Raw genomic sequence first — 72,089 nt, forward strand, 5'->3', positions numbered from 1 at the left:
AAAGTGTTACCATGCATCTCCATGTGAAAAACATGGAGCAGGAGGGAATGCGTTTATGAAATTGTAACGTTTTCCACTCCGAACCGAACTCGTTGGCAAGGTAACACAAAAGGTTGTTCCATTCCCTTGAGTTGTCTCATTCCGGAAAGTATTTCCTTCCTCTGAAATTGCTTTTTATTTTTAGTTTATTTTTCTTTGCACCGAAAATGGACTATTGCCTGCAAAAAGGCGAAGCAGTTGTTCCAGAGTTCAAATTCCCCCCGCCTTCAGTAAGTTGGAATTTTATGAATAATATAAACACATACGTGGGAAACAGTAACTTCGCTTGCAGTTTCCCGACTTTGAGTGGATTGGTTTTTGAGTGGGTCGATTTCTGCGTGGTACATTTAAAAATTCATAATTACTAATTGACATTTGGTTTGTGGGATAACTTTCCAAATTTCCGACATCGCTTCATACAGAGAGGAGAGGCTTAAACGGTTTATGGAAATCTCCGCTCTACTAACCTAACGGCTTCCACGATACTTGTTTGTACATTATCATTCAATTCCCTAATCTCTCCAACGATGTGAATCCACCGGATTAGGTTTCATGCCCTACGGTATTCTTCCCGGAATCATCGCTTCCAGATTGTATCGTTGCTCGCAATTATACCCAATTGAGCTAAATTTATTATTTATCTGCTACGAACGGAACGCTTAGCCTGCCTTCACATTTATGCTGGTCTTTTTTCCTCGGTATGGCCTCGGATATTTAGCCTACAGCCGGACACCGGATGGTGGACGCTGCATGTAGACTACAGCACATTATGCATACTCTCGCCCCGACAGGTTGCACGTTAACAAATTTTCGGTTCTCCCGGCTGCTGGTTCTCTATTACACACAACTTCCTGTTGGACTGGCAAGCGCCCGCCACAGGCCAGGGGTCTCTCCCCACCTCGAACGCGAGAGGGAAACATATTTCAGCTGTTCCGAGAGATGCACGGGGCGGGAGGGAACGCAAGCCGGAGATAACAAATTGGCGGCCCAGTTGCGGAGCTATTATGAACGACCGTTTCTCCCAGCAACATTATCGTTCATTGATGTGCGGCGGGAGAGATCGGCCGGAAGTCAGGCGTTTAGGGAAGAATTAAAACTTCATCTAAATTTAATTCGGACTGAATTATTTGGGATGAGTTTCTCATTTGGTTTGTTTCGCGTTGTCGAAGAACCGAAGAGCGGATGCTGAACTGTAAGGAAGAGCAATTACATAGGGTTTTTTCATTCGCTGGATGAAATGAATGTTTCCATACACGGCCGGATACCTAAAGTGTATGAATAAATTATTTGACTCAAGAAGGACTGGTTTGTTCTTTTTATCCAACTCAGGGGATGTCGGTAAAATACAATTTTCCGAGCTTTGTACGAATAATGATATTTTAAAAATTCACACGAAACGCTGCCAACTGAATTATCGTTAGTTTGAAGGTAATGATCATGACTGAGTAGGGATGGAATTCATTCCAACTGAAAATAAGCGGATAATTCTCGCATAAAGTATCCTCAGTTTTGTTTGACGTTTGACCAGACCAGTTAGCAAGTGGAATTCAATAAGCCCAGTTTGCGGACAAGTACTGTACGTACATGCAACAATCATCATATGAGGGTGAGCCAGCCTCACTTCGTTTACACTCGCTCTGATGCATGAGTAAGAAAAATCAGACTGTTGGTGCTATTAAAAACACAACAGCTCATATCAACTGTCCCACTGAGTGCGGCCCAATTGTGAACAGTGGAACAATAAGACTACTCTTACGTCGGAAAGGCTTCATTGCGTAATTTACCACATATTATCGATAAGATGAAGTGCTAAATGATCCTAAATAAAAAAACAGATGAGTAAAAAAGGTATAGGGTGTGGTATGGAAATAAAATGAATACGTATGACTTGACAATTTCTTTTAGATTGCGAAGATGTTTGAATCGATCAATTGGAAATATTTCTACGCAATTTTTTTTTTGTTTGGGAAAAAAAATTGGGGAAAATTATATATTTTTTAGAACAAACTATTGGATAGTGGATGAACTTCAAGCATCATCTAAACGCGCTAAATGCTACGTTCTGATTAGTCGAATTTGTGCTCCTCAAATTGTTTTCACCAAAACGAGCATCTAAAGTAGCAGCGAAGAACAAAAAACGCCAACAGCGTTTCTCGAGGGTTAGAATTTTTAGTTTTTAGTTTTTATTTTAGTAATTAACCTTTTTCAAGCTTACAGGTGAATGAACTGAAAAGGTTCGAAACTTCTATACTTTAAAACTACTACTATTTTGTTACCGTGTTGAAGTTTATTGTTTGCTACTGAATGCATTCTCAGAATATATGCGAAGCAAGTATAGTGCAGCACTTGCACTGACGCGCAGACGCAAAACCGAAGTGAAATATTACCTAATTGCATGGACAATTTTTGGATGGCGATAAAAATACTACAAAAGATAATTAATGGTAAAAATTTCCCATAAAACATAATTTTATTAATCATGCTACAAAAATATTTTGACGCCATTGCTGTCGAAAACATACTTGTCGGCATGTTTTCAGTGCTTTTTTCGTTTTATTTATTAGTTCCTCTTCCATTTGCGCCACGAAATTGTTGGAGTGAACCTTCCGCTTCAGGTTTGTCCAGAAATTCTTGATGAGACGCAGCTGGGAACGTTCAGAGGGCGGAGGTTCGGAGGTTGGCGGACTTCGGAACAACATCTCTCTTCAAGCGGGTCATCTTCTTCAGCGATTTATCCACGTAATGGGTAAAGGCCAGTTGCCTTACTGTTTTCGCCATAACTTCCGTGGTTTAACTGATAGTGCTGTCATGTTTTGTTTGAAAACTCATAGGTTACTATGATTGAAGATGCACAAGTGGTCTTATCACCAGGTATGGGCGAAATCGCATCGAAATTCGTTCAACAACACTTATTCACAGATAAAACTCACCCTTCTATTCTCCGTTTATGCCTCACTTTATTTGAGACAGAAAACATTCACCCATCATCTTCGCAAAGTTCATTCACGAATACAACGGAAAATTCGTTTTTCACTCAAATAGCAATCATTGAGCCACGATCGCGGCAGTAAAATCGAGTTGTTTCCTGTGCACTATTGCAATGACATTTTTTTGTTTCTAGTATGAAACGATCTAAGCCAACGCAAAAGACCATATTAACCCCTTCACGTATAACGTCGAACCACACTCGTAGCGAATAGACTGTGCCAGAACGTAAAAAAACGAACTTCACTCGTCGTTTATCGATGTGAAATGGATACATGCTACATGTGATGATGCGGGACTGCTACGATCGTAAGTAAGATACACACACTCAGCAGAGTATCGAAACGACTCACTGTGCTCGTGTTTGGGCCCTGTTGTTGGAAATTGGTGAGCGGGAAGGTAGATTCATGTGCATTACCAATAACAAATGCATTTGAATGCCAATATCATCATAAAATAATAAAATCATACATACACGCAGATTGAGTCTGTTTTGACTCACTCGTTATTTTGTTTCATGCGATCCTTCCAAAGGAGTATTCATGCATCGAAGGTTGTTTTCCACTCATTGTTTTGTTATGTTCATTCTCAGTTCCGAATGAAGATGGTCGGAGAGTGAAAAAAAATTATTCATCTCACGACTGCTTGCTGCATTCTCTTCGCCATGATTATTCCAAGCTGATACAAGAGTGATTTAGAATCAGGTGTAGAGAAATGAGCGAATAAACTTTTCCATACTTGCTCACACACCAGGTGTTAAGGTGAACGCATAAAAAATTGTTAAAATTTGTCCATTTTTTCAATGCAAGCATTAGATTCCGCTCGTATAAAAAAATCATTTGACTAGCTTCAGCCAGTAGAGATAAATGAACATCTGAGTTTGAAGTCTATTAAAGAGGCTTCAAACAACACAAAAGTTCAAAACAAGTCGTTCAACAATAGTTTAACAAAAAAAGAAATCTCTTCAGCCAGCGAGCAGCCAACAGTCACACACAGAGATGCCCGATGCGACGGCTAAAATTAGGAAAGTCTTAGAAATAGATTTGTTTGGTATTTAATAAATTACGTTTCCCAAGTCCGCAAATGAACTTATATATGTGCTTACCTACCCGTGCTGCCAATAACGAGCCACTAATGCAGCAGCGAAACGCGTAAATCGATCGCTCGAAATGACTAATGAGCGTTTATCTCGCGAACACTGAGGAGAGAGGAAATATTGCCACTTAAGCTCGACCTGTTTTCATCATATTGGGTACAAAAGAAGACAATCGTGATTTCAATTCAACAGTCTCGCTTCAGACCAAGAGCGGTTAACGGTCTTCCTCCAACTTGGACATCGCTTTTAAGGACGTATGGGACGATGCGTTGTCGTGATGGTACAGAACTTTTTTCTTCGCCATATGGGGCCGTTTTTTCTTTATTTTGTCGTTCAATTTGTCCAATAACGTTGCATAATACTCTCCGGTATCTGTTTTTCCCTTCTGAAGGTAATCGATAAAGACTATGCCATGCGTATCCCAATAAAACGGAGACTAAAATCTTCCCGGCCGACCGTTGGTCTTTTGGCCGTTTTGGCTGGCTTTCGTGGCTTGTCAACCTCTCTGCAACTGCCTATTGGACTCAGGAGTGTGGTAATGGCTCCACGTTTCATCGATCGAAATGATTGTTCAAAGCGATTTCAGGATTCGGAACCTCTTTTGGCCTTCGCGAGGTGCATCTGCGGTGCTTGTACGGACCATTTTAAATTTACTAAAAACCAATAAACTGTTGTTCTCGAAGGAGAAGGAGTGGAATAACATTTTGTCAACCACTGTATTGATTCTTCAGAAGTTTTTCCCATCAAAAAACAATGTTTGATCAAAATACGACATTCCTCTTTTTCCATTTTCTATACGAATGCTCAGGTAGTGACACTCAAACAACTGTAATTTGTGAACAAATAAACGAAATATCATGAGACTTTACACATAAGCTAGTGACAGTTGAACATCTCGAAATGAATCATGTTCATTTTTTAGTGACGCCATCTGTCGAAAAATCCCGGAACTTTTCAGCCCATGTAGTCGATGGTGTGTTGTGGATTAAAGATACCACGGTGCTCTTTAACTTCTTTAGTAATAAGTTGTTTTGGCCCGAACGATAGAACGATGGTTTATATGGTTTTGAATAATTCGCTGATGATACGATGGAATAAATATATAATTCCTCTGTGGCCGCAGCATGTGTCTCGTAGATGAAAAATGTTGGTGATGCATACTCATTGGAGTTCGCGCATTGGCAATAAGGATAAGGATCAACTACTCCTGTAAAATTACGCAATCCATCTGCTTTTCTTGAGGTCATAAAAAGCTCTACTAAAGAGTTATTCCTAAAATTTGAATGCATTTGAAAAAAATATCCGAAATGATAAACATGCGAATTGAATAAAATAACTCGGTAGTCCTACGTCAACAATGCGGTCATGTTTATTGTAAACTGCATTTTTCTATTTGGTGTTTTCTTTTAGATGGATATCCTATTTTTATTCTTATTAATTTTAGAACTAATTAGAACTAATTCAGAGAATAATGCTACCAGGTGATGCGAAATCCGCTAAGAAACATTTGAGATATAGTACTTTTGTTCATCTGGGTATCATCTGGGTATCAAATCCATAGAGCAATTCCACGTTAAATTAGCTGAAAATAATTTTGACGCGATAATTTCCGATTTTTTGTACTTTGTACATACCTAAAATCACATTTTTCATTATTTATTATTTTAATTACAACAGATTTTTTATAAGGGCATATCCTGATGGGATCGACCAATTCCACGACTATTTCCTTAATTCCATTTTGTTTTCATAATTCAGGCACCTTTCCCTCCGGTTTTTTGAAAACTTCTTGACTAAAAAAACCTTAAACGATGAAACTACTGAGTGGATTCATACGAAACGGACACTGCAAAAAGATGAAAATATTTGTTTACATCGCACTTGCACACACAATCATATGAATGTCATACATTCTTCTTCTTCTTTTTTTTTAGCTTTAAGAGGCTTTAAACTTCTCAGTTCGTTCGCCTCTATATCATACATAACACCAATGCTAGTCAACCTTTTTTTTCAGTAAGCCATAAACACGAGTTAGACATGTTATCGCGTGTCGCCAAAAAATAAATAAAGAAGGGTAGTGTCCAAGACACAGTCACTATTAACAGAGGGTACTAAATTATAACCGGCGAGAAACAAATATTATAGAAATTCAAGAATGAAATTCTTTAGTACAAACATTTGTTAGCAATGACAAGTGCCGATGAACGAATGCTTTCACTGAGTGAGGGACACAATAAAATGTCAATTTGTTCAAATTTTTAAATTAAATCTCAGAATTAACATATACATTTCGTTGCTCACTGTCTATAGCGACACTGAAATACTGAACTTAATGAATATCCAACTAGCTTTTAGCTACCTCTTAGCCTTTTTTTGAAGGAACTGAGAAATTCTGAAAGTCGAAGGTAGTTTCTATCATTTAAAACATCCTCATCATCACTCCAATACATCCAAACACGCTCCGAAATTCGCAGAATCCTTCTTCCAGCAAAAAAAAAGTATTAAAATCAATTCGCATTCGATTACTTTGGATATTATTTAAGAATGCTTCAAAATTTTTAAAATACCACTTACGATGAAAATTTTGGTGACCCTGAAAAGGACCGATGGGTTTGCGTGATTTTGTAGGGGCAGTTGAAGACGGGTGATTCATGATTCATTCTTTTTCAACGAAATTTGTGTCGTTTTTGTTTGATTTACCATACACAACCAATCTCTACATAACGGTATGAAAACGGTATGAAACGCCACGCTCTATTTAATATTTTTGTTCTGCTCTGATTCTGTCCGTCAGTGCAATCTCTGCTCTATGTTTACTTCGCGCATAGTTTGAGAATTCCGAGGCGAAAAACTTTACACGTCCGTTCAACACGGTATACATGACTTTCAAGCATAATTATTGATTTTAAGGGATTCTATAGTTTGCCTTCAATGCAGTTATTGAGCTATGGGAAAACAGTTTTTGGATCAATAAGTAACAATCATTCACATCATCTGTTATCTTTAGAAAGTGATTGCCTCACCAGTTCGTTCAACTGACAAAGAAATGTTATTGCTCAAATTCTTGCACTTCATACGTAATGCTCTCGTATTTTAAACTTACACACCAGAACAAATGCAGAAAAGGATGTGATGCAAAAATACAGAAGCACTCTCGACCACACGGAATGAAAATCGACGCGGTGCTTCCACCGAACAGAATTGCACCACTATGTACGATACCTATTTTCCATTCTTTCTTTGTATCGAGCAAAACGGCTGTGTCTGACATCAGCATTGAGAAAGACTAGCTAGAGCGGGACTCTGACTTGAATAATGATGATCATGACTTGAATTCTAGAGGCTTTGATCGTTAGCTGGATGACTGACGAATCGTGAATTCTATGAAATATCGATTAGCTTTCTATACTCAATAAACTGAATAAGGGAGGAGCCTAAATTGCAATATTTTCTCTATCCACATTTTTCGTAATCCCACGTCAAAAAGAATGCTGGTAATGATTTCTGAGGTTTTCGTTATTGTTTCACCTACAAAATAGTTTAAAATACAGTAACACCAGATAGGCCAACCAGAAAAACCTGCAGGGCTAGATGCGAATCGCGGGTCGAAGATTGAGTACAGCTGCATTATATGGATATTTTTATCTAAAAAAGGGCAGCAGATATTCATCGTTTACTTGTCGAAGCTTACAAATAATTAGCTCTATCGGTAAGCATTTGAGAAAAGTGGTTGAAACGATTCAGAAGCAATGATTTTAATTTGATGTGCTGTTTGAATTTGATTTTAATTTAATGTGCTGTATACATGGAAAACCGCTGAAAAAATTTCAACACACACTAATGGAAACACAGTTTAACTGAAATGCATGTCAAACAAAAAAAGAATTGGCAACAGCGTTAAATGTGCTATGGGAATGATTCGAAAGCAAGTAAGTTGGGTATCATACTGGTATTACTGGTGATAAAAAGTGAATATACTTCGGTGAATCTGGTCCATCAACGCCAAAGTGAAATATCCATGAAAGCAAGTACTGTGTGGGATATGATGGGATATGAAGGATGTAGTATAACGAGAGCTATTACGATCATCTGAAACTATCAAAAAATCATACTTGCACACCTATTAGAAAAATAGCAAGACATGATCATGATTTTGGAAAAGTTTATTCAACGTTAGCCTTTTGTGACTTTTTTCGTCAAGAAAAATTCAATCTAAATTGTAATGAGCTGAAAATGAGGAGCGCAGTAAATGAACTAAATGTCAGATAACTCTCCTCAGGCTTTGCGACAGTAAACGGAACGGTCGAGTTATCTCAGCGACAAAAATATATGTCAAAAGCGGGCTTCTTCGAATGGTTAATGGAGAAATAGTTTTTTCAACAGAATGTATCGTTTTGTAAATCATTTTCCACCCACTGTATATGATAATGTAACGCTATTAAAACTTTAGTATGCTAGTGCGCTCTTGATTATCCTACAATTCCTTTCAATGAAATTACGTGCATAGACTGAAGGCATCTCAATTATTCTTCAGGGCAAAAGCTATCCGCACGTATTGACTTTCGTAATTGATAACATAGAATTTCAACGAATAAAACAGGCATCATTCGATACCAGGAAAATCGTGTACAAATACACGATTGACACTGTCTGACAGAAAGGAGCACGAAGTAATGAGGCTTGGATAAATACTTCCATACTACAGTTGGTGATGTCAGTCTGCATTCCTCTCCCGAAATAATGTTATCAAACCACAGAAAATGTGAATAGAGCCGAGCAGTACACATGTATGGGCTGTGGGATTGCCATAGTTGTTACTAGTCGATACTCCCACTCGGAGAATTCCTAATAAAAACACCCCGAGGGCACTGCAAACCCCGGCAGCAATAGCGAACTAAATTGAAGTAAAAGACCCATTACTTTTCCGTTCAATGAATATATTATAACAACGCTATCTTGGAAGAAACCTTTGCTCGCTATCCGCTATCGAACGTGGCAGCTCGAGGTGGGGGATCTCCCAGCTAAACGCGCGAGTAAATGTGCCATGGCTTGAAGGTGTTCTGGTTCCCCGTCAACGTAGTGCGTGGTGGAAAGCGTCTGTCGTATCGACAACAACGGTGGTAAGACAGTGGCAGGCTCCAGGTCTTCTTTCGCGCGAAAGAACCACAAAAGTATGCATCGATTTTCGATTTCGTCTGTTGCGGTTGTAAGCGCCGAAGAATCCCTAATCCACGCTGAGCCTGGAATGATTGCTTCATTAAATTTAAGAAGCGCTCTGCTCCGGCATTCGAAGGCTTACTTTTTATGGAAATGAGGGTGGGCTATCGGGGTGCTACCATCTACCAAAATCGATTAGGCGCCAGGTGTAAATTCAAAGCGACTCCTGTTATTGAATTAGGATTAACATGATTATTGAATCAGTACGATAACTCGATCGGAATGAGTTCGTTTATTGAACAAACACGTAACCATCATCGTTCACGCAAAATTATTCCAAGTTCCTCGAAATTTAAACAAATATCACCAGCGAGCTGGGGCGAAACGCGATAACAAAGCAGATGAATTTACGACACATCCTCCACCAGATAATCATCACTCACTGCAGCATTTTCCGCAGTTTCCCCGTTTTATTGCGGGCGTCATTTGAAAAGCGTTTTTGTCGCAGTTTCGAAGTAGTAAAAACGTCTCACTCTCACCCCACTTAGTCGCTCTCTCAAGCGGAAGCTGAAGCAAAGAGCGGTATATTTGAAGACTCAGACTCAGGTGTGGCGAGAAGCTTTGACCCCTGTCATTCCGGCGCACGAACTTTGAATAATCGATAAAGAAATAAACATTGAAGGTTTTTAAAAGGCGCACGCTCATCGTTATTGTTATTAGGATTGTTGCGCTTCAAACCCCAGATACGAGCGGAAGACGGAATGGTGATGGGCCCCTAAATCATGGCGCGGTAACCGCGAGAAGCACATCGCGTGGAATGTTGGGACGAGGGTTTGAAAGTTTCACGACAGGAGCGAACAAATGTTGGAAAAGTTTGTTTTATTATATTGCACTTAGCGCTCCGAGGAGCAGAGGATATCCGGTTTCGAAATGTGGATCCTAAAATCTTGACAGGATTTAAATTTGTGGTTCAAAATAGTGAATTGTAATAATAAGTTCGATCAACTTCCATATTTCCAACTCCATTAGCTGCAAAAGATCCCATAATGTTCAACGGACTAGAAGAAATTTTTAACACGTTCGTCGCCCAACGCGATATTTTTGATTTTCTTGCGGGACCCAACTTGCGGATAAATTATTAAATGAAGCTGAAACTTAATTTGTAGACAAAATTTACATTATCTAGCAATATTTGTTATAATTTGAAGACGAATTGACAACAATAACACATGCCAAAGTCATATTATATGGGTTATATGGGGGTTATAAAGATGCAGTACAAACCATTCGTACTATAAATTAATGAAATGTATAGTATAAACATTATAATAATATGGTTATGATTTTTTTTTCTACATGTCCTATAGTCACATTTAGGTGCCTATTCTGTCAAATTCCTTTTAAAAATCCTATCCAATTTGAACGAGGAAAGAGTCACCCACATCTGGGTGACCGGGCGACGAGAGTGTTAAGCTTTTCATCGGGTTTCTACCAAGTTCTACCTTTTTCAATTTTAAGAATAGATGTACTCGAATTTGCGTTCATCGAAACATAAGGTTCAGTTTTAGAAGGCAGACATGTTACATGTTTATAAGTGCTCCCGTGACCGAGTGGTTAGCGTCACACCCAACATATCGTAGATTCGGGTTCGATTCCCGTTCTGGTCGGGGGAATTTTTCGACAAAGAAATTTCTTTGACGAATCTTATATCCAAATGCGGATAAATTTTATGACATTGCATTTTTCGGAAAGTTATTTAACGCATCCACAAAATTCAAATTTCATACTAACTTTACGAACACTTTATATGCTCAAGCGAATTTAGTGAGACTCGTACGTTGAGCTAGCTTCAATAGAATAGATTGCAATACGAAGCGAATTTTCTATTATCTTCTTTCTTGACTTTAATTCCACTTGTTTTATGATGGTATCTGCTGTCAAATGGATGTAGACCCAAATAAAGAAAAGAACTACAAACCTTCTATAAACTTACATTGCAAAATTTAAAACTTTCACCGCAGCTCCGCCTAGGTGTAGATTTGATGCGTTTTCGTAACAAATTTTGAACAAAATCTCGAATATCTTAACTATCTAACGTCTCGCGTAGCTCAATATCGCTCTGCTTTAATGATTTTCTATTAGAACTTAAAATGAAAAAAATAAATTTGAAGAACTTTCTAAAGAAAAACTGCCCGAAAAACAATTTTTGGAACATTGGATACAATTAATGGATTCGTCCTACATTTGTTATAGCTCCAATTTTCTTTTTCATTGGTTATTTTGGTAATTTGGTAAAGTTAACTAGTCCAAAGTCAAAGTGAAATAAACTTGAGTCCAAAATCCAAATGAATTTGTTCTCAACTGTTTCCACTTGATTTATCATATCCAATATTCAATCAATAGGTGACGATTCAAGTTCCGTTCCTGATGTTCAGGTACCCTGGTAAAGAAAGACCAATTCTTATATATTGTATATAATGCAAAATCGGTTTCAAAAATTCTGTAAAAGAGTGAGATGGAAAAACATCTGGTTCTATAGTTGCAAAACACTGGAATTTTTGTTTTTTTCATGTTTCGCGCCTGAACACAACAATAAAGTTCAAGTGGCCAGTATTTTGAATGACTTATATCCTACACTATAAATTTTCCGCAAAGGCGGATTGCGTGAGTTTTTAAAAATTAAGAAACACATTTATTCAGAGTTTGTAATATGAACTAACTTTATTCTCGTCTGAACTCTGCTTAAATGTCTACCCATCTTTCTATCTATGAAAGCAAACCAGGATAATATTAGTAAATATTGAGCTGATCGTGGCTTTGGTTCTCATGATGTTGGATGATATTGCGCTGTTATCTTCTCCCTATGGTGATTGTCCGATGCGCTGATGGCGTTTGTTTATAAACAGACTCTCGTTTCGATGATGACTAAGGGTTGGATGGATATCAAGCTGGATGAAGATTCTATTCGATGATGGGTGTTTTGTAAATATCAGATAATGTTGGATGGCGTGGTTCTATTGATTCGTCAGCATTACTCGGTGCATTAGTTGAATGATGGAAATGTTAGTGTTTGCTTGATCAGCGGTTTTGGATATTCGTTGATACGGAATTGATATTCACGTTTTCAGGATCGGAAAAGTTAATGTGCTCGTTGAGTCATCCTTTGAGAAAGGGTATTGTGATAACTTCTCCCCCCTTTCGGAGCGATTCGTCCTGAATCTTTGTGTGATTTAAATGAATTATTTCTGAGGGTGGTTTTGATTTGTCTAAGTTTACTTCAACTTTTGTTTCTCGTTTTCTTCTTGTGAACATGAGAATCCAGATTCCTAGACTGCATGATATTATCGATAGCATGAGAAATCCGCTGATAGTGACATTTTTGTTGGTGTTTTACTAATTTTCATCTCATTAATGTGTCTTTGATTTTTGATATTTAGTTTATGTAATTCTGAAATATCAGGTTGCTTTTCTAGTATTGTTTCATTTATTATTATTCCAATGGTTGGAATAAGTTTCATTTCATCGTAGCCAATTGTTTTCTTTGTGTCGTATATTTCGTTATTGATTGTGATTATGCAATCATCAAATGTAATTAGAATTGTGCCTGTTGTATAGTTATGCGATCTATAGCATTTATCACTAGCAAAGTGTTTGTGTTGATTTGTTTTATTTTTGAAGATGCTATAGATTTAGTGTACGGACATGTAGCGTTTCGCCCCCAAAATGTATTGTGGATCATTTTCCTGTGACATTGATTAGCATTTTTGATGTCATCCCGGTTGGCCGAAGTTCCATGGATTTCGAGTACTCTGTCCGCTTCTCCCGTTATTTTTGCGCGTATGGATTGCGTCCATACATTGTAAAATGGTGTACCTTCTAAAGCTGTTACGAACGGCATCAAATTTTCAACAGATTTTATAAAGGAGTGCAATTTTACTGCATCTCCATAAAAGTTTTGCAATTCTCCAATAGCTTGTGGCGTTTGCATGCTACGCATAATCTTTTCTGCCCTTTGAAACATCTCTTCCATTTGTGCTATTCTTTCTTCTGCCATTTTGTTTAATAAATTACCCGAAAATTAATTTGATTTTCAATTCCTTTTCGTGGAATTAATTTTATAATAAACTAGCTGACCAGGCAAACTTCGTCCCGCCCAAAATTTGTTTTTTGTTATCAATACCTTCAAACATTCACGTTTTCTTACTAAGCGCAAGTTCATGAGTCCAATCGCAGAACTGTTCATTGATTGATCCTCTAATCGAACCCGTTGGATTTACCTTTTACTAAAAAAATCCTAGTACTTCTACCGAAACTCATCATTATAATATCAGATTATTTTCAGACACAATTCTCGTTCAATATTTTTCAACCACTTGCAAAAAGAATGTTCCTCCGTTACATGGAATAAATGTTTGATACAGAAAATATGATAGAATAAAGACAGACACCTCTCCTCTTTTCCCCTTAGAGAGGGGGGGGAGTGTCTTTTCACCATAGAAACGTTTCGTGCCCCCTAAAATCCCCCCCCCCCTAAGAAAGGGAGCATTTATTGCACCCTTAAACCTCCACATGCCAAATTTGGTTTCGTTTGCTTGATTAATTCTCGAGTAATGCAGAAATTTGTGTTTCATTTGTATGGCATCCTTCTTAGAGAGGGGGAGGAGTATCTAATCACCACGAAAACATTTATTGCACCCTAAAACTTTCACATGCCAAATTTCGTTTCATTTGCTTGATTAACTCTCAAGTAAGGCAGAAATTTGTGTTTCATTTGTATGGCAGCCCCCTCTTAGAGAGTGGAGTGTCTAACCACCATAGAAACATTTATTGCACTCTAAAATCTCCAGATGCCTAATTTGGTTGCATTTGCTTAATTAATTTTCGAGTAATGTTGAAATTTGTGTTTCATTTATATGGTGATTTTCCGATGCGCTGGTGGTTTTTGTTTATAAACTGACTCTCGATCCGATGATGACTAAGGGTTGGATGGATATCAGGCTGGATGAAGATTCTTTTCGATGATGGGTGTTTTTGTAAACGTCAGATAATGTTGGATGGCGTGGTTCTACGGATTCGTAAGCATTCCTCGGAGATGGATGTTCAGAAAGATAAACGATTATGGTGGATGGCGTGATTCTATTGATTCGTCAGCATTACTCGGTGCATTGGTTAAATGATGGAAATGTTGGTGTTTGATTGATCAACGGTTTTGGATATTCGTTGATACGGAATCGATATTCACGTTTTCAGGATCGGAAAAGTAAATGTGCTCGTAGAGTCATCCTTTGGGAAAGGGTATTGTGATATCTTATATAGTTCATTTCAACTGATTTCTTACATATCTCAAGAAACTCAGAAAAAATAAGTGGTTCTATAGCTGTGAAACGCAGTGTATAACGGAGACTAGCCTCGTGACGAGGTCTCTGTCTTGGGTGTCGCTGGCGAGGTACCGCATTCCATTCTTCAGTCGCTCCTCTTGAGCTCTTATATAGGTTCCAAAATCCGTATTTTTAGCGTTACATAATTTGTGAAGGTGCACTACCGATAATTTATTCTGGTTTACATAAATGCATTGCATTTTTATATATTTTCAAAAAGCGATTTCATATTTTCTTATCCTACAAGCTCACATTTCGATGAGATTATATCCACCGTGTGTTCAAGATATGAAATTTGGAAAAGATGTCACTAAAGAAAAAAAACAAATAAATGTCATTTTATGTAACCATCATCACATCTACAAAGATATGAACAAAATAAGGGTCGCGGTAGCGAGTGTGCAATTCACCGTTTGTAATCCCTCGATTTAAATTACTATCTGAACAAAAAATGCCTACAAAAAGCAAACAACAGTGATGATGTTTTGCACAATTTGAGTTATTGTATTGGGCAGTGATAAAATTCTAGAAGTCTTAGAGTCCCTGAAACGCTTTTATGAACATCAACTGTCACTTTGTTAGTGAACATACTTCATAATAATGATGTTTAGCGTGGATTAATCCTCGATTTTTTCTTACAGTTTATTTCTTCACTGAATTCAGTTTTCCGAAGAATGAGAACTGGCTCACTCAAACTGTACTTCGAAACGATTTCAATTATTTTTGTCATCAACGATACAAAAACAGAAAGTAGTTTTTACGATACTGAATCTACTCATAACCGGCGTGAAATGTCTAGTTCGGTCGTCTACCAAGTCTAAGCCACAAGAAAATCCCCCATCACATCGCCCAAAGGACATATCAGAATGAACAATGACGAATTTTCATCTGTACGACTTCCTCACGGAATGACTGTCACATCAAAGATCAATCCTATACAGCAAAGGAACGCGTTGTCAGATTGTTATTTTCCGCAGTTCGGGTTCCGAAAGACGTGGGCCGCTTCTCAATCACGAAACAGTTTCATTGTGCCCCCCTTCGAAACAAGTCTTTCTGTGGGGGGGAAACGAAAGCAGGTTAAGGTTAGACAAAGTTTTTGAACGCTTGAACTTGTCGATGGCGACGGCGGCGGCGGATGTTCGTGATTGTTTTATGTAATACCATCAACAAGTGTACGAAGTGTAGTACGCTTCCCACACAAAGCCAGTAAATTAGGAATGAGAAAAACTACGAGAGTAAACGTTTATATCCTTGTAATGCCTTGTTGAACTTGACCAATTAATTATTACTGTTTTAATGACTAATTGAGCGGTAATTGATGAAACTGTAAAAATGTTGTACCATTACACTCAATAACTAGCTTCTCCGAATGGAAATGATAAATTAGCGATAGGAAATCGGCAGTTTGAAAACAATGCTAAAACTAAAAAAAATGAAATCAAATTGATACTAGTATATAGCCTAACACGTAAGCTGAAGATGCAAATATTTTTTATTTACATAGATTATTGAAAATAATCGACCACATTATCTATCACAATAAACGATTAGACTAACAACCAACCATTTCACTCATACTAAGTCACTTTTTATCGGATCTAGAAATGTTGAACTCTTTTAGTATATTATAAATGAAGAGAAAAAAAAACAAAAAAAAAGACAATTATCAATTATCAACTCTAATAATGCGACATAATTGATAGTGAGCTAAAACTAATCTAAACCAACAAAGGTTCATTCCGACGAACTGTGTTATTAAAAATATCATCTGAATAACCTATAACAGAAAACAAATTACAAACCGATGTATATCACCTGCGCCAGCTGCCAATGTACGAAATCAATTGCATTAGTTTTGCTACTTCTAACAAGCAAGCTTCTATACTCGATTTGAATGAACGCCTAGAACGTAAATCCGCAATGACGCGGAGGCTTACCAACAAAAACAAGAAAAGCACACCTTAGATAGCAAAAGTTCAAACTCGTTTAAATATAAAATATGGTTGTAAAAATTCTCCTCTGTTGTACAAAAAAAAAAGAAATGAAAGCGGACACAAGTAATAGATACAAATCGAATTGTGATAATATGTGAAATTTTGCGCAGCTCAGTGTCACTTCCTTTGCAATATGTTTTCTCGTGTTCGTTTGTAATCCTTGCTTCGCTCTAGAAACAGAATAAATAACCGGGGGAAACAACATGCCACATATCAGCTATGTAAATCCTCGCTCGGGATCGGGAAACGTTACCACAAAATAACACGCGTATCGATAAAGCAGTTCCAGCTATCCTAGCGCAACTATTTCCTGTAAGGACAATGCAAGCAAAACATAAAAGACGAGCGGACACTTTTTTTAAGAAACAAGCACACATTCGTATATTGAGCAAACAGACACAACACAAACACACACACAAATAAAACGCTAGCTAGCAAATAATTAAATCAATGAGTATTTGTAGGGAAAACGTTCAGCAAATTCGTATCAACGGCACAAAAGAAAAAGAAAGGAAAAAAACAAAATTAATACTTAAGACAGTACTCCAGCTGGTTATCCTCGGGAGATCGAGTACACACACTGACACTAACGAAAGTTAAGCTATACACACATACTAAAATATGATAGTGACAGATGAAAGACGGCGAATAAAGATCAAAATTTGTTCAACGATGTAAAAAATAATAATGTTGATGCTTTAGCGTGAAAGAATATCCCTGAATTCGACCTCGAAATGACTGATCTGATTCTCGAAAACGCAGGATGGAACCGGTAAGTAATAATTATTTTCCCAAATTTTCTCTGCCCCATCATGAATCGATGAGTCGAGCGGAAGTTGATAATTATTTTTACGACAGGGGTTTCCTTTCCGTTCGGTCGACCGGAATATATGAAGCGTTAAACAGGCTACCGGCTTAATTAGTGTTCTTGTCCGGACAATTGCTGATATAAGGCACGTGGAGCTTCTGTGGGACGTGAAGACCGTCGATGTAAAAATGGCTATAGCAACAAAATTGTAGCAAGAACTCTGGTAGGTGGAAAGGGAAAATACTGCATTTCGATTAACAATTTAAAATGATTTTTTCTTAGTGGTGGAATTTTTTGCACCAATGTTAGATTAAGGATAAATGAATTCTTATTCATAAAAACGTCATATTTTCTTCTATATATTGTGGTTGTCCGCTCCAACCCCAATTGATCACCACAGCTCTGATTGGACCAAGTTCAAGTGTCCAAGAACAATTATCAGCCGTCCCTGACATGGGAAACGGACATTGTTTTGAGCCGCAGATCGAAATGGAACAGATGCTCAGATAGGCTACACACTCGAAGGAGGAGAGAGGAGCCCCTCTTGCCTGTCAACATACGAGCATGATCCCAACGAAATTGAACATCCGACCTCCACTATGTTCACTTCACAGTGAAGATATTTATTTTCGATTGTTTGGATTCGACCTGATTTTCAGGCATTTTGTTTGCGTGTTATACCAATATACCCGCGTCTCGTCCGCTGAAATTATGCATTAGATGACTGCTGGACCAGAGTAGACCTGGAGAGCATAATTATGGAAATAGTGTGGGATGATGAAGTGTCGTCGCCGCAATATTTTTGTAACATTCTAAATGATTCTAAAGCTCGATTCATTTAGAATCCTCGGGATTGGTTGAAAGTACAAAAACGCTTTATATCGAAATGCAGATTATTGATTGTTTTATTTAAAGAAACATTTAAAAAATATTCCGTATTCCGTTATTGATGAGTTTTCGTATACTTCTTTGAATACCATCAAAGTTTGGACTCTTCGGTGGTCAACCTCAGCGACCATTTTATTCCACGGTCCCTCCATGTCTGCAGCATCCCGAGTCACTTTCACTCCGGCTTCAATATTTCCACTTAACAATCGCCCAATATTTTGCGATTGGGATGATTTAGGTATTTTTCAATGTAATCGACCTCATTGTCACGATACCACTGAATCACATCTACAGCATGCTGTTGTCGAATTGCGTCATTCGTACTTCGTTACGACATTGTTGTACAACCTTCGAACGCTTCTTTTGGTAAGCAGATTTAGCTTCAGCGTCTTGTTGGGTTGCTTGCAGGCACGGAAGTTACGATAACCTTCTCGCATACGGATTTTCCGAATGGTACCTTGGTTGAAGTTGTGTTTTCAACGATATTGTAGTCCGAGAGTCCCGGATTTCCCTTGATTGTTCTCAATGCCTTCAACCTCTGCTTCCGATCGTAAGTTCCACTAGGCTGCGTCCTCTGTTACACCCGAACAACAGTTGATACACCCGAACAAAGGTTGTGCAGTCCAGTGATCATTCAACAAGATCCAAAGGTTGTACCGCTCATGACAACTCTACACGAGCTGATGTTTGCGCCGGCTAGTGACCATTCTATCCTGGATTCCTCGAGTCGAGAAGACGCACCACGCTAGATATGGGGTACAGACTAGGGGGCGTTGCTGATTAATGGTCAGCTGCATCCCAAAAGGAAGTATCCCGTGTCGAGCACAGATACAGAGCATTGGAGACAACAACATCACAATTACGAAAACACTTGTAATACTAACCTAGAGCCAACCGCGAGTAATCGGTTACATATTACTAACATAGTTATAAGGCAAACATTGTCGAAATATTGAACTCCCGGCCCCGTCAGGTTGACGCCATATGAGCCTTATATATTTTGGATAAAAAAAAAAAAAAAAAACAGTTGTACGTCTATGGAAACGATTCAGCACACCATACATGGTCGATTAGGTCACTTTCAACGATTTCGCGATTTCAGTACTTGACCGCCGAATTCAACGTGAATTGTTCACCGTCGAAAGATATAGGTTTTTCAAACAATTTGTTGTCAAAAGAGTTCAGATACGCCTACTACGACTGTTGCTATAAAATGAACATTGATTTCGGATTCTAACTGAATCATAAATTCTAGATGAAAATTTAAATATCACGAATAGATTTTCTTGTTCAGTATATCTGACTGAACAAAAAACCGACTTTTTCGTGAGGGCGCATCATTTTAGAGCTAGAGCAATTCAAATTAGTTTCATTTGGGGTTGCGCTTAACAATTCATTATGGTTTTCAAGTGATTATACACTGTCAATTGTACAGTAGAATCCCCATCATCCGCGAGCGGATGAACCTACCCTAAATTTGACAATGAGTGGTAGGTTTTTGTTCTTCTGTTTTGGTCATGACTTTCACATTATTTGACTACTGGTGTACACGACCTTACAGATGGATAGATCAATGATTCCTGTATTGATAAAACATTGTTTTCATACTGAAATATCTTTTTTTTCTGTGTCTGCACCTCATTTTTAGTCATTTGTTGTGTTATCCGCGATTTTCGTGATCCGCGGTGAGCTAGCCCGACTATTCCGCGGATAATCGGGGTTCCACTGTAGTTGAAATTACAGACTCTGCTCACGAACCTGTTTTGTGAGTGTTTGAAGGAGAGTATGTATTTCATACAAAAATATTTCACACTTTTTGACGGGTCATATATACAAGTAAAACGGAACGAAACGGTTCGCGTTTCCGCACATTAATTCCTGTACCCGTCAAATGGAAACTGCTTCTAGCGCAGAATTGCCGATTAACGCTCGTATGTTGTATTGTATCTGATTATGTATACTGTGCCCAAAAAGTAATAAATTTGCGTCAATATGTTCATATGTTAAGCATGCAAGCAACATCCAGCAACGCCCGACCTTTCGTAGAAGATTGAAATGTTTACATCCCATTGGCCAAAACACACCCCTTGGCGGCAATCCAAATGACCCCGAAACGCGCATATGTAAGCTAAATAAATCTGGAACACGTCCAATAATCTCGTCTCATAAAATGAAGAAAAATGACGCGTATCACGGCGGCTCGTTGGTTTGTTTATGGGCGCCTGGGGGAGCAGCTGGTGGTTGGAGTTGCCTGAGATCCGACCCAAAACGAGCTCCAGGAAACTTTTCCATCGAACGAAATGATGTGTGGTGTTCCACAGCTCCCAAACAGCTCATAACGTATCAGAATCAAAATTTTATTCATGACGGAAAGTTATCTTTAAATTTATTTTGTAATTTTTTAACTCACCACATTTGTTCCGGCCAACAGAACCGACATATCATGTTACACCGAAGTTCATCAATAATTCTTGAAGCGAAACAAATAGATTCATCTGCCGAAAGGGCACTGTGGTATGCATGCTACTCAACATCATAGCGGCCAAAAAAACCAGGTGGAAGGAAAAACAAAATGACCGCATACGAAAGGCGACTAGGCAAACACGAGCATCACAAAAAAAAAGGATGGCCTCCTCCACTGACGAAGACTCCCTCTCGAGCTCCGCGATGTGGCCCAGGGAAATGAGATTGTACGGGATAGGATGCTGCTTTCGCTTGTCCGCACGTGATGTATTTGCCAAATGAATATTAGTTCGTGCGAAGTGGAGGAAAGGGAAGCTCATATGATAAAGTTGATTTTCGAAAACATTCAGCGGGAGAGACAGTGAGAGAGAGGCAGCATTCACGTTACAATCCGATTAGAGGGTATACTGCTCCATTCAGAAATTCATAGCATTCGCCTGTGGCTATCTATGCTTGGCATTCCGCAAACCAGTAAATTAATAAAGTTGCGCTCCTTTTTGGTGGAATTTATTAGCTATATTATGCAAAAAAAAAATTTCCAAATAAAAATAAGGTTCTTGTCAGATAAAATAAATCCTACACTATAAATTGAGCATCCTTAGTGTTACTTCATACAGCTTTTCCGCTAGCAGATCGTCTTTGGCCAATTCGGAAACGTCAGTCTGTTCGCAGTCACTGAAAACACAAACATGTACCATCATGCTCAAGTTTCAAAAAAATGTGTTTACTCACTTGAAAAATTCTCCTGAAATTGCGCTCAGCGTAGGATCGGTCGCCAGTCGGATCATGGTCTGTGCGCCATAATAAGGAGTCTTCATAAATAACCACATCCAGGGATAGGTTATGGCTCTGGCGAAGAGAGCTTTCATTATGGGGGAATATCGTAGATGGTCGGTACCCCGCACCAACCCAGGACTGCAAACATTTACAGTGACTTTGGAATATTCTGCCGAAAGAAAGAAATACAATAATTAACAATGTGTCCTCAACGCGGAAATGTAAACAATTAGTTTAACATAATTAGAAGGTGAAACATAAGAAGAAGGTGAAGTGAAAAGTTTCTGATTTGACAAAAAAATAATTTGTTTCAAATTACTATTCATATTTGGCCCTGCTATACTAGAGAGGTATGGACGAGAAAAAAGTCCTAAACTATCCTGATCTGAAGGTCTCTGAAAATTATGCTTAGCGTCGTAACCAGTCCCAATATGCACACAATCTAGTCCGCCGAAAAACAATTGACACGTCTGCCACAAATCCTTGAGTAATCCATCTGTTTCCCGGAAAATTTTTTTTTTCGTCGGACAAAAAAACCAACGGAAACAATACGTTGGCGTGACGCGAGCGAGCGTGTTTATATGTTCCTCACGCTCACATTTTTCTCGTCCTTTTTCGATCAGTATCGATCAATTAATGAATGCTTTATATCCAATTTATTTCGACATCTTACGAGACATTCCAACTGATTAACATACATCACTCCATTAACACTACCTTAAAGATTCAAGAGCGTTACACCTCAATGTGCTTGAGTGTACACTTCGTAGTTGCTCTCCGTGATTAACCTGAATCAGCGAAATTGCACAAAGAACACAGTGAATGACGGCTGGGAGTAGCAAATGGTTCTCATCGTGCAAGTTTCGGTGATTCGGACTTTGAATAGACCCCAGCCACGTCCTTCCAGTCACCAGTGGAAGGAATGTTAGTATGATATTCACGGTCAGAAGGGTCGCCTCTAAAGCGTGGTTCCCTTGCGATTATCATAGAAAGGATAGTTGTTATTGAGGAGAGATAAGAATCAGGATTCACTGAGGTAAGTGATGTGATTATGTAAACGCGAACTCCCCAAAAACCAATCGACCTGGAGAATTTTCATTATGCGAAATGGGTGACGCTTTGGCCAGATGTAACAATTCATCGCCAAGGACGGACGGAATAAAATTTGCCCTGCTTAAGAATCTTCATATGTCAGCAAAAATTCTTCTTTTAAAGCCTTTGAATTGGATATACAGTACCTTCAGTATTTCTGAGTGCTCGAATGTGGTACTGTATCCGTTCATAAACCTATGAATACCCAACCAACAAATTTACATTCAGACCAAAACCAACTATTACATTCAGAGCCATAATTGTATGTTGAATTCGATTCATTTGTTAGTTTGAATGTCATTTGATTACCATTTATTGGAATACCAGATTCATTAGTCAAGTCCGGATTTTATTATGCACGACCAGTTTACAAGAAACAATGCCTGAATAATTTCATAAAGGTGCTCATACACTGTTTGACCGAAGACAAATATTAGACATCTGTTGATAGATAAAATTTGACCAACGTGTACTGATAGTACTGATAAAATATATTTAACACAAAACACTACTAGAAAATATTTAGTTCTTGTTTGCTTGATTTTTTTACCTGTCTTTCAATCCATGAACTCACATACTTTAAATATTCCAGTAATTTTTTTCCATGTTCGATGTTTGGCATTGTTTGCCGCTGCTGAATTGAAGAGTGACAAACAAAATAGTATTTGTACCAAATTTCAACCAATTTTATCTGTCACAAACGTCAAATATTTGTCCTCAGTGTACTTCCACCATAAGGAACCAGCCAAAACTCACTTGTATTGACGAATTTACGCAAAGCTGAATCAGCTCATGCGATATCTACATTAGAGCTCAGAACCACAAAAGTGAGGGTGTTTGTTTATTTTACGCACTGAAAAGCAAGACTCGGTGGTGATTATTCGTTTTATTTCAATTTAAATTCATTTCAGCCATTGAATGTCATCAGTATATGGTAAGAAAGTTGGAGTTTTGTATATATACGATGGTTTCAACACGCGATTTGACCAAAGTCATAGATAATCTTCGAAAATTTTAAGTTTGATAATGCATACCGGTTATTGATACTATGGATAATTGCAATGAAATCGATATCATATCAAATTGGCTGATATCATTGATTATGTAGGGGCCGATACGAGAAGGATTTGCAGTATTTTTAGCGCAAAACGTCCTATTCATCGTTTACTTAGTTGAAAAAAATTAAAGTTACAATACTTATAACAAGCCATTCCTCGTAATGTACATAGCTCAGTGTAAAATTATGAACGCTTTCAACATAATGATTACGTTGTTCATGATAATGTCTTCCAGGTTAAAAATGTTAATTTCCAGTTAAAACAAGTGAGAAAATAAAAGCTGCTAGTTCAATACAGCAGAATTGGTCGAAGTTCACCCGAATTCCCGAATATCTTGATGCTAACACATCAAGACGTCACCTTGATCAAATAGATTACGACTAATTATATGAGGTCAAAATTATGATGTCTAATCTAAGACAATTTTCCCTTTACTCGTTAGCAATAAATTGTAATACTAAACAACGCCCCACATAAATCTCATTCCCTTCTTCTTGTGAACTGTCCGAAAACCTCAATTATCAATCTCGCTCGCTCAAATATCCCCGCACATAAATCCCGGCCAAGAAATACAATCATTAAAACACAATCAGAACGCAAATAAATCTACTCACCCTTGCACAGCCTCCCAGCGAGGGCTCTTGTGGCCATCACGACGGCCAGCTTCGAGTGCGAAAATGCATCCCGCGCATGGAACCCGGGCGCCCAGCTGCCAGTGTTGAGCGGATCCTCGATGTTCATCTTACCGGCCGTGTAACCGTGGGCGGAGACATTAATTATCCGACCTTGCGATGCCTGCTTCAGCAGTGGCAGCAGCAGTTGAGTTAGCAGAAAGTGTCCTATTGCGCCACATGGATGAAAAAAATGAAACAGAACACACATTGTTACATACGGTCGTCGGTCGTGAATCCATGGAGCTGTAAAATTGAATTAAATGATTGTTGGATGGTGGATCTGGTGCCTGCGGACCACATACCGCAAACTGTGATGTAATCATAGGCACTCGAACTAGGTTGATGCCTTCATAGGATAAAAATATTTGAAGATTAATAGTAACATGGTAATTTTTTATTGAGGCAAGAAAACGAATGAGGGCATAAGGCGTATCTGAAGTGTCGTATCTCACAAATTGAAGAGTGTCTACTTTTTGAACAAAATAGAAATGGGAAAAATATTTTACAGAAAACATCGAGCCCCATCACAAGTAAACCGCCCAGCCTGAACTGAACGATGATGTTCATAACCACTTCCGCCGCGGTGGATGTCCTGTGCCCGAATCACATTACCTAAATAGTTGCACTGCAAATGCGTCTCGAACCCATCTGCGGTTCGTTCGTTCGGATGGAATATTATGCCGGCGTTGTTAATTAGCACATCAACCTGTCGGTGAGTCGATTGCACCTCCCGCACGAACCGTCGCACACAGTCGAACGAGCGCAAATCCAGTGGGAGTAACTCCAGCGAGGCTCCCGGTATTTCACGAATGATTGACTGACGCGTTCGGTCTCCTTTGTCCATATCCCGACAGGCCATTATGACGTGAGCCGAGCGGCGCACCAATTCCTTGCACAACTCCTTCCCGATTCCCCCGCTGGCACCGGTCACGATAACCACCTGGTCCCGGATGGGATTTGTGTTGGGGCAAACCTGACCACCCATATACATCCTAGTAGAAACGGGGAGAGAATAAGAAAATGAGCCAAACCAGATGCATTGTACCGTTCACGGACGGAAACGGCATTTACATAATTTAATTCAGTAATACGAAGCGCTTGGAGCCCTTTAATTAAAAGTGAAATAATTACTAAAGTCAGCTCATAGCTATTCGGTTTCAGTCTGCGAAGGTAGGTGTATATATATATGTGTGTATATGCGAGCTGTTTTAAGGTAGCATAGATCAGTTTCTCAATAACTTTTTTTTTTTTTATTCTTTATTTGAGAGGTTTTCAGCCTCCTGGGCTGGTTCGCCTCTTTATCGACGGCATTGCCGCAAGGTTTCGTTAGGAACAGATTGCACATAAAATTATCACATGAAAATTGGACGTAAAAATTTAACACATATAAATCCTTTTGCGAGACATGACTTAACAAAGAATTTGCTGTTTGCTTGTTGGACCAGATGGCATGGATGTCCTCGGACCATGGCTCCAGACCAGTGGAGAGGAAGCCGTGCCGTTGAAGATGCCGGCGTGTTCTTATTCCCCTTCATCGTGGAGGGGAAGAAACAAGGATCTTCTTGACTGATCCATTGTTCAGACGCTAGATCTTAAAAAATAGTTCGGCATCTTTTAGGTAGCAGACAAGCGCTGCTACTCTTGCTGGATCGTCCTTCAAGATGTCCCTTACACTCCCGCTGATTCCATGCAGGTTTCGTAGATCATCGAATTTCGGGCAACCACACAAGAAGTGCTCGACGGAGTTGTGGATTTGGCAGAGGTCGCAGAGTAGATGGAAGGGTCCTCTATTGAATCCGTGTGAGACCGAGCAGTGACCGGTCCTCAATCTGGACAGGATTCGTTGTTCTCTCATTCCTTTAACATCGTCAAACCTGACAATCGTGCCCTTGACTTTTCTGAGGAACTGCCCCCTCTCTGCAAACCACCTTTCGGTCCAAAAGGTGCGGAAAGAGTTGGTGATCCACAACTTCACATCGTCAAGCGGCACATCCCGAGTGAAGAACGGTCTGATGTGACCGATTCCGGCAAACTGGTCGGCCGCTTCATTCCCTGCGATGCCGTTGTGTCCGGGGACCCACATGAGCACAGTGTCGGGCAATATGTTCTTCCTGATGGCCTGTACCCATGGATGTTTGGACCTGGTCGCACCGATGGCATCAATGGCGCTTGCCGAGTCGGAGACGACCAACAAAGGCTTGGAAGATGAAGTTGTAGTTGCCTCGAAGATGCCGGCCACTTCGGCCGAGAAGACCTGGCAGATGTCCGCGAGTTTCTTGCTGGAAATCAGACTATTATTATTATCGCTTACCCCAAATCCAACTCCCGATGGTCCTTTTGAGCCGTCCGAGTATCTGATCTCGTGGAGACGGTATTTTTCTGCTATGATGGCCTTGAAATATTCTAGCAGACCGATCGAGCTCACCCTGGCTCGAAAGTTGTCCCTAATACCGTTCTCGACGAGAACAGTTGGGAACCTCCAGTCGTTCGCACCAAACCAGGATTGTTTTGCCACTGGGGGGAGGTTGGCGTGCGCCACCCGCTGCAGGATCGTGTTGCTAAGGGCGGTCAGGTGGGTCTCCCCTCTACCGCTGGTTTTCGACAAGAAACTGGCAGTCCTGGCTACGATCGCCGAGTCTATAATCAGATCGAAAGGAGGTTCTCCAATTTCGGCGCAGACAGAGGCAGCTGGTGTTGATGGCAGGAGACCGGAGACAGTCCGTAGTGCTTTGTTGTAGATCGGTGCCAGAGATTTTGGGAGCTTGTCTCCAGCCAAACACGTCAGTTCAAGGCCATAGGTGAGGCGGCTGCTGATGATGGCTTTAGCCACCCGTAGCCGAATATTTCTGTTGTTGCTCCGGTGCGGTTTGGAAATGGTTTTTAGAAGGTTCAACCGGGTGGCACAGCTCTTCTTAACTTCCTCGAAATGGCGGAGGAAGTTAAGTTTGTGGTCAACAAACACTCCAAGGATCTTTAGCGTTTTTCGGCGGGGAATGTTGTTTTTGTATAGCTGGACCCTGGAGTTGGGACCCTGATGTCTATCGCTGCAAATCACCATATGGCCGCTCTTCTGCGCTGAAAGTCTAAATCCTCTCTCGGCCGCCCACCGGCCGATGGCATTGGTAGCTGCCTGTATCCTGATGCGTGGAATCCTATGTGTTCACGATAATACGGAAAATTGTTCTTCACGCCGACAAATTTATTTAGAATGCGAACGAATGACCGGTGTTACTTGTCGACACTTTATTGGGAAATAAGAGACCTGCTGCTATCTGCTCAAGCTTTATATAGGCTGCTGTGATCGAGATTTAAGTGGCAATGAACCGGAAGAGCAGTAACAGATCGGCTGATGCGCGTATTGTGGTAAACGAATAGAGCTAGATGCTAGAGCTAGATGAGCAAGAATTTATAGCAGCAGTCTGTCCATAAAATATGGTACGCGTAAACATGCCGGCCACCGTTAAAAAGGTGTCTTTTTAACAAAACTATCTCCTACTAATCTTGATCACTAGTAACTATTGGAATGGATCTTCAACAAAGGCTTATGAATTCAGCTTATTTCAATGGGATCAGCTATAAACGGTCTCTTAAAAACTATTGGATATCTGCATTTGCGTCTGTCTCTCCGCTCGTTTGGTTCGGTACGTTGTTTACTTCTGCTTCGGCTTTGATCGTCTACACCACGTGCTTCTTCGGGCGATGCGTAAGTTCGTCTTCTCCGACCATGTGATCTCTCGGCTGCCATGGTCAAACGGATTAGTACTTCTTCTAGCTAGCTGCTCAATCCTGAATGGGTGGTGCTGTGGATTCATCCTTCCCTCGTATCGATCTCTTCTCATTCTACGTCCTCGTCAAATGGGTTTCCTGGAGCGGAAGCAACCGGCCTCCACGGGAGTCCTTTTCTCTGGAATACAAATTAAACGGCTTTTTCAAACAATAAATGAGAAAAAATGAATAGACTTAACCGGAGCGGAGGCAACCGGCCTCCACGGGCCCTTAGCGGGCGATGATCGTTGGCATCAAGTACTGAGCGTACTTGTGCATGAGCTGATAATGCGCTAAACGTAGGGTGAGAGGATGATCAATGGAATTCGACTTCCTTCAAATTGTGGCTGGATTGATTCGTCGCATGATGCCATCTCCCTTGTTGATGGATTGCTCGTGGTTGTGGGTTGGAGCAGACGTCATTGCCGCGTAGCGTTGGAGGATGAAACATAAATGAGATTTTTTGAAATTCAATGAAAAAATATGGCTTACATGGATGGGAGGTCTCATGACCTCCCATTGATGCGCAGTGTGATACTGCGATTGGTGGAAGGGTTTCAGTTCCCTCCTTGTAGACCAGCAGCTTCAGTGCTGTCAGGATGATCAGACTGTTGAACCGGTAGTACACAGATCTTGCTGATTGAACGGCGGTACTCTCCTTGGGATGTCCTCACGGTCACGACGCGGATGTGGTTGTCGTTGCCCTTGAAGATCTCCGTAATTCGTCCTACTTTCCACTTCAGCGGGGGTTGGTTGTCTTCCTTTAAAAGGACCATTGTGCCGATCTTGATGTTGTCACGCTCAACAGTCCAACGTGTGCGAGGTTGCAGCCCTGATAGATATTCGGATTGCCATTGTTTCCAAATTTTTCGAACGTATTCTTGGGTCTGCTGCCAGCGGTTTAGCCGGTTGAATGAAACCCCTTCCATACTGGGTTCCGGGATGGCCTTTAGTGAACGATGGACCAGAAAGTGCCCGGGAGTGAGCACTTCCAGGTCATTTGGATCTGAGCTTAGCTGTGTCAGGGGGCGAGAATTGAGACATGATTCAATTTGAGTAAGTAAAGTCACAAATTCGTCGTGATACAGGATGACATTTCCCAATGTACAGCGCAGATGCTTCTTGAGCGATTTGACTGCTGCCTCCCAGAGTCCGCCAAAATTCGGGGACCGTGGCGGTATAAACTTGAAGGTTATGTTGTCGTCTTCAAAGTGGCGAGCTACCAATTTCTGATGATGCTGCGAGCGAAATAAACGAGCAAGCTCTTCAAGTTGTCTTTGTGCGCCTTGAAAATTTAGCCCATTATCGCATTCGATAAGCTCAGGTATGCCTCTGCGCGACACAAATCGCTTAAGAGCGGCGATGAAGGCATCAGAAGTGAGATCTGTGACAAATTCAAGATGCAGTGCCTTTGTCACGAGACATACAAACACAGCAACATAACATTTGACTGCTGCAGCTCGTTTGGCAGGACGAAAGTAAAAGGGACCACAATAATCCACACCAGTTCGCAGGAACGGAAATGTAGGTGTGACACGTTCTTGAGGTAATTCGCCCATTAGTTGCTCCAAGACCTTTGGTTTACAGCGGAAACAGCTGACGCAAGAATGGACTACCCTGCGAGCAATATTTCTGATTCGAAGAGGCCAAAACCTTTCTCGCACCACAGCAATCATTAGCTGTGGACCAGCATGCAGCAATTTGTGATGATAATGAATCATAATTAGGTTCGTCAGCGGATGTTTATCCGGTAGAATAATCGGATGACGTTGATTGTAGCTTACTGGAGCATGTCGTAGCCGGCCACCGACGCGCAGTATGCCATCTACCAATATCGGGAATAACGCTTTCAGGCGCGAATTGGATTTTACATGTTTGCACCGATGAAGTTCTGCGATATCGTTAGCGAAACGTTCCATTTGGGCTAGCTTCACTACTACTTGGGTCGCGGTGTTTATTTCCATAGTTGACAACCACCCAATTCTCCGTTTTTTATTTTCTTTAGTACTACTGGCATTGTGGCAGTATCGAAGTAACCAAGCAACAACACGTACCAGTTTCATAAACGACGAATATTTTGAGAACAGCTCATTCGAGGGAGTTATATGAGCAGTAAGGACAACAGTTCGTTCTTCCAACTCGTCGGAACCGAATTTCTTCTCGGTTTGACGTCCAAGTGATGGCCAAAACCGAGACGTTTGCGAAAGCCAGGTGGGACCATTCCACCACGTGGAAAACTGCTGTAGTTGAGCAGAGGTCATCCCTCTAGAAATTACATCTGCTGGGTTTTCCGATCCAGGCACATGAGACCAAATTCCACCTGCCGTTATCTGTTGGATTTCTGAACATCTGTTGGCAACGAACGTTTTCCATCGAGATGGGTTCGATGCGAACCAGTGTAGACAAATTTCTGAATCTGTCCAGAAAAAATTTTTGGTTTGAAGTTTTATACTTGTTTCAACCTTTTCGAAGAGATGGCTTAATAACAAGGTGGCACAAAGTTCTAGTCGAGGGAGACAGACTGTTCCATTTTTCTTGTTTTTTCCTTTTGGCGCGATCTTTGATTTCGCAATCAGAAGGTTGGTTTTTATTTCACCATCAGATGACATAGCGCGAACGTAAATACATGCTCCGTACGCTCTCTCCGATGCATCACAGAAACCGTGAATTTCTAGATTGATAGGTCTGGATATAGCTTTCGCCCATCTAGGAACAGACAGGTTGGTCAAATTTTGAAGACTCTCTCTAAACTCCATCCATTGGTGCTGCAGAGCTTCCGGTAACCCTATATCCCAGTCATAATTCTCATACCACAACCTTTGCAGTAACAACTTGGCCTGCACTACCACTGGACCTACTAGCCCAAGTGGGTCAAATAAGCGTGCGATGTCCGAATAGACAATTCGTTTTGTAATTGGTAGCTGATCACTATGCGTTGGAGCTTCGAATCTGAACTCGTCAGCGACAATATCCCACTGAAGACCAAGGGTTTTTATAGGGGAAGTAGAAGCATCGATTTTCAACAAAGTGCGCTCATCCTTCAGTTGATCCGGTACGTCAGTGAGATTTTCTGGATTGTTTGATGTCCACTTGCGAAGCGAAAACCCGGCAGAATTAGTGAGATCGAGCAATTCCCTGCAGAGTTGTCGTCCTTCTTCGACAGTATCGGCTCCTGTAAGCAAGTCGTCCATATAAAAATCGCGACCAACGGCGACCGATGCGAGAGCATAGGTTGTGGTGTTATCTTCGGAAAGCTTCTGGAGGCATTTTGTTGCGAGATATGGAGCTGCAGATGTGCCGTATGTTACGGTTGTAAGCTGATAGCTTTTAATGGGTTCCGAAGGTGTGTCTCTCCATCTAATTCTTTGTAGGGGTTGATCAGACTCTTGAACTAATACTTGCCTGTACATCTTTTCGATGTCGGCAGTAATGGCAAACTGCGGTATCCTGAATCTCAATAGGATTGAGAGAAGGTCGTCTTGAACAACAGGTCCCACTAGTAGCGCATCATTAAGGGATATTCCAGAATCCGTGGTGCATGATGCGTCGAAGACAACACGAAGTTTGGTGGTGATACTGTCGGGCCTCACAACACAATGATGTGGAAGGTAATAGGTTGGAACAAGCGAGTTAGTAGACGCATCATCATCGACCAGTTTCATATGGCCCAGGTTAACGTACTCGTGAATGAAAGCAGAATATGCTTCCTTCAGCTGAGGGTTCGAATTTAAACGACGTTCTAATGAGCAGAATCGACGATCAGCAATATCTCTGGAATTCCCAAGCTGCGAAACCAATGCATCTTTCTTGGGAAGTGCGACAACGAAACGACCGGATGAGTCCCGTTTAACCGTTTTAGCGAAATGATCCTCACACTCCTTTTCTTCCAATGATTGAGTGCTCTTGATATGACACGACTCAGTTTCCCAGAATCGCGTAAGTAGATTTTCGATTGAGGCTTCTAGTACTACATTAGCTACATTGGCGACAGCAGTTCGTTGTTTCTCATCCTTCACTTTTCCTGATACCACCCATCCCAAAGCGGTGTTTTGCAAAATGGGTCCATCGGCACCGATTTTAATCTGACCATCACGCAAAAGCTCATAGAAAACTTGCACGCCAAGTATTAGGTCGATACGTCCCGGTTTGTTGAACGAAGGATCGGCTAACGTAGCATCGGAAGGCAATGTAAAGTCGTTGATATCAACTAGTTTATTAGGCAACTGCATTGTAATCTTGGACAGCACGTGAAATTTCCAGTTGTCCTCAAAATCAGCACGTTGGGATTGAACGCGAATAATGGTAGAGTATTTTGAAGTAGTAGATGACAGCCCTACTCCGCTAATAGGTATGAATTCTCTGGTACGTTTTAGTTGCAGCGTTTGCACCAGACGTTCCGAAACAAAATTCAGCTCAGAACCGGAATCCAAGAGCGCTCGAGCCCAAACGAAATTTGTTGTTGAATCATAAACTTTAACAAGTGCAGTAGAAAGCAAAACAGTGGCAGGAACTAAGCGACATATTTGATTGGTAGGCGACGAAAAGTGGCTAGTCGAAGGGGCAGTGACCGTTGGCTTTGGATTAGCAATCGGCTGACCCTGTTGGGTAGATTGTACGCTTTGCAATTGGTTTTTCGGAACAGATGACGACTCATGCTGCGAACCCGCGGATGATGACGAGGACGACGACGATGGTTCAGATTGGATGGATTTATTAGTATTCATCGGGGCGGACGGACGATGCAGCATCGTATGGTGTTTTTGGTGGCATACACGACATGTTCCACCGGAGCAATTATTAGCGATATGCGACGACGATCCAAGACAATTTATGCAAAGTTTTTTAGATTTCGCTTCATCGAATCGTTGTATTGGAGTTAGCTTTCGAAAGTGTTCACACTGATATGGTGAATGTGCAGGTTTTTTACAAAATGGACACGAACTTTTAGGAACAATGGCTGAATGATTTGTGGTTAGCTTCGGTGCTTGGTAGTTTGTACGCTGTGAAGGGGAGGAGCGAGAAAAATCTTGCGATCGGGATCTAGATCCAGCTAAAGACTGCAAGACGAGTCCGTGTGAGCGAAGGAATTCAACAAGTTCAGTGTAGGTTGGAACATTTGTCGATTTACAGTGGGTCTCCCAAAGACGCAAGGTTGTTTGATCGAGGCGCGAACTCATCATGAACACTAGCATCGTGCTCCAGTTTTCAGGATTTTCCCCCGCCTTTTGCAGCATTTTCAAATTACGCTCAAAATCGTCGATTAACCGATTAAGGGATTCCGCACATTCCCTTTTCATACCATCAATAGCAAAGAGTGCTTCGACGTATGACTTAACGAGAAGGTATTTATTCTCATATCGCCTATCGAGCAGATCCCATGCAACCGAATAATTGTCTGCTGTTATCTCTATCACATCAATCACACGCTTCGCATCTTTACAAAGAGATGCTACCAAATAGGAGAATTTATCTACCTGACTAAGCATGGGGTTTGAGTCGATCAGGGACAGAAATGTATCACGAAACGATGGCCACTCCTTGATCGATCCGTCGAATAGAGGCAATTTGATTTCAGGCAGTTTTACTCTAGCTGTGGAAGTATGAGCAGGAATCGATTGCACTGCAGGTGAGGGGTTAGTACCATGCGATCGCAATTTGTTAGTGATAAAACCCTTTATTCTCAAGTAAATCAGCTCAAATACTGCACGTGAATCCTGGTTCACATGTTCAATGCACATCGGATCAATTTCTCCTTCTACTTGCTGCGTTTGATCTAAAGCGGAAGAGTCAAAACTTTCTTTCAACCTGGCTTGAAACTCATCAGAGCATTCCAATTGCAATCTGGCATCTATAAATTCTGAAAAAATGCCTTCTAAACGTTCTCTCCAACCTTCAAGCATATAAATATCTCTATCTTCTTGATAAGTTTGCACTAGATGTTCCAAATTATTTAGCGAGTCTCGCAGAAAACGTTCACGTTTTTCCAGCTTCTTAAGCTCCGTAGCCATTGTGCTCGACGGTAGCCGCAGAATAGTTAATCGAACCTCGCGATCCACACGTGCTTATCAAAATTCCGATATTTTTTTTTCAATCGATCAAGCAAAAATATGAAAATATCTGCGACTCAGGAATAACGCTCGATTTGGCCTTTCTAGAAGCTCAGCTCACATGCAGCATGCAAATTGTACTTACAATCTTCGATGACTAATCCAAGCCACGCCACTCGGTATGCCCAAGCCACGCTACTCAAACCAGATAACGCCACCAGGTACAATGGATCTCTCGAACAATACAGCATCCATCGGACAATAGCAATCAGCAATACCACTTGAGAAATGCGACTTGGCGCCACTTAACAGATTTTTTTTATCACACGGATTTTGGATCACTTTTGTCTTCTTTATTCTGTTCAGAATATTGGCTATTGGACGTTGTCCAGTTAATGTCACAAAATTTCTTTGCACAACGTTTCACAGAGTTCAATCACTTTTTCTCGTTTTTGGGCACGAGAATTATTTCCCGTCAGAATAGCACTAATTTTCCTATCACTTTGACACCGAATCGCGAATGCGCAAGAACAATTTCCCGCCAGAGTTCGAAGTATCCGGTTCGAAGGACCACTTTTAATGTTCACGATAATACGGAAAATTGTTCTTCACGCCGACAAATTTATTTAGAATGCGAACGAATGACCGGTGTTACTTGTCGACACTTTATTGGGAAATAAGAGACCTGCTGCTATCTGCTCAAGCTTTATATAGGCTGCTGTGATCGAGATTTAAGTGGCAATGAACCGGAAGAGCAGTAACAGATCGGCTGATGCGCGTATTGTGGTAAACGAATAGAGCTAGATGCTAGAGCTAGATGAGCAAGAATTTATAGCAGCAGTCTGTCCATAAAATATGGAACGCGTAAACACTATGGGTGTCACCCACTGCCATCAGAAGAATGTCGTCCGCGTAGACAAACACGAAGACTCCCCCAGACAGGACCTGGAACAGGCTATTCATGGCGACGAGAAAGAAGGTGACGGCAAGAACAGAACCTTGAGGTACTCCTGTTTCCTCGTGGAAAGCACGGGAACTGATGTTACCAATTTTGACCTCAAAGGTTCGGCGTGTGGCAAAGTTCTTGATGAAGTGCAGTAATTTCCCGTCAACGCCCCAATCTGCCAGAGTTTTCAGCACTAACGGGATCCATGTTCTGTTGTATGCCTTTTCTAGGTCCAGTGCTACCATCTCCATGTGCTGACGGTTCCTGTTGGCTTCGGCTATCACGTCTCCGAGGGTCGCGAAGTAATTGTTGGTGCCCATACCCGGTCGGAAGGCGAACTGTCGATAGTCCAATTTCCTATTTTCGGTTAGAAAGGTGACCAGGCGTCTATTCGCCATTCTTTCCAGGATCTTGGATGAACAGGAGGTTAAGGAAATTGGACGGTAGCCTTTCACGTTGTTGCTGCTTTGACCGACCTTAGGTATGGGTATTACTAGGCTGTGTCTCCAACCCTCGGGAAATTCGTGTGTATTCCACAGGTCGTTAAAGATGCTGAGAAGGGTGGACTGTCCGAGCTGAGACAACTGTTTCAGCATCTTATAGCCGATACCGTCAGGGCCAGTTGACTCACCTTTTGCGGAACGTAGGGCAACAGAAAGTTCCTCGATGGTGAAGTTCCGGTTGAGAGGATTATTAGGACGACTCATAGGGACCACAAAGTTGCTGACCGAAGTGATACCCGCTCCCTGTCGACGGATGAAATCGGGCTCATATTCGGAGATCGAGGACAATCCCGCGAAATATTCGCCGAGCGTGTTCGAAGTATCTACCGGATCGCTGAAGGTTATACCATCCACTTGAAGAATGGGATTGTATGGCCTTCTCTTCCCATTTAGTGCATTTACTCTGCGCCAAAGATCCGCAGAGGACTGGTTTTCGTTGATAGACTCCAGAAAACCAGTCCAACTGTCTAACTTCGCCTTCCGGATTAACCGCCGTACTCTGATGTGTTGCGCTCGATACCTGTTCATAGCAGCTTCCTTCATTGGGTCTCCTACTGGTAGTCGTTTGGCCGTACGCAGAAACTTTCTCCGCTTCTTGACCTCCCACTTGATGTCCTCGGACCACCAATGCAGCGCTTTTTTCCCCGGAGTGGTTTTCGTTCTTGGGATGGAGGCTTCGGCCGCCTCCATAATGGTTTTGTTGAAAGTGGCAATGGTGGTTGGGTTGTCTCTAGATATCAAGAAGTCGGAGGATGTTTGAAAGGCTGTCCAGTCAGCTCTTTCGAAGATCCATCTTGGTTTGCGAGTAGTGAGCGGCGGCGGGCCGTTAAAGCTGATGGTTATCGGGTGATGATCGCTGCCATGAAGGTCGTCGGCTTTGTTCCACCCTAACCTATCCACCAAGTTGAGACTAGCTGCTGAAATATTAATGGCTGTGTGGCTCGTTCCTCTACGGAAAGTGTCAGTGCCGTCATTTAAGACCGAGAGCTCCATCACCTCCAAGAGGTCGACGATGATATTCCCTCTGACGTCTTGTGTTTGCATTCCCCAGTTGCGGTGATGAGCATTGAAGTCCCCCAAGATGATTTTTGGGTCCTCCAAGCCTGCTACCGCTTCAAGCAGCTTCCGTCGGGGTGGATATTTGTTTTCGCAAATGGGGAATGTTTCTCCGGACACCCAAAGCAACGGAGTGTTGCAAAACAGAGCCCCGCTTAGTGTACCAGTGGAATCTACCCCCGACAATTTTCTGTATGTTCGTTGTGGAAATTCGATTTATCTCTTGGAGTGCGATGACGGACGGACATAGCTCTCGGTCAAGGATCTCCAGTTCTCCCAAGTTGTTGTACAGTCCATTGATGTTCCATTGCAGAGCGAGGTTGGTGGATGTGTTGGTGGACATACTTTCCTGGTGATGGGCGGTGTGGTGGGGTATCAGAGGTGTAGTGGTACTGAATGTGACGATTCCCGGTGGAACTCCACCGACGATAACAGGTTGGGCAGCCATTCCACTCGGAAGCAGCCGAGGAAAGGTGGTGAGGTTCGTTGGGGAGCTGGAACTCCCGGCCATAGCTTGCGTGAGATCTCCTCGGCTACGTCTCCATGCATCATAGATATTGGCATCGGACCTCGCTTCGGCTGGTATAGGCGAAACAGGCCTGAGTGGTTGTGGCGGCCGGCTTAGCCCTGGCGGCAAGACGAGCGGATCTTCGGCGGATTGGGATATTAACTGTGGATGGTGTTGTGTCGGCAGCTGGAAAGATCGCAGTGGCAACGATACGCGGTGTTGTCGAACAAGACAGCGGTGCGCGGCGACTGGGAGTAGAACTCTCAACCAGCGTTCGTTCACTTGACCCGACGGCGGGAAAAAACGGTTCGGCGTCACTGCAATCCTCTGCGCTACTTTGTGATTTGGCGGTGGATACTTCGGTGATAATGGCACAGGGTAGCGGAAGTTGCACAATGTCGGCAGAAGAAACTCCAGTGAGATCGATCGGGGAACGAGTGATTCCACCCTTGTGCGTCCCGAGATCTGATGCAGTTCCCACGCAGTCCTTCGGGGAATAGACGTTGCCGCCCTTGTGCGTCCCAATTTCTGGTGCTGGTCCCACGTGGTCCTTCGGGGAACAGGTGTTGCCACCCTTGTGCGTCTCGAGTTCAGGTACAATTCCCACGTAGTTCGTCGGGGAATAGGTGTTGCCACCCTTGTGCGTCCCGAAAGCTGGATCGTAAAATACTGCATCTCCCTGGCGCCGGGGGTAGACCGTCAGTACCGGTGGGGGTATAACGTCCGCACTGACGGGGCCTCGACTACCAGGAAATATCGCTGGGTTTCGTTCTTCATCGACGTTGGTTTGTTTCATCGTCCACAGGCTGCAGAGGTTGTCCAGCAGTTCCGGTGGGGGTGTAACGTCCGCACTGCTGGGGCCCTGCATACCTGGGGCTCTGCTGCTTCGGTCAGCGACAGTTCGCGGCGAGGGATGCCGTAGGTTGTCCGTCGATTCCGGTGGGGCTGTAGCGTCCGCATCTACGGGGCCCCGACTATCCCTACCGGAGAGCTGATTGGTGGAGTAGTGGTTGGCGACAGGTGAGGTAAGAGTTGGACGAAACACTATTTGGGCTGACGGTCCTTACCGCTAGTCAGCGGTGGGTATGGAGAGTCTGATCGCTGATTAGATCGAGGGTTATATGGAGGCAAGGCGGGTTGCTTGCCTACTGTTGACGATCTCTGACGGATGTCCTTCGGTGGTTGTGTAAGCGGGGATTCAGGTTTTCTTTTATTCGAGGGCGTTGCATTTGTAGTTCGATCTCCAGACTGGGCGGTAAGAAGTACTGGTGTAGACGGAGATGGTGTTCTCGTAAGCGTGTCATCTAGTTCGTTGGATTCTATGTCGGAGTCAGAGGAATTGACCAAGCTGGAGTTTTGTGGTAATATGCTTGTGGATTTGGCCGGTCGGGAGGATGTAGGGGTGTTTAACAAGGAGGGAGGGCTGGAATGGGTGACTTTTATTACCTCGGATGTTTCGACACTTTTTGTTTGGGGCAATAATGACCTGGCTTTAGATATCTCCTTCTGTTGCAGAGTGATGATTTTGTCCTTCTGGGTCAATCGTTGCTCCATGGCCGCTAGTGTATTGGCCATCTGATCGATTTTATCCACCAGAGACTTGATCATCTCCGTGTTTTTTAACGCTTCGATACGTTGTAACTCCATTGAAGCGGCCATGTTCGCGATAGTAAGATCTTTTTCTTCTATTTTTTTCACCAGGTCATTTGTTTTTCGATCCGGGGCTGCCTCCTTGTTTGGTATGTGGTCGGGTACTCTGTCTCCTCTGACAGCTTGGGCATAGCTTACCGACCGACCATTTTCTGCCTCAAAGATTAATCTTGCCATTTTGTAATCGACGTCCCTGCCCACTTTAAGCTTTTGTATTGTATTCTCCTTCCGGTATTCCGGACAAGAACGGGAAGCAAGATTGTGACCTGCGGAATTGCATCTGCTGCAGAACGAGGGCTGCTGGCATTTGGGACCTTCCGCCGGAATCGCATGGTTAACGGAACAATTCCCACAGGTTGGCGTATTTTGTCTACACTTGGTTTTTGTGTGACCGAATGCCCAGCATTTAAAGCATTGCATGGGCGATGGGTAATACGGCCTCGTTCTTACTCGCAGATAGCCAAAGTAGATGAATTCAGGTGTACATGTACCATTCACTGTCAGGATTAACGCAGGAGTGTTTTCTACTGCGTCTGGACCGGTCCGTCATTTGAGTCTTCTAGCCGCTGTCACTTTTTGGTCTTTGAGGCAGTCCACAATGCCCTCCTCCGACATATTAATTATTTGTGCGCAACTGACAACACACTTGGTGCTGTTCAAGTGTTTGTGGTAGGTGACCTTGACGTTTGTACCATCAGATAATTGTGTCAGCTGTAGTAGAGCATCCGCTTTTTTTTTTATTACGAACTTTAAGAGCGTAAGCCGCACCATTGCTCTCTGGGAAGGCGCCCTCGATTTTCTTAACACAGCTCTCAATAGATTTACGAATGAGAAAAGGTGCGGGGGGGAGGTCCTTTTCTTTACCGTCATCGCCAACACCAGTAATGCGCAGTACAATAAGCTCACCGTGTGCACCATCCGGATCCATATGTTCTGGTAACGTTGCTCCCGAATAACTGCCTTGAATATTGCGGTAGTTCCCACCGCCTTTATGGCCCCACACCGTGGGTGCGGGGCTGGGGACATCCGCCATGGCGGCGGCCCAGCGAATACTCAATCACTGCCAAACACCACTAAAATGTTTTTTGTTATCACGCACTACGGGGGAGGCCCGACCCTTACCCGACAACCGGTACGGCTTCTATGTCCACAAACAGCACGAAAATTATTTGTTTTGTACAATTAAAAAGTGTTACAAATTGTACACCAAACAGGATAACACAAACGATATGTCCAAAAACTTGTGTACGGCGCTGTAACCGCACCAGCGCTAGCTACTCAACAAACGTAAACAATTGTTCACAATACTACTTGTACACACGATATTCGCGGCGGATAAACAGGCGGTACGGACACAAACTAACGACGGTAAAACTCACTTCCACGGCCTGCGTGGTGCCCCGTGAAATTTACACGTACAATTATATATAATGTTAGACAAAATAAACATAAACAACGATTATTCGCAGCGGGAGAAAAATCTATGTCTACTCGCTTGCGATATAACAATGGCTGAGATCGTTTCTCAATAACGTCTCATTAACTGAGCTTTCAACTGTGCTCCGTATAATGAGGAAAAACTTTAATGTAAGTGAGAAAGACGGCTAACCATTCATCAGAGTAGAGTAAAAGCTGAATATTTAGTGCATGTAACTATGAAATTAATCTTTCAATTGAAATTTTCGGTTTGAAAGATCCAAATGTTCTTCACTAGGCCCAGTACAATCCTTCCAATGGCATTTCAATCTACCTATTTCAATCTTTCGTTAGGCTAGTTAGTATTCCCCATAGTTTTCCAATAATACATGTGATTCACGTATTATTTGAAAACTATGGGATACAGAATACAAAAAAAACTAAAAGATACAGAAACTAAAACATAAACTGAAAGATACAGAATGCAATACTTGTTTCAAAAAAAAATATTTGTTATGATTTTTTTCTGTGTAAACTTGAAAATTGTAAGGAAATCAAAGATCTATGTCTAAGCTTGAAAAGAAAAATTTACTTTGGTATGGTATGAAAATCATGGCTAAATATTTTATAAATACTAGGCACTGAAAAGAAGAAATCCTTGATCTTTTCTTAGAGGCTCATTTTCTTTTCAATCATGTTTGCCAATTCTGAGAAATCCATCGAGAAAACCGAGCTTCATAATTCGTTTAGTAGCACAGTAAATCCTTGACTCTAGTCTTCTTTCTTTGTAGCTGGGGAAACATTAAGAATAAGATTTCGTACCTTTGTGTGTACATCCTCAAAAAACTAGCGAGAAATTTTTTTTTTCAAATTTCTTGTTACATATCTTCCATCAGATCTAATTGCATCGTATGGAACAAGTGAACAGCTGAATGTTCTATAACGTTTGCATTAAATAAAATGAAAAAAAAATTGCCGATTTTTCATGGGTTTACCTTCACACGCAGCGTTGCCAATGTTTCAGTTTAGACTTTAGAGTTTAGTTTCTTTTCTTTCGTTCCAGGCACACAATGAAATCCTGAAATCTTTCAGTTTTTTCAAATATTATCCAGTTTTTTTTATATTTTGGCTTGATTTTTGCTGATTTTATGTAAAATGAATTAACAATGTATAAACATTATCCCTCACTCACCCTTGTTATCCCTGCGTAAACTGCGTAAGGAACGTTTTCTGAATAGAACCTCGACAAATCAAAGAATAGAAATAGGTTGAGAAACATTATGATGAAAGGTATACTGGACTACGAAAAGAGTATAAAGTTGAAATATAACTACACAACATACGAATAGATTAAATGATGTGCCAGGAAAAACGAAGAAGAGCAAACATGTGAAGTTTGTATTTGTTACAATAAATATTTTATCAAAGAATTGGTATTAATTTAGGTCATGCGGAGTCAATCAAATAAATTTTTCAAGTTCGTACAAATTATTGCACCTTGTTTTATATGCATTTTCTGTCAAATGTTTCTCCGATCAAAAGAACAAACGTTTTTGTGACTCGGGCTTTGTATATTTACCTTTTTGACCGAACCAGAATTTCACCCAAGAAAGATTGTCTATATTGCTGCTATACGCAGCTGAAAATTTAAGATATTGAAAATTCAAGAAACGTTTATTCGAAATTTTCAAATTGATAGTTATACCTAACTGTCATGATTTGAAGCGTTTTCCATCAAATCGTTGATAAGGCACAGATTGAAGATGGAAATACTTTGGGAAATGAAAAAAACAAAGCCTGACATCCGAAATATGTTCATTCAAATATTATGCATTGATCCTGATGTTCTGTCTTTTGAATGAACTCGAATGAAATAAATGTGGTAATTTGTGTAATTCGTGCTTTTCAGTAGTTTTAATGAAGAATAAAGTTCAAATAATATAAATCTAACGTTCAGTATCATAAAAACTTAACATTGTGGGAGAAGTAAAATTGAATTATAATTAAGTTTAGAGTTTTGAAATCAATAATACTGAAAATCCTCCAAAAAATTCCTACCAAAATGTCAGTTGGACCTAGCACTTATTGATGGAAGAAATGTTATTCGTTTATTTTGAAGAATTTTTTTTTGCCTTTAACATTTTTTAACATTCTTCGTGAGTGCGAAAAAGATTACAATGAAGATGGTCAGAATTCGTATTAGAAAAAGAAGAACAGAGGAGGTTGAGATCAGGTTCGATGCATTGATCTTTAACCAGAAACCGTGTCTCCATGCACCTCAATAAATCACATTGGCAATCAGCTTTGCGACGATACTCTATCAGCGATTTAATGGACATAGAGCAAAAAATACGAGATTTTTCAAGTTTTACCTAAATCAATCCGTATCACCACAAAAGCAATCAACATCAATGAGCTAGATTGGTATGATTTCAATAGCCTGTTTTCAAAGCAATTATTACGCTATTGAAACGATTTTTTGGACCAATAAGTGACAATCATATAACTCTTTTACATTTTATCATTCGAATGAAGTGATTATTATACCACTCCATTCAGACGGGTAAAGAGCTATTAATGTTTAAAATTTTGCACATTTTCTAGCATTTGTAGGAAAAAAGATCCCCAAATATTGTTTCACAGTAATATTCGAGTGGCGGGAAACGTCATTTTGATCTGCTCGAATGATATGATTAATGAATGGATTATTTCGCTATTTCATAAACTTCAGTCAAACTACGAGGCTCCTAAAGAAAATAAAAAGAATGATATTAGATGAATCAAAGCCGATCTTCTTAAAATAAGACGGTTTTTCAGGGTCCAGTTTTTTTAAGAACAATCTTCCAGTTTTTTTTTAAATATTATTGGCAACCCTGTTCACACGTACTGACGAAACTATCCATGCAGCATCAATCATAGTAACTCATGAGTCAGCAGAAAAAAATTGATTTTGACATCATGCGGCACTTTGTGGACGTCGGATACGCCCGTTCCGGCATCTACAACATCTTGGCACTATTGGACAACAATCAGGGTATCAAAAAAAAGCCCGGTTCCTGACGGCTGATGACCCCGAGCTTCTTGTCGATCTCCAAAGGATGCTGAAGAGGAAGATTCGAGGGAAAAGTGGCTACATCGCTGCTTGCGCTTGGCCGAGAAGTCGGTGCAACCGGCCAAACAGTGAAAAAGTACCTGGTGAACATGGACATACATATCAGGAAGCGGAAGTCCCGTCCTCTGGTTTCGTAACTGCAGGCAACGACGACAGCGGCTGAATAAGATGATCAAGTCAATTTTCCCGGCGGTGGTGATGGACGACGAGACCTATCTCACCCTGGATGGCAACGACTGGCAGGACATTTCGCATTTTACTTCTCCCACGAAGAAAGTAAGATCCGAAGTGAAGTTTATTTTAAACACCAAGTTCCTCAAGAAGGTGCTGACAATCAGCGAGAAGGGGATGTCAAAGTCGCTCTTCTTTAGCTCCGAGCTGGCCGTGAACAGGGAAATTTATAGTACGAAGTGCCTGACGGAAGATGCGTCGTCCATCAAGAAATACCATAAGGGCGAAGATGCGGTATTCTGGCCGGATCTGGTGTCGGCTCACTACTCGAAGCGATCATGAGAGGAGATGGAGCGGCTGAATATCGATGTGGTATCCAAGTCGGCGAGCTCGCCCTACATCCCCCAGCTGCATCCCATCGGGAATTTCTGGGCAAACCTGAAGCGTAAGATCTACTCCAACAATTTTGTCGCGAAAACTGAGAAGAAATTGATAAGTAAAACGAAGAAAGAACTCAAAAACATGCCTACAAGCATGTTTTCGTCCGCCATGGCGAATGTTCCGGTTAACTGCCGGAAGACCGTTCGAAAGGGCGTAGATTTTTTTTTGAAAGTAAGCTAATATAATTACCTTCCATAAGAAATTTATCAAACTCAATCATCTGTCTTAGTTTTTGTACCAGCATCCGAAAAAAGACCATTTTTTTAATGCAAACGTTAGTAAAGCATAAGAGAAATATCAACTAGGCTCCGCAAGTATAAAATAAATTTCACTTGTGGTTTTAATTTTAATCTCACTTCAGCCAGCGAGCAGCGAACAGCCACACTCATATTTATATGAACACACAGATACTAAAAGTGTAGGAGCGACATCGCTTTGAGGGTCGTGTGTTGTGAATGAAAGATCTCATCTCAAGAACTCAAAGATTCCGCGTGTGCTTTTATACCGTCAGGTGAAGAGTGTTTGTGTATGTTTTAATCACACGTACGAATTGTTGTTTTCGAGCGTTGTCAAAGGATAATCATTATATTGGTAGTTGACATTTCTCTCCGCTAAACGAAAGCACGAAAAAGCAACAATTAGTGACTGAACCATTCATTAGACTGAATTTATATGTCCACTTCCAGGTATTGTAGCAAAACTCGGTGCCTTCCTATAAGTCACGTATTTACAAATAACCTTGAGGATCAAGGAATCTGGAAACGAAGCTTACGAAGCATTTTCTCGAAATTATTGGTTTTAACACGAATGCGAGTTGTAGAGTCCAGTTGGATTCAAACAGTCCATGTTGCGAATCTGCATCTAAAAAACCACATGGAAAATATTATCCTAAAACTAAAATTATTGTTTTCCATAAATTAATTATCTGTCTGGTTCAATATATAATTTATTATATCCGGAGAATACTCATTCTCGGGGTATAAACTTCCATTATGTTTCATTTCATTTCATGCAGAGGGATGTTTAAAATTTACTTCGTATGTTAACACGTTAAGCCCCGATTTTTCTTGCTGTACTTTCCATTCAGCGCGCATCAAGAGCGTTTGCACAATATCAGTATCGGTCCCAGTTCCTAAAAATACTGATTGTATAAATAAAAAATTGTCAGCAATTCGACTGGAAAGTAGTCACATTTTGTAAAACATCCGAAAACAAACCGTATATATTCTTATTTTATTATTTTATAGCTGTCAGTCCCAGTCAGTCAGCATTTTCCTACCAAAAAGCTCAACGTCGGCCCCTAGGGACCGTTGCTGGGCTCAACGTGTTAATTTTGTTTAAAAAAATCTAGAATTTCTCAAAAAAAAATCAATTATAAAAAAAATATTTTGGTCAACTTTTCGAAATTTAAATCTGAAAAGCTCCGGGATTCTTAATGAAAACAATCGTTTTTTGGGCAAAGCTGTATTTATTCCTCAATATAGTTTCTTTCGATGGCAATACACTTGCTATAGCGAGTTTCCAACATTTCGATTCCCTTTCTGCAGTGCGAAAGTCTTCGAAATATGCCTCAGTGCCACTCTACAGACTGTCTATTGGACTCAGCAGTGTGGTAATGGATACACGTTTTATCGATTGTCACAAAACGTCGAAAGAATCCTACTCGATTACGCTTCAAGAACGCCAAACCGGCTGTTGAATCATCAAATCGCTGCTGTTTTTAATCGATGGTCAGCAATCGCGGCACCTATCGCGCGGATAACTTTTTCATGTCCAAAATGTCATGCAAAATGTATTCAACTCGCTCTTTAGAAATGCATACGGATTCAGTTAACTCGCGTAACTTCACTTTAAGATCGTTCAAAACGAGTCGATGCACTTGTTTTACCAATTCACGATTCATAACCTCTTTAGATATTAATGTGAAAAAATGTAATATTATATCGTATACTCGAAAACATGAAACTTATGACTTCATATGTTCTCTAGGATTTTAAACCGTAGAGAGATGCGTCAAAATTAGAGATTTTGGTATAATTCTTGATTCGAAACTCACTTTTGGCGAACATTACATCAAATGCAAGAGTGAGCAACGAAAAACTGAAATGCGTGAATCTGAGGCCAAATACAACTCTCTGAACGCAGTATGTTTTCGCGACTATATTCATTGCATCGAAGATAATGTGAAGGCGGACCCAAAAACATTTTGGAACTACGTTAACGATCGGAAACTTCGAAAGGTATACCTCGAAACATGCGTTACCGGGGAATTGCTGCCAGCACGTCACGTGATTCAGCGAATATGTTTTCGTCCTTCTTTCAAAGTGTGTCAAGTAATAACTCACCACCTTTGACTGAAAGTTACCTGAACAGTATTCCGCAGTTCGATGTGAACGTGCCTCGAATGCATGTCTCAACACACGAAGTCCTGCTCTAAGCTACAATCTATCGACGGATCAAAAGGACCTGGGCCAGATAAATTACCGCCATTCCTCATCAAACAATGTGCAAGCTCTCTCGCTTTTCCAGCGAGCATGTTGTTCAACCATTCTCTTAGTGAGAAATTCTTTCCCACTATCTGGAAACTCGCATCCATCACACCAATTCATAAGTCGGGGTCGCTCAATGATGTGGAGAACTATCGTGTGATCTCCATTCTTAGCTGTTTGCCGAAGGTCTTCGAAGGAATGGTACACGATGTGCTCTACCAGTCTACGAAATGCATAATTTCTGACGATCAACATGGTTTTATGAAAAAACGTTCGACTATAACCAATTTGCTTAGCTTCGTATCGACTCTGGTAGACAAAATGGAGAAACGGCAGCAAGTCGACGCCGTGTATGTTGACTTTGCCAAAGCTTTCGACAAAGTGCCACACTTACTAGCTGTTGAAAAGTACAAAAAATAGGACTTCCGGAGTGGCTGACACCATGGATTCTATCTTATCTTACTGGGCGCAGTTCCTCGGTCAACATTGGTCATTACTCTGCCCCGTTTCAGATACATTCCGGAGTACCTCAGGGCAGTATTTTTGGGGCCGTTGCTCTTCGTTCTGTTTATTAACGACCTTTGCAAAACGCTGAAATCACCGAAATTGATGTATGCCGACGATCTCAAATTGTATCGAGCAGTCTCAACGCCTGTAGACTGTTGTGCGCTGCAATCGGACACCGACAAGATTCTGGAATGGTGCAGTTTGAACGGGATGGAAGTCAATGTCAACAAATGTTGCGTAATTTCATTCAGCCGCTCACGAACACCGATTGTCTTCGACTATAAAATGGCGACGATAAGTTTGAAGCGTACGAGTGTCGTAAAGGATCTGGGGATTCTCGTAGACAGTAAACTACGGTTTGCGGAACACATCGCCTCAGCCACTGCGAAAGCATATTCCATGCTAGGCTTCTTGGAACGAAACACGAAATGCTTTGGTGACAATATATATATATTGTTTGAAAACGCTGCACTGCTCTTTGGTGCGTAGTGTGTTGGAATACGGAGTACAAGTCTGGACCCCGTTCCATGTAGTCCACATAAATCGGATAGAGCGAGTCCAAAAGCATTTTATCCGTTATGCTCTTAGGAATCTCAACTGTAGAGATAGAACGAATCTACCAGGGTACGAAAATCGTTGTATGCTGATTGACCTGCCAACATTAGCGATGAGACGAGCACTTCTTCAGCGATTACTCGTTTTTGAAGTCCTGACTAATCACATTGACTGTGCTAACTTATTGGCAAAACTTCGCTTCAACACACCTTCTCGAGTGACGAGACAATCAGATTTTTTCCGCCGATCGAACCACCGCACCACCTATGGAATGAACAATCCAACGGACGTCTGTTGCAACAAGTTCAACGAAGTGGCTCATGTGTTTGACTTTGGTGTATCCAAAAACGTGTTTAGACTTAGGCTTAAAAGATGAAAATGTCTGTACGATTTTAATGTCGAAGATAAATAAATAATTAAATAAATAGATTACAATACAATGATCAATAAAGCAAATAGTATGCTCGGTTTCATAAAAAGATTTAGTTACGATTTCAGTGAACCATACACAATAAAATCATTGTATACCAGAAGCTGAATAAGACTGGATGCAGCACTATAACTATAACTGTTGATCATCACTAATATTGAATAATTCGAGCTCTGAACACAGAGCAATAATAAACCAGAAATGAACTGCGATACTGATGACCAGCTCGATAATTTGTATTCCCTGAAGGTAAAATACTGCATCTGCCTGCTACATGAACACCATTAGTGTTTTTAAAAATTCTAGCAAATGTATTGGGCTTACTGGAATACAGCAGCACACTAAAATACAGTTCTTCCAATCCTCTATGGAAGATGAGTATCCATTGTATAATTATAGCCAGAGGATCCCAGGACCATGCAATCTTATATTGGATATTCTGCTGTCCGTGCATTGATGGTTGAAATTGATATGCTACGGTTATCTGACCATGGTGAATAAAAATAACATATGCGCATTGAATTTCCATCTCAAGTGTGGCAGCATCGGAGAAACAGCCAACGATAGCAGAACTGTATCAAACCCCCTATCCTTCTGTACCGTTCTCGCTCAATATATCGATGTAAGTTACTGCTTAATAAAATCTCTGTTGAGCTCCAAGACACAGTGTATGCTATACTTACCTGACTGTGGTAATCAGAAAGACGATGCCGGATATAATGAACGGCCACCAGCTGCTGAACGGGTCAGCATCTGCCAAAGCAGCTTTAATCTCATCCATTCCAGAGGAGTTGCAGCCCCTCCACAAGAAGCCAAACTTTGTATATGATAACAAAACTTTGCGTTAATCAGCAATTTTTTCCACCTGCGGATTATATTCCAATCTTTACGGGTGCTGTCGAATATATTTGTTTTGTATTACGATATAACGATTCAATAAAACTTTTCACAGATATTTTAGTATCAGGCCAGACATCGATAGCTCTGAAATCACAACACAGGGAAGAAATTCGAGTGCACACTTGAGCCCCCCGTCCCCTATTCCACTATGGCAATTGGCAGCGAAATGCAAATATGTACGATATTTCACCAATCACCAGGCTGCTGCATCACACGAACCCACTCCTATCTATCGGGAGGAAACTCTCTGCTCGGTTTGTTCATTTCTTCCCCACATTCTATCCCTCGTACGATAGATATACAACACGGCGGTGATGGATGATCACTGATTGAGCTCGAACTGAAGACTGATGCGATTTTTTCAGCTCCACTTGACTCGACGGCAATGGCTCCACGATGTCATCATCATCATCATCAGCGGGAGGGTCCAGTTTCACACAAGAGACACCGAGATCGGATCGGACAATGGAGGTAGGAGAAAAGGCACGCCACTACAACCGGAAAAGTTCAATTTACGTCCCGTCGATGCAACCGACTGATGTCTACAGACTGCGGTGCTATCGAATGTGCGGAAGTATGAAAACGCATCTCGGTTTTTGACGTAGGATTACGTCTTTCGGGAACATATTGGGGTACAAATTGAAAAACGAATATCGATCGCATCGTGAAAAATGTCCAATTTCAAACGCGTATTGCTCAGTCATTTCATGACGGATTGATGAGATTTTTACATCAAAACGTTGCGGCACTCTATAACAAATTTTCACCTTGAATAAAATAATATATATCAGGTAATTAACTATCGAACAATTGAAAAATCTCAACCCCTATCCAAACGGTAAAGGGTGTGTCACATCAAATTGCATCACGGAAAAAACGCTGTAGAAATTCGCTCAGTAGACCGATCCTTTTGAAAATTTTAGGCAGTAAAATAAAAACTATTAAACAACTTTTGGCATTTTCTTTTTATTCATACTTCGAGCCCAAGCCCGTTACCCCGTCCATAAGGTTCTGTAAAACGTCAGGTTGTAGTTTTTTTAGAACAGAAATCCATTTTCTCTTGAAGTCCACCTCCGATTTGACAACTTTTGGGTTCTTCCGGAGGGCCTGCTTCATAATCGCCCAATATTTCTCTATTGGGTGAAGCTCCGGCGCGTTGGGCGGGTTCATTTCCTTTGGCACGAAGGTGACCCGTTGGCTTCGTACCACTCCAACACGTCCTTTGAATAGTGGCACGAAGCGAGATCCGGCCAGAAGATGGTCGGGCCCTCGTGCTGCTTCAATAGTGATAGTAAGCGCTTCTGTAGGCACTCCTTAAGGTAAACCTGCCCGTTTACCGTGCCGGTCATCACGAAGGGGGCGCTCCGCTTTCCGCAAGAGCAGATCGCTTGCCACACCATGTACTTTTTGGCAAACTTGGATAGTTTCTGCTTGCGAATCTCCTCCGGAACGCTGAATTTGTCCTCTGCGGAGAAGAACAACAGGCCCGGCAGCTGACGAAAGTGCTGACCGTGGATTGGACGATTCCCAGCATCTTACCGATGTCCCGATGTGACAACCCCGGATTCTCGAAATGAGTGCACAGGATTAATTCACGACGCTCTTTTTCGTTCGACGACATTTTTCCAAATTTACGAAAAATTGACAGTGAAGCATGGCCAACGTGATCTATACACTCTTATCTGATTATAAGCGGAAGCTGAAGATATAATTCCTAAATATTAAATTTCTACAGCGTTGTTTCCGTGATGCAATTTGATGTGACACACCCTTTACTGATTGGTCGAAATTGACGTCATTTCTTTTTCGCCTGCTTCGCTTCTTTCGTTCCCCGATAAAGTCAAATATTTGCATATCGAGCGAATGGGAGGCGCCTATTTCTCACATACCAACTGATATAAAAGGACGGTAGCATTTTTGGATTTCTCATTCTCGTTCAACGCTCAGATCGGCAAACATCTGGGCTTCTAGTGTGAAGTGCTCTGCGAATCAACCAACACCATACGATGCGGCAAAGGAGAGGAAGCCATCGGCAACCAACGATGGATGCGATGCGGCAAAGGGAGCAAAGAAGAGGAAGCAGCGGAGAGCATCGAATTAAATCTAGTGTGCATTGCTGGTGCGCTCCTCTTCACATCAACAATTGGATGCGGCAAAGGAGGCAGAGGAGCGAAGTGCATTACATCGCATCGTATCACATCCGCTATCCGTCGTTTAGCTCGTCGTGGTGGTGCCAATCAAACCCTCGCAAATCGACGCACAGAAGCCGATGGCGCAAAAGTCAAGGAAAGCATCAGCGAATCCGTAAAAGCTACCGCTCCCAAAACTGAACTGCTACATCCGACTGAAACGCAGCAGATTCCAACCCATTAAACCATTCCAGTCCTTCTCAGGACTATCAATTTGTTTTGAAACAAAAAAGTCTATTGTACTGTTTTCCACTTACCACAAAAACTATATAAAACTATGATCAAAAATACTGTTTATTTTTACATTTTCTACTAACAACTAACATAGAACGTATCACGTCAAAAACATACGTTTCATCAACCACCTTTTACTGGATTTGGCAAAAGAAGCGAAGGACATATGCATGCATGTATATAACGGAGCGCTCCAGTCATACACAGCCCGTTAGGGACGAATGACCTTTGGGTTAAAGTCCCTTCAAAAACAATAACGAACGATACACAGCCCGTATCAGACAAATGCATGAAGGAATTTTCTATAAAATAATATTTTTGCGGTGCCTTTGCGCCAACTACACGGGCGAGTAGCACCATAGTAGCAAAAGATGTCGAAGTTCATGACATCTGGTAGCAATATTTTTCTTCTATTGAATTATAGAGACTTTAAACTTTACGTTCATTCGTCTCTAGCCCTGAAAAGGCCCTTGCGAAGAAAACTAGTTCATACTCTTTCTCGACCTACTTTTAGAAAGACATTTTCATTGTCGCTCAGAACTTCTCAGCAAACGAGTCTGCTTTCGGCGGCACCAAGCGACGCCATGAGCAATATTCATTTAGGGAGGCAGATTAATCTCCCAGCGAACTAGCAGGCCCGAAGGCAGTTTTGACAAATAAAATCGAAATATCGAAATAAAAAAATAAAATCGAATTTTTTTGACGTCAATTGACATCAAACCCAAGCTGCCTGGGGGAAACCGACATTGCAAATACATTAAAGTAGGGGGAGCTTTTGTTCCTACCGAAATGTGCTCCCTAACAGAGACATCAAAACCAAGCTGCCTGGGGGAAATCGACATTGCAAATACATGAAATTAGGGGGAACTTTTGTTCCCACCGAAGTGTGTTCCCTAACAAAGACATCAAAACCAAGGTGCTCGGGGGAAATCGGCATTACAAATATGTGCAAGTCAGGGGCATTTTTATATTGCAAGTAAGGTGAGTGATACGATTAATTCTAGCAAATTAAATTTAAATTTGGAACTTTAATGTTGGTTGCTTCGTGAAATTTCATATCAATGACTGATCGTGTATTGTGAAAAATTTAGCACAAGTGTAAGTGTAAAATTGTATATGGTAGCAGTTGTGTTAAAAATGACTTAATATATGAAACGGTTTATTTCAATTTTCATAAATAAAAACCAAGGTGTGTTTCCGCTTGAGAACTGGTCGTTCGGTTCAAGCTGTCTGCTTGTTTTGTTCATTTTCACCCAAGGAAAGTTCATACGGCGAGAAAAGTTGGAAAAATTAAGAAATATTCGAAAAAGTGATTTCTCATATGCTCTACATATAGTATTAGGTGTTGTTAGTCCAATTAAAATTCGCATTGGGTTGAATAAACACTCAGGAACTAAAAGTTATAAAATAAAATTACCTTTCCCATTTCAAATATGTTTTCTCTATATTAAAGTAACATGTTTTTACTGATGATAAAAATTGATAATTTTATTCGGTATTCATAATTATCTTATATAACATTGATGAGTTTTTTTTCTATTTTCATCCGTACATAACACTGGAGGCATCTCGTCTAGGGTCACAGAGGGCGGTTTTCATCATATCTCATTTCATTCCATTCCGGCCTCTGCTGTCTGATACGCACGACTAATTACCATCCTTCTGTCATCATCACTCGGTTGTAAACACTGGTGGAGCGAACAAACAATATCCAACAACCAAACAAAACAGCCCTTTTTGGGGCCACCAAATCATTATCAAAGAGTTAAATTCTTAAAACATATCCAAAATCAACAGATAGCCTAACGGAATCCTACGTCAACTATGCGGTCGTGTCTCAGACACAACCCTCCTGTGACTTTTTTTTTGTTGGACTATATTCAATCTCTGCACACGATAATTGTCGGATTGTTTCATATTCCGCTTAGATGAGTTTTAAGTTTTAGGTTCGATTAGAGAGGGGACAGAAACAATGTGAATACACTGCGTGTTTGAATAATGCTAGCATAAAAGTGAACTTAATGGCCCAATTTGTGTCAGACGGAGACACACATCTCTTCAAATTTCGATTCCATATTTTTGTATCACAAGAGAATAATAACGACATTTCTTTAGCATATTACTACTAGTTGTAGAGAAACCATTCGAGAATAGACTTTCTAAATAAACCCTAAATCTGAACCAATTCAAACTAATTCATGTTTATGGCCTCGTCTATTACCATGGAACATACAAATTATTGCACCAACATTTTCAAATACGAATTAGATCTAAAGAATATGAACACTTCCGCTCCGGATGAGAAAGTTCAATCTTTTACGAGAACTGTCAGAACCAAGACGATCAGAAGGAAAACCAAGAGGAGCTGCATAACATCTTCTTAACACATCAAAACACTCGGGTTACCTCAAATCTGCCATTACTATCGCACAATTAAAAGTACTTATTGCATTTCTGATCATACATTCTGTCAAATACATTTACATTAATACATTTTAAATCTTTCCCCTGAACATCCATGATTACTTTTAAGTTAATACTACTCTCATTGGTCTCAATTTCTATTTAATGCACGATCTGTCGTTTAGTTTGCTTATAGCGTCATTAATAACAATTTAACTTTTAACTAATGGTCAACAACGACCATCCACCTCTTCAATTGATTAAAACATCGGCTATCTAAAAGGATTGGTGCTCGGAAAAAAGTCATTTGAGTCTGGAAGGAACTAGTATGTGAATTATAATCTCTCACGCGACCGTTCATCACATTTTAGTTGACATTCTGGGCATGATAAACGTCGCATCACGAATAATGACAAAATAGCTCAATTTTATTGAAAAATCTCATCGCAATCAAATGGCTGAAGACATGCTTGAATCATCACATTCTGATTCCACGCTCATCCAACTCTCCAGATATGACCCCATTTGACTTTTTCCTATTTCCGAAACTCAAATTACCGCTTTGTGGAACCCGATTTGTTAGCATTGAAGATATAAAAACGAATTCCCTGCTTGAGTTGAATGCAAATCCTGAAGAAGTGTTTCTATAAAAAGTGCTTCGATTGTTCGTTATATCCCAAAAGATGTCACCCTTCTAAACTCGAGTAAACCGCGAGTAATCGGTTTTCCATCTTAACAACCATAGAGTTAGGAAAATTGTTTTCTTTATAGTTTTAAGAAATATATTTAAGAATTCGGCTCCTTTAAGCTTATGTAACTGAGCCTGTAGAAAAACACGAATTAAAAAAAATCAGTAAAAAACATGCATCTTCATAGCGTTGTTGCATCGTAACTGCAATTTTGTTGAAGGCAACATGTTTTTTTTTCAGTCGACTGCGATGCCATCACATCTTTTTCGTCGCATGACGATGTCGTTTGTATTCGAAGTTATAGATATTGTCCTAGTCGACGATAAAGATATCGTTGCTCGTCGTTACTGTAGTTTTGATTGCTGTAACGATGAATTTGTCTGCGCTGCCTTCTTTCGATATATGGATATTGTGTTGTGGAGATGGATATATGGAGATTATATGGAGACTTGTGTTCAAAAATGCACTGATAAATGATGTCTCCTTGTCATTGTCTACTTAACTAAATAAATAGAATAGAAGCATGGTAATGACTTCAATTTGTGCACATTTTTGAACATCGGAATCAAATAGTGTCGAGTTACTCGTATTCAAGTTTGAATATGGTTCCGGATTCTACCTCATCCTACCCGTTTAAAGGAGATAAGTTGATATGGAAACACATTATTTGCACAACTCATAATACACAACACTACCATTGAAGGCAACACAAAACGACAATCACAACAAACGAACAATAACATAAGAATTGTCACGGAATAGGGAACACATGGAAAAGAACCCACTATTGTTTATAGCGAACATTCGAGAAGTAACCCGACCAAAGAATCAATCGCAATTATAGGCTATTCAGAGGACTATGGGACCAATGATATAAATAGAGCATGAAATGTTAAGAACAGTGTCAGTTGCAAATAAACCACCGATCAGTATAGATCGAGCGTCTTGACTATATTCGATCTCATCTCTTATCCCTCATCGGGTAGCCAGTATACTCTACTTTGGAACTCCGCTTAGAACCTATCTAGGCGGAGACATCATGTTCCCCAAAACTTTAATGCAGTCGAGATATGTTATGTAAAAAATCCTCAACTTCAAAAAATATATAAGAAAGTACAGCGCCCTCTAGACCAATGCCACGAAAACAATAAAAAACGGTTACAATCAATAATTACAAAAACAAAATTGATCTTTTTCGCAAGTTCAATATTATTTAATAAAAGTCTAGCTCATTGGTTTTAATTTGATATGTCGATCATCTAAATCTGTTCAGTGGTTCGAAAGTTATGAATTTTTCAAGAAAGTCATTTTTGGGAAAAAGTTTGGAAAAAGTTGATTTTTCGGACCGCCCTAAAATAGAAATGGTCGCCCTAAGAAAAAAATAAAAAAAATGCGGATTTAATATTTTGCAATAAAAAACAATACTACTACTTTTCATAGAAATCTGAGAACCACTATGTCGGTTTGATATAGAATGGCTGTACAGCGCGGACTCGATTATATACAGTCTCCGATTTCTTTTCACTGTATATAATCGAATCCTGTATATAATCGAGTCAAAAAAAAATATTTTTTTTTATTCATCCCCCTAAAGTCAGAAAACACCTTTCTCACATGAAAAAAAATATGTTTTTCCAGAATCTCTCAGGGGATGATAGATGATCATTTTTGGATGAAAAAAAAATGATTCTACGTACATGTTCGAAATTCAACAGTGACTGAGTTATAGATCTTTTTTTTTTTGTTTCGGACTATTTTGCCTCAAACTGGCTCTACACTAAAAAGTACGCTACGTAAGCCAATTCTGTTATTTCATTTGAAAGATGAGAAAACTTAGTACAAGATGTAGAAGTGGGACATCTAAATTAGTGGAATTAAATAACATTTTGGAAATGAAAATTGAAAAGTTTGTAATTTTTAGTGTGTAATTATTTTATCCCAAAAATTCATATTCAACTTGATTGTTTCTATCAAATAAACTAAAACTCTCAAATCCCTCTACAATTTATTCCTTAACTCCCAACTTCTATCTTTCTTAATTTCGCTGCAATATCAATATAAACAATTCCTGGTGAAAATTTAAGCAAAATCTTCATTTTTTTTTTTTTTTTTATCCAAAATATATATTTTATTAAGGCTTATATGGCGTCAGCCTAACGGGGCCGGGAGTTCAATATTTTGACAATGTTTGCTTAGACTATGTTAGTAATATGTAACCGATTACTCGCGGTTGACTCGAGGTTAGTATTACAAGTGTTCTCATAATTGGTATGTCGCAGTCTTCGATGCTCTGTACGTGTGCCCGACACGGGATACTTCCTATTGGGATGCAGCTGACCATTAATCAGCAACGCCCCCCTAGTCTGTACCCCATATCTAGCGTGGTGCGTCTTTCTCGACTCGAGGAATCCAGGATAGAATGGCGGCGCAATCATCAGCTCGTGTAGAGTTGTCATGAGCGGTACAACCTTTGGCTCTTGTTGAATGATCAGTGGACTGCACAACCTTTGGCCCGTGTGTCTGTAAAGAGTGTGTGTATGTATTGCCGCGACTAAGTAAAAGTTTATCGATCGGATAGGAGGGATATGAAACGGGGACACAACGAAGGAAACATCATTAAACGTTGACATCGGCGTTTCTGAGGAACAGGTATAGATGAAGCAGAAGATCAGGATCCCGGCTACCTAAGATATCCCGGACGGGGATATCCGATTGTCTGCCTTGTGCTCTCAGTGCTCTAGAGAGCTGAGAGCGAGCAGCATGGAACCGGATACACGACCAGACAACATGCTCGATGTCGTGGTAGCCATCGCCACAATCACAAAGATTGTTTGCTGCGAGCCCAATGCGATAGAGATGCGCGTTTAGGTTGTAGTGATTGGACATAAGCCGAGATATCACGCGAATGAAATCACGACCTACATTCAATCCCTTGAACCATGCCCTCGTCGAGACCTTAGGGATAATCGTGTGTAACCAACGACCGAACTCATCACCACTCCACATGCGCTGCCAACTTTCGAGCGTATACTGACGAGGAATGTGGAAAAATTCATTATAAGCAATTTGCCTTTCAAAAAGTGTGCCTTCTAAAGCGCCCACCTTAGCTAGCGAGTCCGCTTTCTCATTCCCCGGAATCGAGCAATGAGAGGGAACCCATACTAAGGTAATCTTGAATAATTTTTCGACCAAAACACTCAATAGTTGTCTTATTCTAGTTAGGAAATAAGATGAGCGTTTATCAACCTTCATTGAGCGGATTGCCTCTATTGAGCTGAGACTGTCTGAAAAAATAAAATAGTGGTCGATGGGCAATGTTTCAATGATCCCTAATGCGTAATATATCGCACCCAGTTCAGCGACATACACGGAACAAGGATCTTTGAGTTTGAAAGAGGCACTGGAATTTTCATTGAAGATGCCGAAGCCAGTGGACTCGTTTATGAATGAACCGTCAGTAAAGAAGATTTTATCAGATCCAACTTTCCCAAAATCTTCATATCAAAATCTTCATATCAAAATCTTCATAAATCGCGATGTTTACCCCCTGTACTTATAATAGCCACTTAAATTTGACCTTAACGTTGAAAGGTTACATTTTTTCTTGAAATAAGTCATATTTGGAAGATAAAAAAAATATTTATTTTCAAACTGTTTATAATCGAGTCCAAAATTGTATATAATCGAATTACATATAATCGAGTCTGTATATAATCGAGTCCGAGCTGTGAATGAGAATGCAGTCTACATTTGTTTTTTCGAAAATCTGTATAAAACAAAATGGATCGGAAAATGTGTTGCTTAACGTAAAATCCGAGGAAGGAATCGTCCGATTTGAGTCTTCTTTATTGTATTGTATTCGTCTGTGCCCATAGATCGATGTAATGACAAGATTTTTTTTTGAAATTTTCGAAAAACTTTAAGGGAAGCTTCGAAAAATAAATTCTCATGCGTTCTACAATGACATCGTTGCTAGTCCAATTGGAATTTGCGTTTGCGGAACCGCATATGGTGATGCGCACAGTACAACTGTAGCCATGTACAGCGGTAAAATAGGTCGGTACAGGTACAGCAATTGTACCGAGTTGCTTACATGGTTCTAGCACTGTACATGGTAACAGACATACAATCTTCGAAGTACAACGCTAGTACAGTTATGCCGTGGAGCTGCCGGCCTAGAATAGCGTTCCGGGTTTTTGGTCCCTGTCCCTGTCGTAAGAGGCGACTAATCGGGTGACAACGCGAGTAAGGGCGCGGTAAAGCCCTAGGGAGCTAGCGCGGGGGAAATACCGCGACACACAGTGAAGGAAGGAATGCCAACGGGCATATTAGGATCGACGCCAGTGAGATTCTAATTACGGCATACTGGTAATAACGACGCATGACTGATTTGGAATGATTTGGAAGAGACGCTATAGGGCTGACAGCCGCGCTATTCCGTTACTTTAGCAAAACCGCGGACGAGCAGCCAAGCCTGCATGTGAGAACTAAGCTGAGCGAAGCCATGAAGGCAAGTGAAGAACTCTACGAATACATCAAACCTCGTAGTAATGTTCATGCGGTGATAAGAACTCTTACCGTAAAAATAAGATCCGCACTTGCGATAGCTGAACGTGAACAGCAGAACTGGCGGGCAAGAGCAGAAAAAGCGGAGAATGCTCTGAAAGAAGCTGTGCAGAGTAAGGCAAAGGAAGTGATCTTGACACCGACGGTAGACTCTACCCCACTAACCGCAAAGAGGAGATAACAAACTCCAGAAGAAAAGAAGGAGACGAAAAAACACAAAGATGGCAGTGAAGGTGCTAGGGGTGAAAATAAGCAAAACAATGAAGATCCGAACGGGTGGCAGACAGTCGAAAGGAAGAAAAAAGAAAACAAAAAGAAAGGAAAAACTAAGCCTAAGATGGAGAGGCAGAAACCAGAAGCTCTTATTGTGAGCGCAGCGGGGGTTGCGACCTATGCCGAGATCCTGCGGAAGGTGAAAGAAGATCCGTCCTTACAGAATCTTGGGGAAAACGTGGCCAGGATAAGACGAACACAGAATGGAGAAATGTTGTTTGAATTGAAGAAGAACCCAACGATTAAAAGTTCGACATATAGAGAGCTAGTCGAAAAATCTATGGGAGAAACGGCGAAAGTTAGGGCTCTTTCCCAAGAGATAGCGATCGAATGTAGAAATCTGGATGAGATCACAACAGAGGACGAGCTGAGAGAAGCCCTGAACGAACAGTTCGAACTTAGCGATGTCTCCTTAACAATTCGACTGAGGAAAGCATTTGGAGGTACACAAACAGCAGTGATAAAACTGCCAAGAATCGCAGCAAGAAAACTGCTAGAGCCTGGCAAGATAAAAGTTGGATGGACGGTGTGCCCTCTAAGGGCTATTCAGCAAATGATGAGATGCTTTAAATGCATGGACTTTGGCCACCAAGCTAGAAACTGCAATGGACCTGATAGATCGGACTCTTGCTTAAGATGCGGTGATAAGGGGCACTTAGCGAAAATGTGTACTAAGCCTCCAAGATGCATGCTCTGTACGACGGAGGTAGATAACGATCACGTCACCGGAGGCTCATTCTTTAAAAGAGCGCTGGCAGCAACAAGTAAATGGAGGTAACACAAATAAATCTCAACCACTGCGACACGGCACAACAATTGCTATGGCAAGCCGCATATGAAATCAAATGCGATGTGGCGATCATAGCAGAGCCGTATCAGGTACCCCCAGACAACGTAAATTGGGTAACCGATAAAGCTAAAATAGCCGCAATTACGACGTTGGGAAAATACCCCTTCCAGGAAGTTGTATCCAGTGAATATGAAGGGTTCGTGATTGTCAAAATTAACGACATCTTTGTATGCAGCTGCTATGCACCCCCGAGATGGACGATTGAGCAGTTCGACCAGATGCTCCACAATATAACGGAAGAGCTCATCGGACGGCATCCCATAGTCATCGGCGGGGACTTCAACGCCTGGGCAGTAGAGTGGGGGAGCAGATTTACCAATGCGAGGGGGTTTAGTCTGCTCGAAGGACTGTCAAAGCTGAATATAAGACTAGTTAATGAGGGCTCTACTAGCACTTTTCGCAGGGATGGGAGAGAATCAATTATTGATGTAACCTTCTGCAGCCCGTCGTTAGCATCGAACATAAACTGGAGAGTGTGCGAGGATTATACCAACAGTGATCACCAAGCGATTCGCTACACCGTCAGTACTCAGTCGCCATTAACAAGGAGAGGGACGAGAACAAAGTGTAAGAAGTGGAAGCTGAAGGAGTTTGACAAGAACCTCTTCATCGAAGCACTCCAGGTGGATCGAACAACTTCTACTTTAAATGCAGTCGAACTGACAGAGGTTGTAACGAGAGCATGTGACGTCACCATGACGCGGAAATCAACGCCAAAAAACGAACGTCGTCCAGTATATTGGTGGAACGAGACAATTAACACACTGCGGATAAGCTGTCTCCGAGCCAGACGGAGAATGCAAAGGGCTAGGATTGACACCGAAAGAACAGAGTGCAGGGAAGTGTTCAGAGCGGCGAGAGCCGCGCTCAAGAGCGAAATAAGAATCAGCAGAAAGAACTGCTTCAAAGAACTGTGCCGCGACGTTGATGCGAATCCTTGGGGCAATGCCTATAGAGTGGTGATGTCAAAACTTAAAGGTCCCTCGACGCCCCAAGAGACCTGCCCGGACAAGCTGAACAGTATTATTGAAGGGCTTTTCCCGCAGCATGATCCTGTGAGCTGGCCACCTACACCATACGACCATAACGAAGATTCTGTCGAGAGAGTTACTACAGAGGCGCTGATAGCGGCAGTTAAAAAATTAAAAATTAAAAAAGCGCCAGGCCCAGACGGAATCCCCAACGTGGCTGTCAAAGCTGCGGTTCAAGCGTACCCGGATATATTTAGGGCAACGCTGCAGAAATGCCTCGATGATGGATACTTTCCGGATACCTGGAAAAGACAAAGACTGGTACTGCTACCAAAACCAGGGAAACCTCCAGGAGATCCATCGTCGTACCGCCCCATCTGCCTTCTGGACACACTCGGGAAGCTGCTGGAAAAGATCATTCTCAACAGATTGATGAAGTGCACAGAACGTGAAGGTGAATACGGACTCTCTAAAATGCAGTTTGGGTTCCGGAAAAAAAGATCGACAATGGATGCTATCATGTCAGTAACCGAGACAGCCGGCAAAGCATTGATGCAAAAAAGACGCGGAAATCGTTATTGTGCCGTAATCACGATCGATGTGAAAAACGCATTCAACAGTGCCAGTTGGGAAGCTATCGCGATAGCGCTACATAGGTTACTAGTCCCGGACTACGTATGTAAAATTCTGAAAAGCTACTTCCAGAACCGAGTCTTAGTTTATGATACAGTGACAGGGCAGAAATCGTATAAAATTACAGCGGGGGTTCCACAAGGCTCCATTCTGGGCCCAACACTGTGGAACGCGATGTACGATGGTGTGTTGTTGTTGAAGCTTCCCAGGGGCGTACAAATCACTGGTTTTGCTGATGATGTTTTATTGACGGTGATCGGAGAATCCCGAGAAGAAGTCGAAATGTTGGGTACAGAGGCAATCAAAACCGTTGAAGAATGGATGAACGACTCTAAACTGCAGATAGCACACCAGAAAACCGAGATGGTGTTGGTCAGCAACTGCAAAGTTGTGGAGCAAGCGAAAATCACCGTTGGGGAACACAGTATCTGTTCCAAACGGGAACTGAAGTACCTGGGTGTTATCCTTGACGATCGACTCAATTTCAAGAGCCACGTGAGATATGCATGTGAGAAAGCAGCAAAGGTCGCAACAGGGATGGCTAGAATTATGCCGAACAACGCAGGGTCATGTAGTAGCAAGAGGCGCCTTCTGGCCAGCGTATCCACATCGATACTCCGTTACGGTGGTCCGGTCTGGGTGGCAGCGCTCGAAGTAAGACAAAATCGGACGCTGCTAAACAGAACGCTCAGAGTAATGGCGATGAGAGTATCGAGTGCATATCGAACGATATCTGCAGAAGCGGTATGCGTGATAGCGGGAATGATTCCCATCGACATTATGCTGGTTGAAGACAGCGTACGCTACGAGGAAAAAACAACGGACGTGCAAAATAACAGAGAACTGCGAAAAAGATCACGACTAGAGTCAATACGGAAGTGGCAACAGGTGTGGAACAACACACCTAACGGTCGATGGACCCACCGACTAATTCCGAATATCACGAAGTGGATTGGGCGCAAGCATGGAGAAGTAAATTTCCACTTGACCCAATTTCTGTCTGGTCATGGATGTTTTAGGCGGTACTTGAACAGGTTCGGACACGCGAACTCACCATCCTGTCCTGAGTGTGGTCAAGTAGAAGAAACAGCGGAACACGTGGTCTTCGAATGTCCTCGATTTGTCCAGCAGAGAAGAGAGTTGATCGCTGCATGCGGACTCAATTTGAATGCCGATAACATCGTACACGAAATGTGTAAAAGCGAGAACTCGTGGAACGCAGTGAATTGTGTCATAGTCACAATAATGACGGAACTCCAACGAAAATGGAGAGCAGACCAAAGAATGAGCGTAGGAAACACAGAGCAATGAGTGCATAAGCACAGCCTCCTCCCGAAGTAATACCAAAAGGTGGTTCCGGGAGAGAAACGGCAAGAAGAAGGAGGTGGTTTTTGGTGAGTAGGAATCTCACACTATCCGGTCAACATGGCGACTGGGTGTCTATGCAAAATTTCCACCTTCTACAAAAAAAAACGCTAATACAGTTGTATGTCTGTCATAAGTATTACACGATGAATAATAATGACATTACTTCATCAGAATCACACGATCGTGTAAGGTTGGCAAAATTAATATGACAGGCAATAATTATGCATATCCGGATTTTCTGATCTCGCTCCATCATTTCTGTAATAGGGCAGGGACACTATCACACTATCTATCTTGTGTTAAAATCTATTTTTGTGAGGAAATTTATTCTCTATCAGGCTAGTGGGCCCAAGAGAAGTTATTTTAAATCCCTAAAATTTGAATGGAAGTTATTACTTGTTGTTACTTGAATGCATAAAAAATGTAGCACTGAACCTTACCTAATCAATTTTCTATAATTTTTCTAAAATCCCAACTAAAATTTATTATTATAAAATAAAATTATACCCCGATATCATTTTAGTTCAAGGTTTTTCCACCATTTGTGGTAAACCTGTTACTCTACTACATAGAGCAACATATTTGATGCAGAGAAAATTATTTTAATTTACATTATTTGATTTTAAAAGTTTGCCCATTCCACCTGAAAATCCGTTATCATTTTCGCCTCACAACGATGAAGCACGAAGCACAAAATGTTAATTCGCAATGGTTACTATACAGTGTCGACATCTATTGCCCAAATGCGAGGGTGCAGCACACGGATGAGATACGGTGTCGACATTTACGAATGTATGGGGGTACGTGAAAGACCGTTGTTATGTTAATAAGCCACAAAATTCGGAGGAACTTAAAGAAGAAATAGCTCGCATTTTCAACAGCATCGATGTCGCAATGTTAGAGTTGTGCATAAAGAATTTTGTTCACCGTTTAAAAACGCGTTATCGAAAAAAGGGGTGGTCACATCGAAAATGTCCTAAAATAAGCTTTATTTTGGTTTTTTAAAATTAAAATTCGTTCAATTTTGTAGAAGTTATAAAAATTTGTTGCGTGAGCGTTTAATCTGGAAGAACCTGTATTGACGAATTTACGTTAGAATTGCAACCAGAAGGCGCAGCGAGTAAAATGATGATATTTTGTTTTTTTTAGTATGAAATTGGTTTGATTTGTTTTGAAAAATCAGAAATTTTCTGCGAGTTTCCCGGATTCAAGTATTCTTTCTACGCTGAAAAGGTTAGAAAATCATCATTCTACATTGTTTCATTCATAACACATGACGAATGATTCGGTACAAATGTTATAATTTACTGTTTTTTTCACTAGGCAAATGATGGGTGGCATTTGTTGCGCTTCAAATATTGCAGATCCTTCTCGTATCGGCTGAAAGGAAGCCCCTGCATAATCAATGATGTCATCCACCTTGATATGACATTGATTGCATCGTCATTACTTACACTTTGAGCTTCTGAAAAATGCCCGGAAGTTAGTTCTCATAACCTATATTCACTGTCAAACATAAAAATTTTGAAGATTATGTATGACTTTAGTCCAATCGCGTGTTGAAACCATTGTAGTTAGACAAAAAAATATGATTTTCTTGCCATTTACTGATGACATTTAATGGCTAAAATGATTTTGAATAAAAATTAATGAAAATAATCACGACCGAATCGAGCTTTCAAGTGCGCAGAATAGACAAACATCATCACTTTTGTAGTTCTGAGCTCTAATGTAGGTGTCGCATGAGCTGATTCAGCTTTGCGTAAATTCGTCAATTATAATACAGTGATTTACATTGAATGCGACGTCTAGCTAATTGGACAGACCTATAATACGACACGTTTAATTGGACATTTTCACCTTTAATTGGACATTTTGGTAAACATCGAGTTCAGGGCCCAAATCATGACCCCACATTAAAAGTCGCCACCAGACGTCGAAACTGTACCACTTTCTTCGACAATGTCCAATTACAGGTCAAAATCGCCTCCAATGCGAAACTTATACCAGGGACAGACATACAGCTGTACTTGCGTTGTACGTGTACAGCGTTGTACAGGTACCATCGTACCATGACAGACATACTTTGGTTGTACATTGTACCGTATGTCAAACTGACAATCAGATATTTTTCCAATTTCCACCACATATTTCAATGAAAAAGGTTTTTATTTAGTGTCTAAACTATCAAACACAACAAAAAAGTTTCCAATCTGAGTTATTAACTTAAAAGAAAGTCAATGAAAAGAACGTTTATCAAGTGATTTGATTCTGCTTGTTCATGCTACCCACCACTAACCGTCTATGGCGCTGCGCACAGTACAACTGTAGCCATGTACAGCGGTAAAACAGGTCGGTACAGGTACAGCGATTGTACCGAGTTGCTTGCATGGTTCTAGCGCTGTACATGGTGACAGACATACAATTTTCGAAGTACAACGCAAGTACAGCTGTATGTCTGTCATAAGTATTAGGTGTGCCTCGGAATGCCGCATTAAATGTAAATTACTGTATATTATAATACCAGTTAATTTTCGAAAATACTGGTATTCACACAATAAATAGTTGAAGATTAAGGAAGAGAAGGATAGTATAGAAATCAACAACTCTTATTAACCACTGTGTGTTGAAAATATGAATGAACGTAACATTAATGTGATTTCATTTTTTCATCCGCGAACACCAAGGTGAGAAACAGTTTGTTTATATTATGTTCGTTCCCATATAGGCTAAGCTCAAGTTAAATTGTTTCAATAAAGCTACTTTTATTCATCAAATCATCCGTTCATTGCAATCCGGATACACGTGTTTCTATCTATCAACCCTAAACTTCCTACTTCCTAAGGTGAGTAAGCAATTATTATAATCAATATTGAATTATTATTATTATTCTTATTGTGCCCAAAAAATCCAGTCAACAATTTCTTTATAAATCGGTTATTTAAGGGTCCCTTACACGATAAATAATAATGACATTACTTCATCAGAATGACAATAACAATGATCGTGTAAGGTTGACAAAATTGATATGAAGGGCAATAATGATGCAAATCCGGATTTTCTGATCTCGCTCCATCATTACTGTAATAGAGCAGGGGCACTGGCATTCGAGTTGTCTAGGATACTGTGCGACATCTTGTGTCAAAATCTATGTTTGTGAGCCAATTTACTCTCTATCAGATTAGTGGGCCCAAAGCCATTTAAAATTCTTAAAATTGGAATGAAAGTTATTATTTGCTGTTACTTGAATGCATAAAACACGTAGCACTGAACCTTACTTGATCAATTTCCTATATTTTTTCTGAAATCCCTACTAAAACTCATTAGTATAAAATAAAATTACCGCCAGAATTAGTTTAAGCTTAAGTATTTTCACCATTTACAGAAAACCTGTTGCTCTATTACATAGAGCAACATATTTGATGTGAAAAAAACAAATTTTCATTTATACTTTTTGATTTTAGAAATTTGTTTCTTCTACCTGAAAACCCGTTATCATTTTCGCTTGACAACGAATGAGCACGAAGCTTAAAATGTTAATTCGCGATGGTGACGGTGCAGTGTTGACATCTATTGCCCAAATGAGTGGGTGAAGCGTACATGTAAGATATTTAGAGATGAACCAGCCTTTGGCTGAAAATCTCTTTAATAAAAAAAGAAAAAAAATACGGGTAAGATACGGTGTCGACACTTACGAAGGTATTCAATGGTAATGAATCAAGCATAAGCTATTGAGATTTCTATTGAAAAATATAGTTTTAAATTGTGAATAGATCAATGAAAATAATTTCAAAATAGTTTTCGAATGCTCATAACATATTGTTTTGAATCTTCTTCATCCATCACTAAAAGACATTATATTAACAGATCAAATTGTTGAAATTATAATTAGAAACCGTTATTAGGAACAACTTTCGTTCTAGATTTTTTCATTGTTTGCAGAAAACCTTTCAAATTATTTATGTGGATGTTTATTTGATACAATAAAATTGATTTTCATTGATAGTTTTCATTCCGAAAATGTGTATATTTCTCTTACAACTATGAAGGCTAGAGTAGCTTCATTCGTCAGAGTAAGAAAAATGATCGTGTATGGTTGAAGAATAATGATGATGCCGAACGGAGTGTGTCCTGCTGGTATTGCCATTACTGATAATGTCAATGCTACTGATCGTGTAAGGGCCGCTTTAGGCTAAGGTTACTTTGGATAGGAGTACCTAAGTGCCTAAGGCGGCGGTGACACTGGATGCAGAAAAGTGGTCGTACGAATTGTATGCAATAGTGAAGCTAAACAACCACATTGAGTTGTATTGGTGTGGTTACATTGCTTCCCCCTTGCTTCGTTCGTATTCGTCAGCTTCTATCGAACAAAATTGTTTGTTTCTATTCGTACAATCAAATTTTCGTGCGTACTCCTATCCAAAGTAACCTTAGCCTTAGGCCGATTACACATTATCCGGTTTCTGCCGGACCGGTCTGAAACCCAAATGGCAAATTTCAACCGTACCAACCTCTTTACGGCGCCGTGATGCAGCGGTCTACTGCGACTGCAATGTCCGGTGACCAGACAAGCATTATACGCGATGACAGTAGTATTGTATCGACATCTGGTGGAGACATCAGTTTGGGAAAGCAAATCATTCTCTATAACATTCTCAGACCATAAGACAGTTTTAAGTTGTTCAAGCTTTGAATGAAAATTTTCACTTCAAATTATTTGATTACTCAAAACACGTGGAACTGATTCTTACTTAATTATGTTTGTATAACGTTCTTGATGTTTTCACCAAAACTTACAATTATAATATGAAATCACTATCAAACACAATTCTTGTTCAGGGTTTTTTCACTACTTGCGAAAGAACGTATTGCTATATTACATAAAATATATTTATTACAAAAAATGTTTATTTTCATTCATAATTTTTATTTTGTATATGTGTTAATTGCACCTAAAACTTTATTTTTACTGCCACTTCCCAAAAGCAAAACACGAAACTAAATACCATCAACGCGAATTGACAGTTGTTTGTCATGTCTGTTAGTATTAGTACGATTCAGGCAATTTTTCGTCCCATGTATTAGTATGTGTGTGCTATTGACGTTTGTTTATTTTGAAATCATTTCAAAAGTTGCAAGTGATATGGATGCCGAAAATTATATTTCGCTTTATTTCGCTGCTGTAGAACAAGTGAAGTGATGCAAATTTCTGCTCAAAGCGAAGCAATGGTCACAGGCGCACGAGGTCATCATGGAGTGTTTTGCCATGGATTGTGTTCAACGGTGGGTAATGTCAGCGACAAATTATTCATAATTCATTGATTAACTTCTGTTTTTGTTTTGCTCACAGAAAACTTCCATCATTTAAATTCGATACTGAACGAGTTCTAGAATGTCAAACAAATTTTCAACTGTTCCATCAAGGGGCAGATTTCGAGCGACTTCATCCAGCTGAATATGAAGGTGAGTGTTTGTTAACTTCAACACACCAAAATAGTTTCTCTTCTAATATTCTTATTCGGTATTTCATACAGTTCAACCTGACCCGGAACGCGATCGACGAAGAGGTGGTTAAAGCTTGGCTCGAGGAATTCAATACCAAACTGTCCGATCTGTGCTCGGTGATCAAGATGTTTCCCTGCCCGACGCTGAAGCATCGACTCTGTCAGAACGCAATCACCCAGCTATTGGTCATCCGCTATGCGTTGATGCTAAATGCGTTCGAGAAGCTGCTTCTGCCCCAGGAATACGTCCTCGAGAAATTGCGGCTGAGCGCGTTTCTGGACGAGGATCCGCGGAAGCAGCGATGAATAGCGTTTGAAAGAAATGTATGATGTAATTTTAATCGCAAAGCAATATTACTACAATGCTTAAACAAAAAAAAACACTCTAGAATAAATGGATGGGTACACATCCTTTCGTACGCAAATTTCAAGATGATCACAGGAAGTGAACAGATAATACATATAAATAAGTAGTGCCCCTGGCTTGTTAGGCAATGTTATTATAATTGGCTCATAAAAAATTGTTCATTTTTATCTAACTATCTGAGACTGTTCAAAAAGTATGTGGCAACAGAGCGTGTGAAATAAATCATGCTGTTTGTGTATGATTAGAAATAAAATAAATTAGTGAGTGAATGAGTACACAGCAACTGGACAAAAGTTAGTTTTTGTAATACTGTTGATGACAGCCAAGTCTTTTGTCCAGTAAGTTTTTCATGTTCATTTATCATTGCAAATTTACGTTGCCGTCGTTGTGAGAATCATTGTAAAACGAGATGCGCCTAAGATGAACGTGTGCGCTCTGCAAATTACGGAAAAGGTTTGCGAACGTATTTTGAAATGGGGCGGAAAGGTTTATTACACCTTTGACCGCTCTGACGGCACTTATCGGTAAAAACACCGTCCTGATGTGCGCCTGCGAGGCCTGCACTCACTTTGGCCGTGCCAAACTTCGACATTCATATGTACTTTCCAAGAAACGCAAATTTGAGCAGGCTCGTGGTTGCAGCAGCAGCTGTGGTTTCAAGATTTTTCATATGCAATCTGTTCATGACCCATCCCCAAAAGGCACATCATGAGAGGGTGCTCACAAACAATGGTGGGAATTCAGAAAACACGGGTTCGATCAGCTCGGTGCAGCTGTACCACAGGTAATAAGAACAAGGTACAGATGCTTGATCTTCGCTCACTCATATGCGATCGGGAAGCGAAAGATGCGCAAGGGAATTGGGGAGTTCACCGCTGCCGATAGCGATCGAGAACATCGCACAGATATGCGATCAGCAAAGCGTAAGCGGAAATGATTTTATTATTCTGCCGAGCAGATACGTCCGAATCGTTCACTATGGAATCAACAATAAATTAAATATTTTATCGGATGTTTTGTTAAATGAATACAAGTTGTAATGTTGTGAAACTGTACATTATGAATATAAGTTTTATATACCTAGTGTTTTCATGTGAATATATGTAGTTCTACCAGAACTGTATTTTGAATGAAGAGAAGGATTCTTTGATGTTTGTGCCGGTTGTTCCGCCGTTTTGTATTTACTGTCGACATTACGTGGAGTGCAGTTCGAGTTTTTGTTCGCCGATAGCAACTTGTGGTGGGGAAACTAATTTCCCCATACAATGTTGGCAGCTGGAAATTGTGGGCTGTCGAATTGAGCCAGCCACCTAACAGCAATCAGTTGTATGTAGCAGAAATATTTGCAGCAATGTTCACCTGTCAAACCACTGTATAGGGCTCTTGCTACACATACATGCAGAGCATGTGTTGGGCACACATTCGCTTGTTTACATTCGTAGTGTCTATGCAGCAGAAGCGGATTTTTATCAATCGGCGTTCTTGTAGATGATTTAAATAGAGTTACGGTCATTCTAATAGTGCATAGAGCTAACATGAACTTTGTGAAACAGTTAGGCAAGCTATTTTATGAACAAGAGTTTTTGTGTAACGCATATTATTTAGTTTACTAGCACCTATTTCGCGATGTTCATTGAGCGACTCTCCCATTAGATTGGAATCGAAAAATTGGCAGAAAAAGGATTATCAACATTTTCGCACCTAGATCAAAGTCACAGAGTCTCGAGCTCACGTTTGAATGCTTCCTTGTATTTCCATGAATTGGTCAATCGATGGATTTTTTCCGTTTCCGATAAATTTTCTTATAAACGTATTTAGCTTCTCCGCAGAGCATTCGGGTACTCGGAAATCATATCTGAGAGTTGGTTGATATTTCAGGCTGAAAATGTCCTTAATTTCAACATAATCAACTGCTTTTTTGGCGGAACTAGCCGCCGATTAAGGATATCTGCACACGAATATTCATTATAGTTTATTCTTTCACGAGACCAGCAAAAAGCTTAAAACCTAAATGGGAGCACACTTCACCTAATCCGGCTATACAATCGCAATGTGCAGTTTGCACTATTTCTGTGAAAATTTTTGAATAATCAATCTGCTTCCATTGATATGAATCATGGCCAAAACAGAAATTTCTATTTTTCCCCGTGTGTATGGCTTTGACGCTAAAAGTAAATATTTTTATGTGAAGAAACATATATTCGCATGTTATTCATATAGATTAGCGCGTAATCTTTATAACTATTTCGCTAAAATAATTATTTAAACAAAGCTCAATCTTGTCGCTCCATATAATTCCTATGGAGCGATCACTTTTGCCTGCCCAACAGATCACTAATACATATGCACGCTGCAAGCGCCCTATAAACAAATGCATGTATGTGTATGTGAAAGATGTACGGTTTTGTATAGCGCGAGGTCTCTTTCACATTGTTATCCGGTTATCCGTCCAAACCCAGCGGCCCTTAGGCCGATTACACATTATCCGGTTTCTGCCGGACCGGTTTCAAAAAACGCCGCTGGGTTTGGACGGAAAACCGGATAACAATGTGAAAGAGACCTCGCGCTACACAAAACCGTACATCTCTCACATACAAATACACTACACAAAACTGTACATCTCTCACATAGACATGCATGCATTTATTTATATAGTGGATTGACAGGTACACATTGCTGCAAATATTCCGGCTACATGCAGCTGTTTGCAGACCGAAAATTTTAAAACCACAGCTGCTGCGGCAACCACGAGCGTTTTCATATTGTGTGGCACATCAGGAGCATGGTCAAAGTAAGAGCAGCCCTCACGGCATTAGCGCATCCTGGATCATAACGGTGTTCTTGCAGCACCTATCGTAAATACTTTCGCCCCACTTTAGAATAACTAAATTTAGTCCAGTTGCGGTGTAGTCATTCATACGCTCAGTTATTTTGTTTTTAAACATACACAAATAGCATGATTTTTTCACACGTTCTGTTGCCACATATTGGTTCAACAGTCTCAGAAACAAGTGTACAATTTTAAGACCGAAAAAATAATAACATTCCGTAAGAAGCTAGCGGCACTATTTATTTATATGTGTAATGTGTTCATTTCCTGTGATTGTCTTGGAATTTGTCTACGAGATAATATATGC

General features: G+C 40.8%; 2 protein-coding genes across 4 annotated transcripts; one reads left to right on the forward strand and one right to left on the reverse strand.

Moving 5' to 3' along the window:
* Window positions 1-21,301: 21,301 nt before the first annotated feature.
* LOC129762055 (retinol dehydrogenase 12) lies at window positions 21,302-49,436 on the reverse strand. Of its 2 annotated transcripts, XM_055760036.1 has the most exons (6): window positions 48,928-49,436; window positions 48,689-48,870; window positions 25,022-25,401; window positions 24,350-24,574; window positions 21,541-21,754; window positions 21,302-21,483 (listed from the first exon to the last, which is right to left on the reverse strand). In XM_055760036.1, exons 2-6 carry the CDS (start codon window positions 48,784-48,786, stop codon window positions 21,390-21,392), a joined length of 1,011 nt encoding a protein of 336 aa, XP_055616011.1. In that variant the 5' UTR covers window positions 48,787-48,870; window positions 48,928-49,436; the 3' UTR covers window positions 21,302-21,389. The 2 variants fall into 2 exon arrangements, with proteins under 2 accessions (XP_055616011.1, XP_055616010.1); XM_055760035.1 differs by having other exon boundaries at window positions 48,689-49,436.
* Window positions 49,437-68,135: 18,699 nt separating this feature from the next.
* On the forward strand, window positions 68,136-69,236 carry LOC129761293 (nuclear pore complex protein Nup98-Nup96-like). 2 transcript variants are annotated; one of them, XM_055759010.1, is made up of 3 exons: window positions 68,136-68,368; window positions 68,432-68,544; window positions 68,616-69,236. In XM_055759010.1, exons 2-3 carry the CDS (start codon window positions 68,539-68,541, stop codon window positions 68,889-68,891), a joined length of 282 nt encoding a protein of 93 aa, XP_055614985.1. In that variant the 5' UTR covers window positions 68,136-68,368; window positions 68,432-68,538; the 3' UTR covers window positions 68,892-69,236. The 2 variants fall into 2 exon arrangements, with proteins under 2 accessions (XP_055614985.1, XP_055614984.1); XM_055759009.1 differs by having other exon boundaries at window positions 68,149-68,364.
* Window positions 69,237-72,089: the final 2,853 nt, after the last annotated feature.

Source organism: Toxorhynchites rutilus, chromosome 1 (genome assembly GCF_029784135.1).
Source record: "Toxorhynchites rutilus septentrionalis strain SRP chromosome 1, ASM2978413v1, whole genome shotgun sequence".
Classification (NCBI taxonomy): Eukaryota; Metazoa; Arthropoda; class Insecta; order Diptera; family Culicidae; genus Toxorhynchites; species Toxorhynchites rutilus.

Coding starts and splice junctions, on each gene's coding strand:
- LOC129762055 (XM_055760036.1), bottom strand. CDS start 48,786: ATGGATGAGATTAAAGCTGCTTTGGCAGATGCTGACCCGTTCAGCAGC. Junction 25,402..48,688: donor TTTCTGATTACCACAGTCAG/GTAAGTATAGCA, acceptor CGTTTCTACTAG/GATGTATATGGGTGGTCAGG. Junction 24,575..25,021: donor TTTGCAGTGCAACTATTTAG/GTAATGTGATTC, acceptor GTGGCGCAATAG/GACACTTTCTGCTAACTCAA.